The sequence below is a fragment of the Tinamus guttatus genome, unplaced genomic scaffold (assembly GCF_059628265.1).
Source record: "Tinamus guttatus ecotype Peru unplaced genomic scaffold, ASM5962826v1 Tinamus_guttatus_pri_ptg000565l, whole genome shotgun sequence".
Lineage (NCBI taxonomy): Eukaryota > Metazoa > Chordata > Aves > Tinamiformes > Tinamidae > Tinamus > Tinamus guttatus.
This window is the reverse complement of record NW_028289099.1, coordinates 375,789-436,798: the sequence shown is the minus strand read 5'-3', so window position 1 is coordinate 436,798 and position 61,010 is coordinate 375,789. Positions and strand designations below refer to the sequence as shown.

Below are 61,010 nucleotides of genomic sequence, written 5' to 3'. Positions count from 1 at the left end.
AAGGAAGGAAGGAAGGAAGGAAGGAAGGAAGGAAGGAAGGAAGGAAGGAAGGAAAGGAAGGAAAAGGAAGGAAGGGAGGGAGGGAGAAAGGAAGGAATGAAGGAAGGAAAGAAGGAAGGAAGGGAAGGAAGGAAGGAAGGAAGGAAGGAAGGAAGGAAGGAAGGAAGGAAGGAAGGAAGGAAGGAAGGAAGGAAGGAAGGAAGGAAGGAAGGAAGGAAAGGAAAAGGAAGGACGGGAGGGAGGGAGAAAGGAAGGAAGGAAGGAAGGAAAGAAGGAAGGAAGGGAAGGAAGGAAGGAAGGAAGGAAGGAAGGAAGGAAGGAAGGAAGGAAGGAAGGAAGGAAGGAAGGAAGGAAGGAAGGAAATAGGGAAAGGAAGGAAAAGGATGAAAGGAAATAGGGAAAGGAAGGAAAAGGAAGGAAGGAAGGAAGGAAGGAAGGAAGGAAGGAAGGAAGGAAGGAAGGAAGGAAGGAAGGAAGGAAGGAAGGAAGGAAGGAAGGAAGGAAGGAAGGAAAAGGAAGGAAGGAAGGAAGGAAGGAAGGAAGGAAAAGGAAGGAAGGAAGGAATTAGGGAAAGCAAGGAAAAGGAAGGAAGGAAGGAGGGAAAGCAAGGAAAAAGAAGGAAGGAAAGGAAGGAAAAGGAAGGAAGGAAGGAAGGAAGGAAGGAAGGAAGGAAGGAAGGAAGGAAGGAAGGAAGGAAGGAAGGAAGGAAGGAAGGAAGGAAGGAAGGAAATAGGGAAAGGAAGGAAAAGGAAGGAAGGAAGGAAGGAAGGAAGGAAGGAAGGAAGGAAGGAAGGAAGGAAGGAAGGAAGGAAGGAAGGAAGGAAGGAAGGAAGGAAGGAAATAGGGAAAGGAAAAGCCCGCTTTGTCCAGCATCAGTTAGGGCTGTGGAAGCCAAAGAAAAGCAGAAATATTTTTTTTATTATTTGTAATATACAAAGAAAAGGGGATATATTAGATGACTGATATGCATATATCACTGTTGTACAAAATTTATATCTGTGGACATTAAACATTTCTAAAATCACTTAGAAGCTCAATGTCCTTTTAAGAGTTTTCCTAACTGCAGAGAAATTCATAGTAATTATCTCTACTTGTTAGAGTAATATATACTATTTCCACCAATAAGTCTGTGAGTAAACATTGATTTAATCCTCTTTTCCTAATTTAGCCTCTTCTGTAGCTCAGTCTGAAGAAACTTAAAGAATGAAAGACATATTTAATGAAATCCAGACTTTTTCTAAACATCCCTTAATATAGCTCATCTTATTCTATTGAAACCTCTGCATGTGGCAAACCTCCTGCCTATTCAATGAGTCAGGCAGTGTTTATGTTTGGGAAAAAGCTGCTCTCAATGCAACCAAGTCATTAACCTAGGAAAAAAAAAAGAATCTAGGCTTCGGCCATCCTCTTTATGGAATCTTGTAGCAAGCTCTCAAGCTTACTTAAATAAACGAGCAGCCTGGAACAGCATTTGATAGGAATATATCAGCTGCACAAGCTAGCATGGTTTTGCTGGCACAGAGAATGTATAGATGTGCTTATATATTGAATAAATTCAGCCTGTGAAAGACAAAATGGCACTCCAAAGTCACCAGAGCTGGAAGCCCAGCTCGTTGACACTGCCCCAGTAAAACTGTTCGGAAAGCAGACATTTTTTCTACACAAGAAGTAGGCAAACTGGACACCCATAAATCGATGGAGACAGATGGGATGCACCAAAGAGTGCTGAGGGAACTGGCGGGGGTTATGGCGCAGCCATTCTCCGTCATCTTTGAGAGGTCATGGAGAGCGGGGGAGGTGCCAGAGGACTGGAAGAAAGCCAACGTCATTCCAGTCTTCAAAAAAGGCAAGAGGGAGGAGCTGGGAAGCTACAGTCTGATCAGCCTCAACTCTGTCCCTGGAAAGGTGATGGAGACCATCCTAAAGACCATCTCTAGATATGTCAAGGAGAAGAAGGTAATCAAGAGTAGTCAGCACGGATTCACCAAGGGAAAGTCATGTCTGACCAACCTGATAGCCTTCTACAATGGGATGACTGGCTGCATGGATGAGGAGAGCTGTGGATGCTGTCTACCTTGACTTCAGCAAGGCTTTTGACACTGTCTCCCATAACATCCTCATAGGAAAGCTCAGGAAGTGTGGGTTAGATGGGCGGACAGTGGGGTGGATTGAGAACTGGCTGGATGGCAGAGCTCAGAGGGTTGTGATGATAAATGGGGCTGAGTCTAGTTGGAGGCCTGTGGCCAGTGGTGTCCCCCAGGGATCATTCATCAATGACTTGGACGAGGACACAGAGGGCACCCCCTTCAAGTTTGCAGATGACACCAAACTGGGTGGACTGGCTGACACTCCAGAGGGCTGTGTTGCCATTCAGAGGGACCTGGACAGGTTGGAGAGTTGGGCAGAGAGGAACCTCATGAGGTTCACCAAGGACAAGTGCAGGGCCCTGCACCTGGGGAGGAATAACCCCAGGCACCAGGACAGACTAGGGGTTGACCTGCTGGGAAGCAGCTCTGTGGAGAGGGATTTGGGAGTCCTGGTGGACAACAAATTAATAATGAGGCAGCAATGTGCCCTTGTGGCCAAGAAGGCCAATGGGATCCTGGCCTGCATCAGGAGGAGTGTTGCCAGCAGGTCGAGGGAGGGGATCCTGCCCCTCTACTCAGCTCTGGTGAGGCCGCACCTGGAATATTGTGTGCAGTTCTGGGCTCCCCAGTACAAGAGGGACATGGACCTTCTAGAGAGGGTCCAGCGTAGAGCCACAAAGATGATTAAGGGACTGGAGCATCTCTCTTATGAGGAAAGACTGAGCGAGCTGGGCCTATTTAGCCTGGAGAAGAGAAGATGGAGAGGAGATTAACATGTGCAAATACTTGAGGGGAGAATGTAAAGAGGATGGAGCCAAGCTCTTCTCGGTGGTGGCCAGTGATAGGACAAGAGGTAATGGGTACAAGTTGAAACACAGGAAGTTCCATCTCCATATGAGGAAGAACTTCTTTCCTGTGAGGGTGACAGAGCCCTGGAACAGGCTGCCCAGAGAGGTTGTGGAGTCTCCTTCTCTGGAGATCTTCAAAACCTGCCTGAATGTGACCCTGTGCCACATTCTCTAGGTGTCCCTGCTTGAGCAGGGGGGTTGGACTAAATGATGTCTAGAGGTCCCTTCCAACCTTAACCATTCTGTGATTCTGCAATCTCCCCTTCAGCAGGGACACCTCTTAAGGTTACTCCTCAAGGTTGAGAGATCCCTTACCAGCGACAGATCTGTGGCAAGTGAACATAGCATGCTAAACTTTCTAATACATTTCAAGTTTTACTGAATTGTATGCAGGATTGATTTTGCACATGATCCCTTTGACACAAACCAGTGACCAAGTCTGGGACTAAGATTGGATCCATTCGCAACCAGGCTCCTCTGAAAAGGTATTTGGAAAGCAAGGGGGTCCAATTTGAATCTCATGACTCAACACAAGGGTCTTCCTCATAATTTTGTATAAACCTGTCCTCTATGCAGTAAAGAACAGTGACCTTGCCATAAAATCTTGAGAAAACCACTGTCCATACCAATAAAACATATATACTATTTCTTCATGAGAATGAAGTGCTTTTCATCACTTGCAACCGGAATCCATCTGGTTTAAAAACAGGCTGCCAAAATAGATGTTAAAAAATTTAAATATATATCGAATCAGATGTCCATTCACAGTCACATGAATGGCCTTGCAGCACAACTGGATAGAATGTGAGCGTGCACATCACGAACATGGGGCAGCAGCAAGAAAGGAGAGCTGGCAAGCAGGAACACCTTAAGCCAGTATGGCCACTGAGGATCTTATTTATAAAACTGTAGCACTGGCAAAACAAAATAAAGGGAAGGCTCCAAAAACATTTGTTTTAATGGAAACAGAAAGCAACAAAGATTATTGCATAATGAGACCAAAAACCCAAAGAAGCAAAAAAATACAGAAGATAATTTTAAAAAAAAATCCATATTAGAAAACAAAGTCCTCTTTTACCAACAAGAACCCGATTCTGATGCCAGCACAAATCAATAGAGATCCCACAGATATCAGTGTAATCATGAAGCCATTTTTATTAGGTTGGTGCAAGAAAGATCAGATTTGAGCCAGCTACATGAATGCTCATAGTGATAAGTATGGTTAGTGTCCTCGAAACACACCAGTATCATCCAAAAATGCAAACATACTTAAAAATCTGCAAAAAGGAGAAATTTCCATTCCATGCTATAACCACTATAAAAAAGTATGATAACTAAAGCATTAAAATATTCCTTTGAGTCTGCAGTTTTCATGTATCACTTTCAATCCTGCAATGTGATGAACACATTAAAATATTTTCTAATAAGCCTCTATAATAATTTACTAGTATTTGGAGCTAAACAAGCACATTGATTTCTCAAGCAGCTGCACAACTCCCAACACTTAAGATGGTAGATATTTTGCATCAAAATCATTCTGCACTTAATAGTGAACATCTGGTTAAATTTAGTGCTGGTCCAAAGGACTCGCTTTCCTCTGTATCCATGTTCATTTTAAAACCCCTTCCACAAGTCTAAAACATACCATCAAAATGAATGGGTCAAAGAGGCAGGATTGCCAGGATTTGGGGGTTGCTTTGACTTGGTTTTGCTTTTTTTGCCTTAAATATGTTAGCATAGGAGTCAGGGCAAGTGCATTGAAAGCAATAAACACACTTAACTGATAAAATGCATACTTATAAGATACATAAGATATATAGTTTTATTGCAAATTTAAAAGACTCCCATCTAAAAATTCACTGTAGACATCATCATCTTTAGAAACCAAACTCTAATCTAATGCAATACATTTTGACAAACTCTGTGGGCTGCTAACCTACCAGTCTATGCAAATCTCATAAAGGGATCGGAGATACATCAACGATTAAAAAAAAAAAAAACACAAAGAAGAGTCAAAAGTTGTGCACAATCTTTTTTCTTTTTTTTTTTTTTTGTCACTGCTAATGGTTTTCCTTTCTGTTATGGCTTTTCTGAAGACAGGTTTAATGGGAAACATATGGATTCATTATTGATGAAAATCAATCTCACTTCAGATGATCATTTATTTGCTTTCTAGGAAAAAAAAAGCTATTTGTGCAGAAAAAAAAAAAGGCAGTTTTAATAGCCATCTTGCAATCTTGCAATGGCAAACTGAATCCCGCAGTAAAAACAGGCAGCATGGGAGTGATTCGAGAACAGGGTGAGGGGAGATCACTTGCACAAGCAGGATTTGCAGTGTCAGGCCTGATATTTTTTTGCTTTAGGTGAGATAAATAAAACCAAAACACTGTGAAGTAGACTAAACACACTCATTTATAATAGGACACACTTAAAATGCTAATAGCTTCCCTCTGAAAAACAAAAACATGGTAACAGCATAAAGTTCATGAAAAACAAAACAAAACAAAAAGCTTGTGAAAAACTACTAAGATAAAAAAATATTTATGCTCTCCAGGCTTCATCTATTTCATAACCTCTTAACTATTTTAGCATGATTTTAGCATGATTTTATCCTTTTGCGATCCAGGGGAAATAGCATAAAGAAAAATGTCATTTGCACTAGCAGATAAATGCCAGAGATCCCTAAACCAACTGACCCAGCAGCCAGGCATGGGGACGTTGGCAAAAGCAACTGGGGTTGCTGTGTCCTTGAGAGCAGCAGTATGGAGATGCCCTATAAGGACATGAATGGTGGCATGTGCAGAAGCAAGAGGCTCTGCGACACTCAGCTTCCGCAGGGAAGCAAACGGGTTGTTGTGTCCAGTGCTGGGAATCACAACTCAGGGCAAGGAGGTGCTTGCTCAACAAGGTGGCTGTTTTCTGGGGACAGACGTCGTCCCCCTTGCCATGTCGCCGTCACCTTGGTCGGGCCACATTCTCAGTGTGCTCCTTGAGCAAGTTTGCTCCTCCAAGCAAATGCCTCTAAGCAACTGGAGAGACGTGTATAGCACACGATGGCTCAAGATTTCACAGAGGAAAATCCCTCACTGGGTATGGAAAATATATATATATATATTTATTTTTTTTAACAAGTGCTTTTCTTTCCTGAGCTCCTCTTCACTTGAAGGTTATATTGAAATTGCGCCCCAGATTCGGAGAGACTTCAGGAGCAAGCAGATAGCAGCTCTGCATCAGCCCCAGCTATCAGCATCACCTGATTTAGACTATTAATTCCCAGAAGACACTTAAGTCTTATTGTCTTAATGTCAAAGATATTATCGCTCACCCGCAGCTGGCCCCACAGCTGCATCCCACCCTCTCAGAGCTGCTTGTGGCTGCAATGACTGCCGGTGGAGATGTGCACATGTGCAGCCTTCCTGGATGATTACTGCAGCTCGTTATGGCTGCAAACAAAGCAATATGCTTTGGAAAAAAGCCAGGTGACTTTTGCATCACATCGCAAACAGTTCCGGGCTCCTCTATCTGAAGTCAGCTCCTGCCCCCATATTCACAAAATCCAGCTCTGGAGTCTTTTAATGACTTTCAGAGTTGCTCACATGACTGGCAGTGGCTGCCCAAACCTCAAAGTGTCAAAAAAAAAAAAAAAAAAAACCTAAAAAACTGTGGGAGACAAGAAAATCTAAATGCCAGCTCAGCCAGCTTTATTGCTAAATGTGCTCTTTGTGATCTATCTAAACGAAAATAAATACATAAAAATCAAAACTATATATCATACATTGTGAGACTAGCAGAAATGCTGTGTAGGTAATATTTCCCACAATGTTTCTCCCTTTCGCAAAGTCCCAAAAATGTCAATATGCAAGTTGTGCTGTGAGAAGAGAGGGATCAAACATAAGAGGAGGTCATGCGACATGATGAAGCGGGCCCTGTTGTGAAAAAGTGACATATTGCAGCATCCATCTCCTGCAAAAGCCAACTCAGGCACACCCAGACCCATGCTCAATAGGTGTTCTCAGGGCTCACCAAATTCACAGCCCTTGCCAGTTCAAGGTAAAATAAAAATCAGGATGTTCTCAGCATACATTTTGATGATTCTATTGCATTGGCAACCTCAGACACCTCAGGCACAACCAGAGCAAAGACTCACAAGGTTGTCCTCTAAAAGCCACAATATGCATTGAAGTACTTTTGGATTAGCAGCTGGCTCCTGTGATGAAGAAACTGCCTGCAAAGAAGAAAAGATAACTGGTGAGTGACAGCTAGAACAAGCCCCTGGAAAGTCTGATTTCTGACATTTCCAACACCTTACCAGACAGGACACAAGCTCAAAGGCTTTCAAATGCAGTCTGAAGCCGCTGCATATTTTCAGATAATAGCTTCAATAGGAAAGAGCAGCAAAGGTGAGTTGCAGATTATGTTATCTACCTTTATTCCTATAGAATAAACATGTCCTCAAGCAGGAGGAATTTTCATGGTTACAGTGGCTACACATTTCAAACAAGAGGCATAGCAACTAATGATTGAGGCAGGCACTACGACAGATTAAAATAAGCTGCATTCTCTCCCCCCCCTCCGACTCCAAGACATGGATTTTAAAACACGATTAGACTATCTCAATTTTTTAAAGCCATTTATACCTCATACCATTAAGAAATGTATAAATTAAGACCGTGGGGATTTTAAAAATCTTTACGCATCAATTTAATGGCATGTCAGGTTTGAAAGGGCATCAGATTGATTTGATAAGGAAATCAGAAGTGCATTTATTGAGAAATGCACAAAGGATCATTTTATTTTATGCTATGAGGGGAGAGGTAAAAGCAGGGTAGAGAGAACATGCATAAAGTTGTGTAAATTACATTGATTTGGTGGTATAATGCACGGATGGTGTGCTTATATAAAACATTTGTTGAAGGGGAGGGTTTTATGCACTTAATGCACTCATTGGCCACCTCTTTTGATCTGCCTAAAGCTCTTCTAGTTTCATAACCCTAACATGGCAATCTCTGAGGTAAAAACATGAAGAATCAAAATGCAGCTGTTGAAGATTCAGTGAAGCAAATGGAAGAAAAGGGTCACCACTTGCATCCTACATTACTCCTAAATAAAGCGGAGGAGTAGGCTCTCATTTAGGAAATAACAAATAGTTTTTTACTCATTAAGCAAGTTGCCTGCAACCTCAAGGAAAAGAAGAACTGGGGGGAAAAAAAAAAGAAAATTGTGGTATGGACACAAGAAGGAGAACAGAGCCTTAGAAAATTAAAAGATAAATTGACCAAGTCTTCGACTTTAGCTCTTCCGGACCCAGAGAAAGAATTTGAATTATATGAGGATGTCAAACAGGGCCACGCCAAGGGAATTTTAGTGCAAAAGCACAGAGGCATGTGAAGACCAGTAGCTTATTTTTCTAAAATGTTAGACCCAGTGGCTAAGGGGTGGCCTTATTGTCTGCAGAATTGTACAGCTATGGCCCTAATGGTAACCGAGGCCCGAAAACTGACCACAGGGGGATCCCTTGTTGTCAAGGTCCCATACCTGGTCGGGGCATTGCTACCTGAAGGGGCTTCTGAGTGGATGACGAGATTTAAAATTAAGAAGCGGGGGAGGGTTTAACCCAGCTTCTTGCCTGACTGGCCCCAAGGGAGAAGCATTGAGGGTGGTGGATCTTCGGACTCAGGCTAAGGAAGATTTGAGAGGAACCGTTTGGTCAGATGGGGACAATGCGTTCATTGATGGATCTTCAAAATTAATAAAGGGGAAATGCGCCACAGGATATGCTATCATTAAGGAAAGGGAGCTGCTGGAGGGAGGAAAGCTGCCGTCTACCTGGTCAGCCCAAACCGCAGAATTGTATTCTCTAATAAAAGCCTGTGAATTATACCAAGGCAAGGTAGTGAATAACTTTACAGATTCTAAATATGCATATGGGGTGGTACATATGTTTGGAAAGCTATGGGAAGAAAGAGGTTTATCAGCTTGCTGAGGAAAGGCATTGTAACATAAGGATCTGATTGCCCGCCTGCTGGAGGTGGTGAACTTCCCGAAGAAGGTCTCAATAATTCATATCAGGGGAAATCGGACAGGATACGTGGAGGAGGTGGTAGGCTCTAAGATCCTCCCTCTCCTCCCGGTAGTGCAGTCATTGCCAGAAAAGATGTCTTTTCTGCCAGGAGAATTAGAGATAATAAAAAGTAGTGGGGCAGAAGAAAGGAGGAGGCCACTGGGGCTCTGGAGGACTAGCGGGGCCTTCCTCAAAACCTACGCTGCCCTTGGTCTTTTTGTTCTGGTGAGAACGGGCTACTGAGGGCTGTGGGGCAAACAGCTGAGCCGCAAGAGAAGTTGCAAGGGGAGGATGACCCTGGGCTGCGTGCCCATTCCAACGATGCCAAGTAGACTTTACTGAGCTGCCCCGTATAGGAAGGCTTAAGTATCTTCTAGTAATAGTATGTCAGTTGACGGGATGGCTTGAGGCATTTCCAACTGCCTCAGCAGCAACCGGATCTGTAATTAAGGTGTTCTTAGAACAAATAATTGCAAGATATGAGTTGGTAGAGGCAATAGATTCAGAGGCACTCATTTTACAGGAAAGGTCCTTCAAGGTGTCATGACTGCCCTGGGGATCCAATGGGACTTGCATACCCCTTGGCATCCCCAGAGCTCTGGTAGAGTGGAAAGGATGAATGGGAACATTAAAAGGCATCTTTTGAAATTGATGTTCGAAACTAAGATGCTGTAGACATTATTTTTGGCAGTATCAGATTCACCGACAGTCTGCTGATCATAGCTCCGATTGCCTTCAAGACAAGTGGTCGGGTTCACGAATAGCACAATTTATTCAAATGCAACATTAGGAAAACAGGTTTTGGATGTCAGTACAGGAAATTCTCTACTACAGTGTGGGGTCCTTAGCAGGTGCCTAGTGTACAAATGCGCAATCATCACTCACCCAGAAGATGGGAGAGGGCTCTCAATCTGGAGGAGTCTCCTCAGGCAGTGTCCTGACCCGAGGGGAGGAAAGGGGTTCAGCCTGTTGACTGATCCAGAAGTTACGATGGAATCTTCCCTCTCTCCTCTTCCTTCTTCCTTAGTTCCTCTTCCTCCGTTCTTACTGTCCCATTCTTCCTTCCTAGTTCTTACCCCATTCTTCCTTCCTACCATATCCCTCCTTAGGTCACCTTTTATATATTTTTTTCTTTTACATTTAGGCGGAGCTTGAGTGACTCTAGTCATATTTACTTTCGTTATTCATTGACTTAAAAAAGTCTCCCGAGTTAATCGAAAATCTAGAGAGCATGCTCAGTGAGATGGGGTTGTGTATTGGTATTATAATGAGATTAGAAGGAGGAGAAGTTTGAGCAAAGCATATCCAAAGGGACTGATCTGCCACCATTGTTGGCCCAACACCAGACATCACACTATGTGGCTTATCAGCTGCATGGTACGACCAGGTTGCCACCTCTGCAGGGAATACAACAGAGTTTGGCTGCGGTGTCTTCACTCCGCTCCACCCTCCATTCACTCACATTCATCTGCAGGGCACCATCAGATTAGCCCCTCCTCAGTTAAGCCAACAAAGTTTGGCCATGGTGTCTCTGTTCTGCTCCACTCTTCGTTTACTCTTATTAGTATGTGCTTGGAGGGCAGATTGTGCTGCCAAGGGAATCGTGGAGAAGTAGATTCCGCACATACCAACCATCCTGGAAATGGTAACTGTCTCTCACCTCAAGCAAGCCTCTGTAATGCCATAACTTCTGTTAGGCCCTAGTTTTTCGCTAAGTTCCCCTTTCTCAAGCAATTCTCTCACAGACCAGGCAGATGAAATAATTCCCTATTACTAATCACCCTGAAAATGGATGTTTAGTAACATTAAATTTCCCCTTTATCTCCCTTTATTTTAAAAGGGGTGAGGAGTCTTCTGCAGAGGAGACATTGAAAATTTCCCCTGCTTCTTCTAAATGGGGTAGATTCAAGGGTATGATATAACATACTGCGTTTGAGAAAAGACAAATGCCATTGCTGTGTAAACTAAAATAACAAGAAACCTAGAGGTGTGTGCGGTTGTCAATTTGGAATTGAGCCAGTTTTATTTAAAAGATCTTTAGAGTTCATAAGCCTACGCAGGCTTTCGGACAAGTTTCAGATTATTTAAGATTATGTAGCAAAACTGATTTTAATATTTTGATGTAAAGCAGGGCGAAATAATTTATTGCTTTGCATTCATTGAAAGCAGAGAAATATTTTTTAACCACGTTCAAAGAGTTTTGTCTCATTTCAGGTGAATCATTTACAAAAATAGCTTATAATTCAAGTATCCGCTCCCTTAAGTTATTCATAGGGAAATTTCTGTAAATAATCATTATCTTGTAAATGATTCCTAAGATATGCTGTGTGTTTGATATACAAAATCAGAGCTGTTTTGATTATTTGTACTTGGACATACGATTTGCATGTGTGGTTTCAAATACCTGACTGAATATTACTCTTAAAATTACATTTGTGCTTTGCATACTCACAGTTTTGAAATCAAAACTATTCTTTGGTTCTGTTTATTTGTATGACTTGGATTTTCTTTTAAATTCCTTACAGTATTTTTTAAAGCTTAAATATCTTTTGTCGATAAAAACAAATGAAATAAATGGATTCCTGTAAAAATTCTAATGAACAGTTCTGATTAACCACCACTACCACCCATAACTGAGAGATGCTACTGCAATTCCACAGAAACATAGGCAAAGAAAATATTCATAAGAACTTTTTAGAGGTAAAAGTATTATATTTCATCTACTTTCATATTAGGTGATATTCAAATGGTTTGAAGTTTATTTCAAGCTGGCCACAGGCCACTGGCCACAGTCCTTCAACTAGACACGGCACCATTTATCACAGCCCTAAGTTGTAATACCCTAAGTTTTCAAAGTTCCTTGGAAAGAACTGCTACTTTGCAGATTACTGAAGTGAGAATTTGTATAGTTCTACTTCATATTTAATTGACAAGAAAACATTAAGAAAAAAATCAACTTGGTTCTTGAGTTTGTTCATTTCAACATTCGAATATGTTACTTTATAAAATCACTTTTTATCATTCATCTTACTACAGCTACATTTTGTTCTTTATTTCTTAATTTTCAAAAGAATAAAAGTCTATGTCATTTGGGGTACCAAGCATCATTAGCCTATAACAAGGTTTTAAACATATAACAGAGATGATCGTAAATTCTGTCAAGACTTGTCAGTCAAATAGAAAGCAACAGGATTTGAATGTTTACTTTCTTCATTTTAATCTTCAGGGTCCAGTGAAACACTTATTTGTGCCCACACAAGCTCTTCCATGATTTGCAAAGGCCAAATAAATCTATTCCTCTGAGGATATATCTTTTAAGAAAAAACTGCTTTCAGATCTCGAAGAAGATATTACAGTGAAATAGTGTAGGACTATCCTATAGACCCAGATTTGAAGAAGTGTGGAAGAAGTGTTTGTGGAAGAATTGTTTGAAAGCAGGAACTGAGAGGAAAACTAGGGCCTAACACAGCTCTGGCATTACAGAGGCCTGCTTGGGGTGCTACACAGTTGCCACTTCCAGGATGGTTGGTATGCACTGTTGGGGCCTTAGTAATGGGATTCACCTAGAAGAGAAGAAGGTGTTCGTGGGGAACTGGACTGACGCCTAGTGACCAAGCACCTGGAGGAGCACTAACCAGCTGGGAATCTGTAGCTGGCCAATGAGAACGCCGCTCCCTAGCGCATGCCCACCTGCACCGGTATAAAGCTCTGCTGCAGACAACAGCAGAGGGGAGTTGACCTCACTTTGTGTGGAGGTGTTGTTTGCTCTGGCTTGTGGGGAGGGCCCTGGCACTTGGTGCGAGAGTGACCCTCGACATCTGGTGACCCCGACGTGATCGTGGGCGACGTGATCGTGCGAGAACGCGAGGGATCTTACTGGAGAAAAGCGGACTGTGACCACGACCTGGTGAGTCAGAATGGGAATTGCCGCATCTAGAGTGGAAGTTGCTGCAACAGCAATGGAACATGATACTGTTGAACGCTTCGTAAGGCTTGCTCAAAAAACTAAGATTGAGGTCTCAAAAACTGAGTTAACCGATTTATTGCTATTTTGTAAGAAGAGAAAAATCATAGAAGAAGCTTCCCAAGCATATAAATTTGAATCATGGGAGCGAGTAGGAAAAGAACTATGGGACGGTGTACAATTAGGCTCAGAGGAAGCGTGGCGCCTCACAAAAACATATCGTCTCATATGGCCTATGTTTGAGCGGTTAGTCGCTATTGCTTTCTGGGAAGCGCTCCATGGAGAAGAAGAGGAAAATGGGTCTGAAAGTTCTGAGTGTACTAACAATACTGAGCCAAATCAGTGTGAGAAAATAGATAATAAGAAAAAGGTAACCTCACCTAAACAGGCGTGTCCGGTAACTTTGGCCGAACGAGAAGTGTGGGGGGGAGTGGATGAGTATCTCCCCCCGTGGGAGGGGGAGGAGCGACCACCTCCCACAGCACCCGAATGGGAAAAGCGACCACCTCCCACAGCGCCCGAATGGGAGGGGGAAAAGCGACCAACCCCCACAGCGCCCAAAATGGAAGTGGACCCAATTAAAGTACGGATCCCAGATGGATTGGACGATGATAATGCCGTGGTTCAAAAAACGCGACAAGAACTTCGGGGACAGGCAGAGAGGATGACAGAGTTATTAGAACAAATGTGGCGATTAGACTGCGGGTCCAAGGCCAGAGATGTGAAGGCAGCATATAAGGCTTGTGGAAGAAGTGTTTGTGGAAGAATTGTTGGAAAGCAGGATCTGAGAGGAAAACTAGGGCCTAACACAGCTCTGGCATTACAGAGGCCTGCTTGGGGTGCTACACAGTTGCCACTTCCAGGATGGTTGGTACGCACGGACTCTGCTCCTCCACGGTTCCCTGGGCAACGCAATCTGCCCTCCTCGCAGCTGCAAAAGGGAGTAACGGAGGATGGAGCGGGGTGAAGGCTCCGCGGCCAAACTCTGTTGCACTCCCTGTGCTGGGCTGCTGATAAGCCGCACAGTGGCTGTCTAATGAGAGATATACGATAACAAGTCCGGTGCTGAGCCAGCAAAAGTGGCAAATGATGAACTTTGCTTGAACTTTGCTCATTATAATGTGAAAACCATACCTCCATCCCAAAAGTTACCCGCCTCTGAGGTACGACCACCCCTCACTGAGCATGCGCTCTAGATTTTCGGTTGACTGTACCTTTAAATGAAAGCGAGAAACTTTTTCACCAATCAATAACAATATTAAGTATGACTCTAGTCACTCAAGCTCCACCTGTATGTAAAGAAAAGTATAAAAGGTGAACTAAGGATGAAAAGTCTGGAGGGGAAGAAACCATCGTAACTCTTGGGTCAGTCAACAGGCTGAGCCCCCTTCCCTCCCCTCAGGTCGGGACGCTGCCTGAGGAGACTAAGAAGCGAGGGGGAAGAAACCATCGTAACTCCTGGGTCAGTCGCCATGCTGATCCCCCTTTCGTCCCCTTGCGTCAGAATGCCGCCTGAGGAGACTCGAGACTGAGAGCCCTCTCCCATCTTCTGGGGTGAGTGATGATTGCACATTTGTACATCAGGGCTAGCTAAAAACCCCACGCTCTAGTAGAGAATTTCCTGTACTGACATCCGAAACCTGCTTTGTAAATGTTGCATTTGAATAAATCATACTGTTTGTGAACTCGACTACTTGTTTGGGGGGAGGCGATCGGACCTACAGTTGACAGACTGTTCGTGAATCCGATACTGCCAGAGTCGAGCTTATAGTTGGTGACACTATTTGGGAACTCGATTCGCTCTTAGGAAGGCGATCGGACCTACGGTCCACGGACTGTTCGTGAATCCGATACTGCCAGGGTCGAGCTTATAGTGGATCACGCTATTTGGGAACTCGATTCGCTCCTAGGAAGGCGATCGGACCTACAGTCCACAGACTGTTTGTGAATCCGATACTTTTTTTTGATATCTCCTTCCCCCCCCACCACCACTACCACTACGGCTTTCAAACTGCAACATTTTCAACACAAAATTGGCGTAGTCGGCAGGATGTCGATAAAGGAATTCCTACGGAGACAGAAATGTGGTCCCTCAGAAGGTGGGGAAGAGTGGGCCAGAGATAATTGGTCAGATCCTGAAAAGGTTTTGCAAAGAATGGAGGAATGCCATGCTAAGTTTAAGGACGGCAAAGGCAAGGGTGTTATTTGTGCTATTCTGGGCGGTTGCTTAATTCAGGCGCAGAAGGACTATAAAATATTTCAGAAATTGAAATTAGATTATCAAAGTAAGAATTCAGAAATTCAACATTTGCAGTATGAATTAGAGAAGGAAAAGAGACGTACCCAGTTACTGGAGCAGCGAATTGAAACAATGCTGATGCAGGCACCCCGACCCCCTAATATGCGGCAAATCAGAAAGTTAATTACTAACACTGAGCCTGAGGACTGGGACGGGGACATATGGGGAGATCCAGATAAAGAGATACAAGAAGAATCCTCAGAATTAGTGGCTGTTCGGCCGCTGATAAAGACCGAAACATCTGAAGGTCCCCGAGGTCGGAATCCCCGCACCACAGTTCGGACTACTCCTTATTCAGGTTCAGAATTAGGAGAACTGCAGACTAAATTTTCAAGAAAGCCTGCGGAAACCGAAACTGAATACTTGTGGAGAGTTTCCCTTTCAGGTGGCGACAGAATATTGTTAGACAGAGAAGAATCTTTAGGCTTCTGGGGACCAGGAGTGTTTCTAGATGAGGGGTTCCCAGATGATAATCGATCTATTACTGCTCGAGTTGCTTACTGGGCAGGGGGAATAGACCCCAGAGAAAGAGACGAGCCACTAATAATCAAAGTTAGGGGGCTGTCTGGCTTATCAGAGGCAGTGCAGAAAGCTGCTTGTATTCAGGCAATGTATGACCGAGGACGCTTTGATGTTCCGTTAATGGCTCCGGTAGACCCAGTCCACCTAAGGCCCCTTATTAAGGGTCTGCCTGACACAGCAAAGATATATATGCAAAATTTAAAGGAAAGGGTCATTAGGGCCCGACAGCATAATGATCAGAACCTTCATGCCCCCCCTGCACACGTCCCTACTTGGGCAGAGCTGTTACATGACATGGTGAGTTATGGACGAGAGATGGCATGGTCAGACCCTGAGCCTCTGTCAGAACAATCAGGGAGAGCTAGGAAGGTATTTCACACAAGAAAATTGGAGGGTCGACCATACCCGAAACATGAACTGGAACCCTTTCAGGGTCTGCCAGCATCAGTAAATCAAATTAACAGCACTCTGCGCAATGATTTATGGCGACAAGCATTAGCTTTAGTTGTGCCCCGCGCTATGCTGCAGGGGCAATCCACTAGCTGCATCAGAAAATTGGTTGAAATCCTGGAACGCAGAGCAACTGAATCTCCTCCTCCAAGCAGACAAGACAAGAACTCCCCCTCTCCCCCCGCCTCTGACAGAACAAACAATCCCTTTGCGCCTCTAAGTGAAGAGTTTAGGAGATCAAAAAAACTAAGCAATGCGGATTGGGATTCGGGCTGCCCAACCCGCATGATACATATTTTTCAATGGTCCAAAAACAAAGAATCCTATATATCAATTCCTGTTGGTCCAAAAAAACTTAGTCTAGAATTTTTGATTGATACTGGAGCACAGATTAGTGTTCTGAACAAGTTGCAAGCAGAATCATTAGGAATTAAACCCTCTCAAAAATTTATTGTGATTAGTGGAGTAACAGGTGCTAAAGAAAAATGCCCACTTTCTAGGACACAATTATGGTTGCCTGGGGAAAAGAGGATGACAGCTGTGGATGTGGTACTAAGTTCACACCCTGGGAACATTCTAGGATACGATGTACTTAGAGGAAAACGATGGTACCTGCCTAATGGTAGTGTTTGGAATTTTGGAGGAAAGGAGCAGGAAAGCCTAACGGTAGGAGCGCTGGAAGTAACCCATGCCCTGCCCCCATCTCATGTGACCAATGTTCCCCAGTACCCTTTCCCTGCAGCTGCAAAGAAGGGAATAACTGAAGTAATTGTGGACTTAGAAAAGCGAGGCATAATTGGCCGAACCCATTCTCCATATAACTCCCCGGTGTGGCCTGTCAAGACGCCAGATGGCAAGTGGAGAATGACAATTGATTACCGAAAACTTAATCATAACACCGGCCCACTAACAGCGGCAGTCCCTAGCATAGCTGAGATGATTGTCATGGCTATACGATCAGCTGCACACCCCTGGATGGCCACCCTAGATATCAAAGATATGTTCTTTATGGTACCCTTAGAAGATAAAGATAAGCCACAGTTTGCATTTACATGGGATGGTGTACAATACACCTTTAATCGATTGCCACAGGGATATAAACACTCACCCACTATTGCACATAATGCGCTCGCAAAGCTTCTAGCCACAGTAAAGAAACCCCCTGAAATATGCATTTATCAATATATAGATGATATACTAATAGGTGGAAACAACAAAGAATGTGTACGAGAAACTGCTCAAACTGTTTGGCAACTATTAACAGACCATGACATGGAGGTACCACCATCCAAATGTCAAGGTCCAGCACAAGAAGTTAAATTCCTGGGGGCTTTGTGGGTATCAGGAGCTGTAGCTGTGCCTGATGATACATTAATAGAGATTGAAAAGGGACGCCTACCCCAAAACAAGAAGGAACTACATCAACTAATGGGAACATTAGGATATTGGAGGAAACATGTTCCTGGGTTCTCTGTAATTGCCCGTCCTCTGTATGATTTGCTGAGAAAGAACAAACCGTGGGATTGGACTCCGATCCATGCAGAAGCTGTTAAAACCCTAAAGGATGAATTAGTTATCAATCAGAGGCTAGGCCCCCTAAATCCAGTGGACCCTTTTCGGGCTGAATGGGGTTTCTCTGAACATGCCTCCTATTGCGGCATCTTTCAAAAAGGAGCTTCAGGTCCTTCGCGACCCCTGCTTTTCTCGTCTACCTCCTTTAAAGAGACAGAGCAGCGTTATTCTGAGTGGGAAAAGGGACTTCTCTCCTTAGTTCGTGCAGTGAAAGAGGCAGAAAAACTACGAACCTCACAGGATATCATCGTTCAGGGGCCTTTTCCATTGTTAAGCCCTATGCTTAAAGGCGCCCCCCTCCTGAAGGTGTCGCACAGAAGGGAACGATCCACAAATGGTATGCTTATCTAGAAGGAATAAGCCACTTGCTAGCACTAAAAGAAGGACCAACTAAGACCTCCAAATTACAACAGCCAGTAAGCTCAGACATTACAACATTATGTCTTCCTTATAAGCCTTCACCTATTAAGGTAGCTCCAGAATTCACTGTATCCTCTAAAAAGGATGGAGTGTGGTTTACTGATGCCTCTGCCCGAAAAACAAGCACGGGGTGGAATTATAAGGCAGCAGCCCTGGAAATAAGCTCAGGACGGTCGGTAACTGAGGAGGGTGACGGTAGCGCCCAGGTCAGGGAACTCCGAGCCCTGCTGTTAGCTGTGGAAAATGGAGCTGAGGTAATTTATACTGATTCCTATGCCACATTTAAGGGAGCAACAGAATGGATATGTCAATGGGAAGCAAATAATTGGGAGGTAAATCGTGTACCAGTGTGGAGGACAAGTGACTGGCAGAGACTTTTGGAAGTAAGCAGACACCGACCTTTAGAAATAGGATGGGTAAAGGCACATGCAAAAACTAGTGCACCCGCAACTAAGTGGAATGAGGAAGTCGATAGGTTAGCGCAAGTGCAAACAGTAGCTGCTGAAGGAGATGAGTGGCAAAGGCTAATCGAATGGTTGCATGTAAAAAGGGGACATTCGGGGAAAAATGATCTATATCACGAATGTGTGGCACGGGGATGGCCTGTGTCAGTAGCATTAGTTAGTGAAATCATATCAGCTTGCCCTCAATGCCAACTCCGACTGAAAATGAATCATCCTAATCAAGCTCCCCCTCAGCACATTCAAAGAAACAAAGTCTTATGGAGCACGTGGCAAATCGATTATGTAGGACCATTAAGACGTGCTCGTGGTCGAAAATACATCCTGGTAGGCGTGGAAGTAGTATCCAGACTAACCATGGCCACGGCAGTAAGTGCAGCCACTGGTGAGAATACTGTGAAAATCCTGCAGGACTGGTTTAGTAGCCTCCCAGCACCAGAGTGCCTACAAAGTGATAATGGCAGTCACTTCACTGCTACTGTAGTGCAAGATTGGGCAAAACAAGAAGGAATAAAATGGGTGTTTCACACTCCCTATTATCCCCAAGCTAATGGTATAGTGGAAAGAGTCAATGGCATGATTAAGAAACATGCAAAAGTGTCACAGCCTAACTGGGATCTGCGGCTATCCCAAGCAGTCTACACAGTAAATAACAGATGGGGAACTTATGGAAGCCCCAAAATACAAGCTTTCTGTCCCACAGGACCACCTGCTCCCACCTTATCAGAGCCCTCAGAGTCACAAAAGCATACACCTATTCAAATGCAGGTGGGACACCCCGTGATGGCAAAATTGCCCTCTATTGGGGTTGTTCCTTTAATTTTGGCTAAACCTCGAGGACTATGTGCCTGGGAAGCCACTGATGCTAGTGGGAAGACACACCGCATAAGCAGTCGGTGGATCATTCCCGACTTCTGACCAAATATAATTGCTTGTTTATGCTTGCAAAATCAATAACAATCCAATTTATGCCGGTCAAGGCAGAGACCGAGCATTCTTCCTTTTGTTTTCCAGGATGTGAAAAACCCGGAATGCTGGACAATTGTACCTGGAACCAAGGACTCTCCTATCTTGAGTATCCATCAGGATTGTTAGTTTCATGCATAGTGTTGTTTTGATATTTGTAAATCAGATATTTGTAATAGGGTTATAGAGCTGTAGTTAGGATTAGCAAATATGATATTTCCAACTTGCGTTGGGAAGATATGCTTTGGCTTGGTATGTTTAGTGCACTGGAATCAAGGAGATACTCATAGTGACAACGCACAAACCTTATCCGCCCCTGACTCTGCCACCCATGGTTTGAAGGATAACTGTAGGGTACGGCGCTCGGAAGATCTCGCGATGTACGGGAAGAATAGGGAACTAAGGCATATGCCATATTAGGTAAAGAGCAACGCTTATTGGCTATATAGGCATGCTTCCGCCTTTGCTACCTTTATAAGATCCAGCCTGCGTATATTAAACGCCATTTGCAGCATCCTCATATTGGTGTCTGTGCTCTTTGGCCCAGGCACGGGTTGGATGTGCCTGGCCGCCTCGGCAGACGGAGTCGATTGCCAATGTCAGGCAACAAGTGGTGACCCCGACGTGATACTCCGAGGCGGCGGACCGCAGGCGGTCGAGGGATCCGGATCATGGAAGGGATAATCAAGGTCGTATTATCGTGTGCTCGTGAATGGGGATTTCTATGAAATCGAACGCAGTTAAGAGCTGCCGAGCGGCTCCTTGAAGAAGGGGCGGTTAACAGTGCCGGGGAAGTTTTATTCCCCCAGCACTGGCAGAGATGTACCACCGCGTTAACGGAATATGGTATGTCTAAAGGGAGTGCGAAAGATCTAAAGACATGGGGAGTGATACGGCAGGTCCTCCAGAGAGCAAGGGAGGAGAGGGAGACTTGGAGGGCAGCACGGGAGGCGCTCGGAAAGAGCGAAGCAGTGGGAGTGCAGACAGAGGCTGATGAACAGACCCTCTGCAAGCTTTCGATCTGGTGCAGAGAGAATGGGTTCAAAGCCGAGCCCCACCTAGTATTCAAACCTGATGTGAAAGCCAAAAGCAGAGTGGCCATCGGAGCCACGGCAGCCTTTGCAAGCACTTCAGGACCGGGACCGCCACGCCACTGAAAACCGCTGGTGTTTGGAGATCCATCGCTAACCCCCCCCCGCCCGTGCCTGCCTCTGTGCCTGCACCTGCGGCGCCTACACTGTCTGTGCCCCCGCTTCCGCTTGTTAGATCGCCTTGAAAAAAGGAGAAAGGGGGGCTGGGGAAGAGAAGGCGAATGAGATCAAGGAAACTTATGTTGCTGAGGGCTTGATGAAAGCCAGGAGGGAGGTGCAGAGGAATTTGATCTGTCTTTAAAAGTGGGGGTTGAAGAACTGTAATGCTTTAAGTGAGGACAGAAACCGTTATTAGGGCTATTATTTCTATTTGCTATGTTCATCTCTATTATGTGTTGTATCCTTTGTATATTGATGCCGACACGAGGTATGGTTGAAAGGTGGAAATTTGTATGATCTGTAGAGTCATAAAACTATTGTGCAAAATAGAATCCAAGACCCTGAGAAAGAAGATGTTTGCCTGCCCAGGCTGAGCGATAAGGAGTGCGGAGGCGGCTGCCCAGCCAGGCTCAGAGCCGACCTCCTCCAAAAGCAGCTGAAGGCGGCTGCTCGACCGGGCTTGTAGCCAACTTAACTGCAAACATCCTCTAAATTAGTTTGAAGGTCAAACACCCGAGAGGGAGGGAGATGAGAAAGGCAGGACCCTCAGACTGACAACTGGGACAATTTACTGACATGCGCACCTGCGCACCCAGGAGGGAAGATTATGTGACTGAAGGCGGAGTTTGTCCGCCCCCTGGTCTGCCTGCTGGCACGTACTGGCCCTACATGGCAGGATGCACCGGGCATAAACAGAGAGTGCAGAGAGAAAGGAGGGGTGAGACTCCTAACACTGAGACCCACGTTGTCTCTGCGGGGACGCCCACCGAGTTGGGAACCTGTCAGCAACCCTCTAATCTGCCAACTTGAGAGAATGTTCAGTCTCAGTGTCCTGCCGACAAGTATTACCTCACGAGTAATTAGGCATACTTTGCTTCTTTAACGTGCTTTCACCTGAATAGCCGTAACCACTTTGTTCTGTGTGATTATTGCCGAATCCCAAACCCATTCGCAACCTAATTGGCAGCGAGGATGGGATTAGGCAATTGAGACAGTGGAACTCACTAGTGGAGTGCACAGCTACGTGAGGTCGTGCCACTGGATGGAAATTGTGTTTGTGCTGTTTGTATCTGTGGTTTTTAGATCTTTATTGTGTAATATATATATCAGCAGAGAGGGCTAAATAAGCACAACAAGAAAGTCCAGAATTTGAAAGTGGGAAAGTCAGGAATAACTCAGACTACGGCGTCCCCCCCCACCTCCCCCGCCCACCCACCCCACCGATGGAGGACTGGGAGCCGTACTCTGACTTGTATCCTTGGAAAGAGACTAGGGAAGTACTTCAGCATGGGAAACAAGAATGAAGCGACGGCCAAGCTCCAGTGCAACTGACACGGAAGGACCTGCAACAGTCCTTACAAATTGTAAAAGCCTCAATGCTACTGGAGCGGGGGCCTCCTTAATATACAGAAATCCCAAGCAATTTCTGGGGAGGAAACCAAATTGAAGCTATGCAAACATAAATAGAAATGGAAATTGAGAACCTTTCAAAATGATTTGGACATCTTAACAATCGATTTAAAAGATTGTTTTTTCACCATACTATTACATCCTGAGGACCATGACATAGTGGAACATATGAACCAAACGCTGAAACGCCAGCTACGAAAAACGAAAAATTGGCAAGAGCAGAATATGTTTTAAAATTTTGAGATTGCCCCAGGATAGCCTAGTCCCTCTGATGGTCAAACACAGGGCTGGGCTAAAGGGAGGCCTGACAGAAGTAAAGTCGGGTCCGTGTAAGGTGATGCTGAGAGACTGGAACACGGGAAACTGGATGGGACCCTTGGGCTTAATAACCTGGGGAAAAGGGTATGCTTGTGTCGTTACAGATACTGGAACCAGATGGGTGCCAGCAAAAATGGGCGAGACCTTGGCTGGAAGCAAACTCGCATACATCAAACGTAGCAGGCAGGCAGCTGGTACCCTAGCTGTGGAAAGTGTGAGCCTGCAGAAGAACAACATGGGAGGAAGAAGTGTTACTATTAGCTGTATATTGTGGCTTTTAGGAGGTAATATTACTTTTAACGCTATTATAGAAGCTGATGCTACTTTTAACACTAATGGATATGTTATGCTTCTTAGGCGTATTGTTAATTATACCCAAATTAAGAGTTGTTGGCTTTGTGGGACAGCGGATCAATTGATGCACTGGTGTTAGGTATTCCTCAAAGCAACTGGACAGACCTGAATCCATATAGCCTACTCAATACATCATATCAGTGCACACAGGAGAATGTATGGGCGGGCACGCCAATAGCCATCATGCTGGAGGAGGCGCTGCAACAGCGCAGCACCACAGCCTCCATAGTCCATGTGAGAAGTCATGCCAGTATACAGGGATATTATCAGGAAGGCAACAATAAAGCTGATGCAGCAGCCAAGGGTGTATGGACAATAACACAAGCTCGTGCTATACACGAGCACCTCCACATAGGAGCGAGAGCCCTCGCAAAGCATTGCAACATTCCCCTTGCATCAGCCAGGGATGTGGTAGCCACTTGCCCGTATTGCCAACGATCGACTCTATGGGGTGCTGGGGTGAATCCCCGTGGCCTAAAGGCAAATCAAATCTGGCAGTCAGACTTCACATTATGCCCTTTATTCAGACCACGACCCTGGTTAGCAGTTACAGTGGATACATGCAGTGGACTGATCATAGCCACACAACACCAGAGGGTTACTGCGCGTGCAGCTCACCAGCATTGGATAACGGCTATAGCATGGTTAGGCGTTCCGCGAATAATCAAAACAGATAACGGCTCCTGCTTCACAGCCCAATCTACGCAAGACTGGGCTGACAAATGGGGAATTCAACTGCAGCACGGAATTCCTCATAATAGCCAAGGACAGGCAATTGTAGAGAGAGCAAATCAAACCCTCAAACAAAAAATCAAGATCCTTGGGGAGGGGGAAGGTCATACCCAAAGAATTCCCAGTATGAAGCAACCAGAAATTTTGATGCGAGCGCTATATTCGCTGAATCATTTCATTCGTGGAAATGAGAACAAGGCACCAGTGGATAAGCATTGGGCGGTCGCAGCTATAGAGGATGGGCCCCCAGTTCTGGTCAGGTTCCCAGAGAAAGGGATATGGGAGTCTGGGTGGAACTTGGTAACCCAGGGAAGGGGCTACACGGCCGTAAGACAGCAGGAGGTAGTGAAATGGGTACCCGCAAGGTGGATAAGACCGAACCTCAAAACCCATGGCAACTATGAGCTTACCCCTACAGGAACAGCTGGTGGGACGACCCCCACAACCCATACACCTCAGTGATGGAGGATTCGACTGGACCCCGACCTACTAAGAAAGCACCTTGTCCAGTTGAAAAGGAAATATTGGAGAAACAGCAAAACAAACAATCGACATGGCAAGACGAGGAAAGGGTCTCTTTGCATTATCCTGCTGATACAGGTTGTATGGAGTCGACCAGGAAACACAGAATCCTAGGCCCGACAATGGGCGAGAGGCGCATCCCATTATTGCCTCCCCACCGGGGTGGAAAAAAGGGGAAAGTCCTGATCTCAACCTGTATTGAAAATGTTGCAGTTTGAAAGCCGTAGTGGTAATGGTGGTGGGGGGGAAGGAGGTATAAAAAAAAAAAAAAAAAAAAGTCCGATTGCCCCCCCCAAACAAATAGTCGAGTTCACAAACAGTGTGATTTATTCAAGTGCAGCATTTACAAAGCAGGTTTCGGATGTTAGTACGGGAAATTCTCTACTAGAGCATGGGGTTTTTAGCTAGCTCTGATGTACAAATATGCAATCATCACTCACCCCAGAAAATGGGAGAAGACGTCCAGTCTCGAGTCTCCTCAGGCAGTGTCCCGGCGCAAGGGGAGGGAAGGGGGCTCAGCCTCTCAACTGACCCAGGAGTTACGATGAATTCTTCCCTCCAGACTTTTCATCCTTAGTTCACCTTTTATACTTTTCTTTACATTCAGGTGGAGCTTGAGTGACTAAAGTCATACTTAACCTTGTTGTTGATTGGTGGCAAAGTTTCTCGCTTTCATTTAAAGATAGCGGCAGATTTTAGGGATGTCAACAAGATACTCAAAGCACATCACGAGGCCATCAACGTAATCTTCGAGATTCTCCAGGTGGGGGGAGGCCGGTCCAGAACATTCAAAAACCAAAATTTTGTTGCCTGACCACAAAAGACTACGAGAAGATCGACAAGAGGTCGGAGGCCATTCAAAACGTAGGATCAGATCTGCTACAGGTGATAAGATGTAACCCAGGAAACTGGAGATGGCTTGAGAACATAGGCAACAGTATCTGGACATGATTACTATCCTGGCTCAATTGAATTGATTGTGGAAGCTTGGGTTGATTATCATTATGGTATTGATTGGTGTCTTTTGCGGCATGCCTATTTTGTCATGTATAATCCACTATGTATTGCATCAGCTACGACGCTCACAGAAACAAGGCAGTCACAATGTACGCTATTAGCAGTTTGTTCAAAGTAGTGATATTTAGGATATTTAGATTAACATGGGGGGGGGGAGATGTAGGGTACGGCGCTCGGAAGATCTCGCGATGTACGGGAAGAATAGGGAACTAAGGCATATGCCATATTAGGTAAAGAGCAACGCTTATTGGCTATATAGGCATGCTTCCGCCTTTGCTACCTTTATAAGATCCAGCCTGCGTATATTAAACGCCATTTGCAGCATCCTCATATTGGTGTCTGTGCTCTTTGGCCCAGGCACGGGTTGGACGTGCCTGGCCGCCTCGGCAGACGGAGTCGATTGCCAATGTCAGGCAACAATAACTTAGCCCTAAACTTTAATAAAGGGGTTTGCAACTGCTCTCAATGAATCTAGTATTACCGCTTGCTTGCCTCTACCCAAATCTGTAGTACCATTTGGCCCAGGATTTTCTTTTGGCTCAGTATCAAACAAGCCAGCATTGTGGTATTGCCAAAATGTGATAAATTGCTCCAATTGGGAACAACACAATTGGGTCAGACACTATTGGCCAGTTTACATTTCCCTAAAAATGGGCTGTCTGTGCCATAATCACAGCATAAAATATAACTCAGTAAGTGAAGACTTTGTGCTTCGTAATGATTGCCATATAGCTTCTGGTGATGCTCTGGCTGGTTTGATCTGGGCCTGCAGTGATGGCAATATGTATACCACCTTATGGGCTGGATTACCTGAACGCCAGTGTATCTTGGGCCTCCCAACATTGTGCCCCATGTGGAGCAGGGCTCTTCTCTGACCCCACTGAATGGCTCAAGCAAAACCAGTAAAAATAGAACTGTCAGGACATGTAGAGGGATGGCAGGACTGAGAAGAAACCAGAGTCTTCCCATCATGACCTGGGTCCTGGGAGCTCCAGTTTGCACACAGTAAATAATAAAGGAGGGCTAAATATTTAGCACAGGTATGGTTAGATGTGTTACAGAATGTTGGAGAAGGTATGTGCATGTTAAAAGATGTTTGGGGAGGAGATGTATTGGCATCAAAGAGAAAAAAAAAAAAAGGGCTCTGTGGAACATAAGAAAGAAGAAACCAAAGTTTAGTTTTCAGGCTCTTCCCAGGATCTGTCTTAGATGGAAGGACTGTTTTTTTTTTTTTTTTTTTTTTTTTGGATTTGGTCTTGCAAATGTGATTATGGTTAAGTAAGCTAGCCTATCGAGTAGAAAAATTAGCTAATGCCACTGATACTAGTCAATCGTCAATTACAAGCCACATCAAAAAACAAGACTCTTCAGAACCGGAAGGCACTGTACTTGATGCTGTTACACCAAAATGGACTTTATGGCTACCTAAACCTCTCCAGTACCGACTGCTGCATTTATATCCCTAATGTTACACAGGACCTTGGTATCCAATTAGAGAAGATACGACAGGTGGCGAAAGACACCCATGAACTCCGGGAATCAATGAACACTACCTGGCTGGCGAAGGTGTTTAGTTGGTTTGGCTTTGGTGTCACTCGTTGGATCCAAAGTTTGATAGAATATGTGGTGATGTTCATTGTGATGATAATTATCCTAAGTATAACAATATCCTGTGTAAAATCTACTATAATGAAAGCTATTAACGTAAAGATGATTCAGTTCACCGCTTATACCCCTTTACAGGTGGATGACCCAATTGATGTCCCAAGTACTAAGACTCTAATTTGAGACTAAATTTCAATATACAATGCTAACTGGAGTCACGGGGTGGATACAAAGTTTGTTATAAGCATTACTTACTATTGTAACTGCAATATTTTCTGTATATATATATATTTGTAGAACTAGACTCCCTGGCTTTTCTGTAACTTCCCCCATCTAATGTACCAATGTGCAATCACTCGCTTAACTGCATCATGTTTAGGGCATGTAATATTAACACCTAAACAACTTCATGTGAAGCTTGAGTGACTATAGTCACGGGGTGGATAGTGTGGAAGAAGTGTTTGTGGAAGAATTGTTTGAAAGCAGGATCTGAGAGGAAAACTAGGGCCTAACACAGCTCTGGCATTACAGAGGCCTGCTTGGGGTGCTACACAGTTGCCACTTCCAGGATGGTTGGTACGCACGGACTCTGCTCCTCCACGGTTCCCTGGGCAACGCAATCTGCCCTCCTCGCAGCTGCAAAAGGGAGTAACGGAGGATGGAGCGGGGTGAAGGCTCCGCGGCCAAACTCTGTTGCACTCCCTGTGCTGGGCTGCTGATAAGCCGCACAGTGGCTGTCTAATGAGAGATATACGATAACAAGTCCGGTGCTGAGCCAGCAAAAGTGGCAAATGATGAACTTTGCTTGAACTTTGCTCATTATAATGTGAAAACCATACCTCCATCCCAAAAGTTACCCGCCTCTGAGGTACGACCACCCCTCACTGAGCATGCGCTCTAGATTTTCGGTTGACTGTACCTTTAAATGAAAGCGAGAAACTTTTTCACCAATCAATAACAATATTAAGTATGACTCTAGTCACTCAAGCTCCACCTGTATGTAAAGAAAAGTATAAAAGGTGAACTAAGGATGAAAAGTCTGGAGGGGAAGAAACCATCGTAACTCTTGGGTCAGTCAACAGGCTGAGCCCCCTTCCCTCCCCTCAGGTCGGGACGCTGCCTGAGGAGACTAAGAAGCGAGGGGGAAGAAACCATCGTAACTCCTGGGTCAGTCGACATGCTGATCCCCCTTTCGTCCCCTTGCGTCAGAATGCCGCCTGAGGAGACTCGAGACTGAGAGCCCTCTCCCATCTTCTGGGGTGAGTGATGATTGCACATTTGTACATCAGGGCTAGCTAAAAACCCCACGCTCTAGTAGAGAATTTCCTGTACTGACATCCGAAACCTGCTTTGTAAATGTTGCATTTGAATAAATCATACTGTTTGTGAACTCGACTACTTGTTTGGGGGGAGGCGATCGGACCTACAGTTGACAGACTGTTCGTGAATCCGATACTGCCAGAGTCGAGCTTATAGTTGGTGACACTATTTGGGAACTCGATTCGCTCTTAGGAAGGCGATCGGACCTACGGTCCACGGACTGTTCGTGAATCCGATACTGCCAGGGTCGAGCTTATAGTGGATCACGCTATTTGGGAACTCGATTCGCTCTTAGGAAGGCGATCGGACCTACAGTCCACAGACTGTTTGTGAATCCGATACTTTTTTTTGATATCTCCTTCCCCCCCCACCACCACTACCACTGCGGCTTTCAAACTGCAACATTTTCAACACAAGGCTGCCCATAGGGCTATAGTGGAGGGATTGGAAAATGTAGATAAACAATTGGAGCAGTGGGAGGCACGAAATGATACTCCTAAGATTCAAAAGAAAGCAGCTGGAGCAAGTGACCCAGCTGAAGAAGGATTGTTGCCGGAGCTCCCAGCCACTACAGGTGGAAGTAATGATGAGGGAATGCCACCTGTTGATCCAACATTTAATGCGGGAGCACGGTATAAAGGACTCATAGAGAATGCTCAATTACAAGGAGAATTTGTATTAACACCACTAGCAGCTCCTGTAGTAATGGGAGCCCAGGGCCCTAGGTGGGAACCTCTCGATTGGAAACTGGTTCAAGGCTTACAAAAAACAATAATGCAGTATGGGCACGACGATAAGTTGGTGAGAAATCAGGTCTCTGCTCTGTTTAAATATTCCCATATGGTGCCTGCAGATAGCAGAGCGATAATGGAGCTTCTGCTTTCCTCTACCGCTTATATGCTTTGGTTAGCAAAATGGCAGGAAAGATTAGAGGAAAAACAATTGGAGAATCTAAATCGCAGTATGGATGATCCATTAAGGGTTGCCACCCTTGATCAACTGATGGGGAATGGGCGTTACCGGGCAACCGAGGCCCAGGCAGCACTCCACCCTAGGATACTACAACAATCAAAAAATGCAGCGCTAGCCACTTTCCTTGCACTACCACAAATAGGAACGCCACAGTTACCATACACCAAAATAATACAAAAGCCGAATGAGTCTTTTTTCAACTTTGTTGATCGGCTGAAGGAAGCCCTGGATATGGCACCTAATGTGCCTTCGGAAATGAAAGCAATATTGGCAAAAGATTTAGCAGTTCAAAACGCAAACCAAACTTGCAAGCAACTATTAGCTACTTTGCCACCAGGAGCTTCAATTGTCCAAATGATAGAGACTTGTGCCCGAGCGCCAATGATGGAGGAAGAACAAAAGGCAAAAATACATGGTGCGGCTTTGGCCGCAGCAATTAAAGGAGAAAGAATGTCTAGAAAGGGAGACAAGAGATTTCATGGAACATGTTTCCTATGTGGTCGATTAGGACACATGAGGAGGAAGTGTCCTAACAGATTCAGGATGGAAGGTATGGCCCCGAGAGGATTTAATGGGACCTGTACGAGATGTCAAAGGTTCGGGCATAAGGCAGCGGAGTGTCGATCACGGTTTCGCAAGAACGGCACGCCAATACAGGGAAACGGGAGCATTGTGAGGGACGCGGCGAACAAGTATCCCCAGATGATGGCTGCCTCTGTGAACTCTCCGCCGCAACCCGCGGAAGCACAGGAGTCAACCTCTCTGTGGCAAAATCCACAGTGATTAGAGACTGACGTGCACATATTAGAATTGATGTGCACTGGTCCCCTGGGGAGGAGCTGAGAGCCAGCGACCCCCCGCCCCAACCGTCACCCTCTTCTCCTTCTCCCGCCCCCCCAAGCTGCAGTGTCGCCGGGAGCAGGCCGGGGCGGGCGGACGAACCGGACAGAGTAATGAGCAGCGGACGGAAGAGCAGATTTGTGGTCCTCTCAGAGGTGGCAGTGAAGTGCAACTTTAGCATGGGAAAATGAGTGAGCTTGACCAGTTACTTGAGGAGGCCGAGCAACTGAAAAACCAAATCAGGGATGCTAGGAAAGCATGTGCTAACGCCACCTTGGCTCAGATCACAGCCAACATTGACCCCGTGGGGAGAATTCAAATGCGTACTAGAAGAATGCTCTGGGGACACTTGGCTAAAATTTACGCAATGCACTGGGGGACTGATTCCAGGCTTCTAGTCAGTGCCTCCCAGGATGGCAAGCTTATAATCTGGGACAGCTACGTCTCCTCCTAGCTGGTTATGACGACTTCAACTGCAATGTCTGGGATACACTGAAAGCTGATAGAGCAGGTGTCCTTGCCGGTCATGATAACCGTGTCAGTTGCTTAGGTGTGACTGATGATGGAATGGCAGTGGCAACAGGATCGTGGGACAGCTTCCTCAAGGTCTGGAACTGAAAAGAGCGGCAGACTCCGTGACTGGAAGAACTTTCCAGCGGTTGAAAACTAAAAATGATAGCATATCCAGTCTGACCATACTAACTTGGACCCCCATCCTCCCCAGCTCCAAAGGGCAAGATTTTTTCCTTCTCCTGTTGCTGAAATGAAGAGCACAATTACCTTTCCAAGAAGAATTTCTGTGGTTGTAAGCAAAATGAAATTGTGTATTCCTTTGGAACCATTTTCTTTTGTCTTGGGAATTTAAAAATGAAACATTATCATAAAAGTGTGACCAGAATGATCATGCTTGTGTTTGCAACTATGTTACTTTGTTTTTATTTGTAATATTTGATGCATGATATTGCCAATTTTTGTTTTTTGTAAAAAGAGGGGAAAGGCTGAGGCTTACAGCTATGTTAATTTGTTTTTTGTAAATGTTGCAATGTTTATTGCTATTTTTTTGTTTTTTGGAAAAAAGAGGGGGAGATGTTGGGGCCTTAGTAATGGGATTCACCTAGAAGAGAAGAAGGTGTTCGTGGGGAACTGGACTGACGCCTAGTGACCAAGCACCTGGAGGAGCACTAACCAGCTGGGAATCTGTAGCTGGCCAATGAGAACACCGCTACCTAGCGCATGCCCACCTGCACCGGTATAAAGCTCTGCTGCAGACAACAGCAGAGGGGAGTTGACCTCACTTTGTGTGGAGGTGTTGTTTGCTCTGGCTTGTGGGGAGGGCCCTGGCACTTGGTGCGAGAGTGACCCTCGACAATGCACGGACTCTGCTCCTCCACGGTTCCCTAGGCAACGCAATCTGCCCTCCTCGCAGCTGCAAAAGGGAGTAACGGAGGATGGAGCGGGGTGAAGGCTCCGCGGCCAAACTCTGTTGCACTCCCTGTGCTGGGCTGCTGATAAGCTGCACAGTGGCTGTCTAATGAGAGATATACAATAACAAGTCCGGTGCTGAGCCAGCAAAGGTGGCAAATGATGAACTTTGCTTGAACTTTGCTCATTATAATGTGAAAACCATACCTCCATCCCAAAAGTTACCAGCCTCCAAGGTACGACCACCCCTCACTGAGCATGCGCTCTAGATTTTCGGTTGACTGTACCTTTAAATGAAAGCGAGAAACTTTTTCACCAATCAATAACAATATTAAGTATGACTCTAGTCACTCAAGCTCCACCTGAATGTAAAGAAAAGTATAAAAGGTGAACTAAGGATGAAAAGTCTGGAGGGAAGAAACCATCCTAACTCCTGGGTCAGTCGACAGGCTGATCCTCCTTCCCTCCCCTCGCGCTGGGACGCTGCCTGAAGAGACTAAGAAGTGAGAGGGAAGAATCCATCATAAATTCTGGATCAGTTGATGCGCTGATCCCCCCTTTCCTCCCCTTGCGTCAGGATGCTGCCTGAGGAGACTCGAGACTGAGAGCCCTCTCCCATCTTCTGGGGTGAGTGATGATTGCACATTTGTACATCAGAGCTAGCCAAAACCCCACGCTCTAGTAGAGAATTTCCTGTACTGACATCCGAAACCTGCTTTGTAAATGTTGCATTTGAATAAATCATACTGTTTGTGGACTCGACTACTTGTTTGGGGGGAGGCGATCGGACCTACAGTTGACAGACTGTTCGTGAATCCGATACTGCCAGGGTCGAGCTTATAGTTGGTGACACTATTTGGGAACTCGATTCGCTCCTAGGAAGGCGATCGGACCTACGGTCCACGGACTGTTCGTGAATCCGATACTGCCAGGGTCGAGCTTATAGTGGGTCACGCTATTTGGGAACTCGATTCGCTCCTAGGAAGGCGATCGAACCTACGGTCCACGGACTGTTCGTGAATCCGATACTGCCAGGGTCGAGCTTATAGTGGATCACGCTATTTGGGAACTCGATTCGCTCCTAGGAAGGCGATCGGACCTACAGTCCACAGACTGTTTGTGAATCCGATACTTTTTTTTGATATCTCCTTCCCCCCCCACCACCACTACCACTACGGCTTTCAAACTGCAACATTTTCAACACAAAATTGGCGTAGTCGGCAGGATGTCGATAAAGGAATTCCTACGGAGACAGAAATGTGGTCCCTCAGAAGGTGGGGAAGAGTGGGCCAGAGATAATTGGTCAGATCCTGAAAAGGTTTTGCAAAGAATGGAGGAATGCCATGCTAAGTTTAAGGACGGCAAAGGCAAGGGTGTTATTTGTGCTATTCTGGGCGGTTGCTTAATTCAGGCGCAGAAGGACTATAAAATATTTCAGAAATTGAAATTAGATTATCAAAGTAAGAATTCAGAAATTCAACATTTGCAGTATGAATTAGAGAAGGAAAAGAGACGTACCCAGTTGCTGGAGCAGCGAATTGAAACAATGCTGATGCAGGCACCCCGACCCCCTAATATGCGGCAAATCAGAAAGTTAATTACTAACACTGAGCCTGAGGACTGGGACGGGGACATATGGGAAGAGCCAGATGAAGAGATACAAGAAGAATCCTCAGAATTAGTGGCCGTTTGGCCGCTGATAAAGACCGAAACATCTGAAGGACCCCGAGGTCGGAATCCCCGCACCACAGTTCGGACTACTCCTTATTCAGGTTCAGAATTAGGAGAACTGCAGACTAAATTTTCAAGAAAGCCTGGGGAAACCGAAACTGAATACTTGTGGAGAGTTTCCCTTTCAGGTGGCGACAGAATATTGTTAGACAGAGAAGAATCTTTAGGCTTCTGGGGACCAGGAGTGTTTCTAGATGAGGGGTTCCCAGATGATAATCGATCTATTACTGCTCGAGTTGCTTACTGGGCAGGGGGAATAGACCCCAGAGAAAGAGGCGAGCCACTAATAATCAAAGTTAGGGGACTGTCTGGCTTATCAGAGGCAATGCAGAAAGCTGCTTGTATTCAGGCAATGTATGACCGAGGACGCTTTGATGTTCCGTTAATGGCTCCGGGAGACCCAGTCCACCTAAGGCCCCTTATTAAGGGTCTGCCTGACACAGCAAAGATATATATGCAAAATTTAAAGGAAAGGGTCATTAGGGCCCAACAGCATAATGATCAGAACCTTCACGCCCCCCCTGCACACATCCCTACTTGGGCAGAGCTGTTACATGGTGAGTTATGGACGAGAGATGGCATGGTCGGACCTTGAGCCTCTATCAGAACAATCAGGGAAGGTATTTCACACAAGAAAATTGGAGGGTCGACCATACCCAAAACATGAACTGGAACCCGTTCAGGGTCTGCCAGCATCAGTAAATCAAATTAACAGCCCTCTGCGTAATGATTTATGGCGACAAGCATTAGCTTTAGTTGTGCCCCGCGCTATGCTGCAGGGGCAATCCACTAGCTGCATCAGAAAATTGGTTGAAATCCTGGAACGCAGAGCAACTGAATCTCCTCCTCCAAGCAGACAAGACAAGAACTCCCCCTCTGCCCCCGCCTCTGACAGAACAAACAATCCCTTTGCGCCTCTAAGTGAAGAGTTTAGGATATCAAAAAACTAAGCAATGCGGATTGGGATTCGGGCCGCCCGACCCGCATGATACATATTTTTCAATGGTCCAAAAACAAAGAACCCTATATATCAATTCCTGTTGGTCCAAAAAAACTTAGTCTAGAATTTTTGATTGATACTGGAGCACAGATTAGTGTTCTGAACAAGTTGCAAGCAGAATCATTAGGAATTAAACCCTCTCAAAAATTTATTGTGATTAGTGGAGTAACAGGTGCTAAAGAAAAATGCCCACTTGCTAGGACACAATTATGGTTGCCTGGGGAAAAGAGGATGACAGCTGTGGATGTGGTACTAAGTTCACACCCTGGGAACAGTCTAGGATACGATGTACTTAGAGGAAAACGATGGTACCTGCCTAATGGTAGTGTTTGGAATTTTGGAGGAAAGGAGCAGGAAAGCATAACAGTAGGAGTGCTGGAAGTAACCCATGCCCTGCCCCCATCTCATGTGACCAATGTTCCCCAGTACCCTTTGCCTGCAGCTGCGAAGAAGGGAATAACTGAAGTAATTGTGGACTTAGAAAAGCGAGGCATAATTGGCCGAACACATTCTCCGTATAACTCCCCGGTGTGGCCTGTCAAGAAGCTGGATGGGAGGTGGAGAATGACAATTGGTTACCGAAAACTTAATCATAACACCGGCCCACTAACAGCAGCAGTCCCTAGCATAGCTGAGATTGTCATGGCTATACGATCAGCTGCACACCCCTGGATGGCCACCCTAGATATCAAAGATATGTTCTTTATGGTACCCTTAGATGATAAAGATAAGCCACAGTTTGCATTTACATGGGATGGTGTACAATACACCTTTAATCGATTGCCACAGGGATATAAACACTCACCCACTATTGCACATAATGCGCTCGCAAAGCTTCTAGCCACAGTAAAGAAACCCCCTGAAATATGCATTTATCAATATATAGATGATATACTAATAGGTGGAAACAACAAAGAATGTGTACGAGAAACTGCTCAAACTGTTTGGCAACTATTAACAGACCATGACATGGAGGTACCACCATCCAAATGTCAAGGTCCAGCACAAGAAGTTAAATTCCTGGGGGCTTTGTGGGTATCAGGAGCTGTAGCTGTGCCTGATGATACATTAATAGAGATTGAAAAGGGACGCCTACCCCAAAACAAGAAGGAACTACAACAACTAATGGGAACACTAGGATATTGGAGGAAACATGTTCCTGGGTTCTCTGTAATTGCCCGTCCTCTGTATGATTTGCTGAGAAAGAACAAACCGTGGGATTGGACTCCGATCCATGCAGAAGCTGTTAAAACCCTAAAGGATGAATTAGTTATCAATCAGAGGTTAGGCTCCCTAAATCCAGTGGACCGTTTTCAGGCTGAATGGGGTTTCTCTGAACATGCCTCCTATTGCGGCATCTTTCAAAAAGGAGCTTCAGGTCCTTCACGACCCCTGCTTTTCTCGTCTACCTCCTTTAAAGAGACAGAGCAGCGTTATTCTGAGTGGGAAAAGGGACTTCTCTCCTTAGCTCGTGCAGTGAAAGAGGCAGAAAAACTAGGAACCTCACAGGATATCATGGTTCAGGGGCCTTTTCCATTGTTAAGCCCTATCCTTAAAGGCGCCCCCCCTCCTGAAGGTGTCGCACAGAAGGGAACGATCCGCAAATGGTATGCTTATCTAGAAGGAATAAGCCACTTGCTAGCACTAAAAGAAGGACCAACTAAGACCTCCAAATTACAACAGCCAGTAAGCTCAGACATTACAACATTATGTCTTCCTTATAAGCCTTCACCTATTAAGGTAGCTCCAGAATTCACTATATCCTCTAAAAAGGATGGAGTGTGGTTTACTGATGCCTCTGCCCGAAAAACAAGCACGGGGTGGAATTATAAGGCAGCAGCCCTGGAAATAAGCTCAGGACGGTCAGTAACTGAGGAGGGTGATGGTAGCGTCCAGGTCGGGGAACTCCGAGCCCTGCTGTTAGCTGTGGAAAATGGAGCTGAGGTAATTTATACTGATTCCTATGCCACATTTAAGGGAGCAACAGAATGGATATGTCAATGGGAAGCAAATAATTGGGAGGTAAATCGTGTACCAGTGTGGAGGACAAGTGACTGGCAGAGACTTTTGGAAGTAAGCAGACACCGACCTTTAGAAATAGGATGGGTAAAGGCACATGCAAAAACTAGTGCACCCGCAACTAAGTGGAATGAGGAAGTCGATAGGTTAGCACAAGTGCAAATAGTAGCTGCTGAAGGAGATGAGTGGCAAAGGCTAATCGAATGGTTGCATGTAAAAAGGGGACATTCAGGGAAAAATGACCTATATCACGAATGTGTGGCACGGGGATGGCCTGTGTCAGTAGCATTAGTTAGTGAAATCATATCAGCTTGTCCTCAATGCCAACTCCGACTGAAAATGAATCATCCTAATCAAGCTCCCCCTCAGCACATTCAAAGAAACAAAGTCTTATGGAGCACCTGGCAAATTGATTATGTAGGACCATTAAGACGTGCTCGTGGTCGAAAATACATCCTGGTAGGCGTGGAAGTAGTATCCAGACTAACCATGGCTAACCAGGATGTCAAAAACCCGGAATGCTGGACAATTGTACCTGGAACCAAGGACTCTCCTATACTGATCTTGAGTATCCATCGGGATTGTTAGTTTCCTGCATAGTGTTGTTTTGATTTTTGTAAATCAGATATTTGTAATAGGGTTATAGAGCTGTAGTTAGGATTAGCAAATATGATATTTACAACTTGCATTGGGAAGATATGCTTTGGCTTGATATGTTTAGTGCACTGGAATCAAGGAGATACTCATAGTGACAATGCACAAACCTTATCCGTCCCTGACTCTGCCACCCATGGTTTGAAGGATAACTTAGCCCTAACTTTAATAAAGGGATTTGCAACTGCTCTCAATGAATCTAGTATTACCGCTTGCTTGCCTCTACCCAAATCTGTAGAAGACCCCGTTCCTATGGGTATCCTTCCCACTGACATAGCAGGGAGCTTGCTGAGGTTGTGGAGTACACCGGGTACTCTCCATATAGTGAATCCTTATTCTCCAAAGAGAGAGCGAGTTGCTGTGCAGTTTAGTCAGCCATTTAATTTTTCTACCATTGATAAGACAATTTGCACTTATTATGAAAACAATAATACTGCAACTCTTCCCTGTGACTGGGTTTTATGGGGAGCAACAGATTTAAAACCTTGGGGACGAGCAACCGCCACTCTGCAATATAGTCAACCTATAAATGCATCCTGGTGTATACAGTGGAAGAGAGGGCAAGATTGTCCCCCTCAACATAAACATAAATTAGATTGCTCTTGGTTTGGAGAATTCCGTGACTACAGGGGTTTTACACCATTTGGCCCAGGATTTTCGTTTGGTTCAGTATCAAACAAGTCAGCGTTGTGGTATTGCCAAAATGTGATAAATTGCTCCAATTGGGAACAACACAATTGGGTCAGACACTATTGGCCAGTTTACATTTCCCTAAAAATAGGCTGTCTGTGCCATAATCACAGCATAAAATATAAATCTGTAAGTGAAGACTTTGTGCCTCGTAATGATTGCCGTATAGCTTCTGGTGACGCTCCGGCTGGTTTGATCTGGGCCTGCAGTGATGGCAATATGTATACCTCCTTATGGGCCGGATTACCTGAACTCCAGTGTACCTTGGGCCTTCCAACATTGTGCCCCATGTGGAGGAGAACTCCTCTCCAACCCCACTGGATGGCTCGAGCAAAACGGGCAAAAATAGAACTGTCAGGACATGTAGAAGGATGGCAAGACTCAGGAGCAGCCACCCGCATAGCCTGGGGAATGGAAGGATTTTTTGGATTTGGTCGTGCTACTGTGCAAACGCGATTATGGTTAAGTAAGCTAGCCTATCAAGTAGAAAAATTAGCTAATGCCACCGATAGTAGCATACAGTTCCTCAATCAACAACTACAAGCCACATCAAAAATGACTCTTCAGAACCGGATGGCACTGGACTTGATGCTGTTACGCCAAAATGGACTTTGTGGCTACCTAAACCTCTCCAGTACCGACTGCTGAATTTATATCCCTAATGTTACACAGGACCTTGATATCCAATTAGAGAAGATACGATGATAATTATCCTAAGTATAGCAATATCCTGTGTAAAATCTACTATAATGAAAGCTATTAACGTAAAGATGATTCAGTTCACCGCTTATACCCCTTTACAGGCGGATGACCCAATTGAAGTCCCAAGTACTAAGACTCTAATTTGAGACTAAATTTCAATATACAATGGTAACTGGAGTCACGGGGTGGATACAAAGTTTGTTATAAGCATTACTTACTATTGTAACTGCAATATTTTCTGTATATATATATTCTTGTAGAACTAGACTCCCTGCCTTTCCTGTAACTTCCTCCGTCTAATGTACCAATGTGCAATCACTCGCTTAACTGCATCATGCTTAGGGCATGTAATATTAACACCTAAACAACTTCATGTGAAACTTGAGTGACTATAGTCACGGGGTGGATAGTGTGGAAGAAGTGTTTGTGGAAGAATTGTTTGAAAGCAGGATCTGAGAGGAAAACTAGGGCCTAACACAGCTCTGGCATTACAGAGGCCTGCTTGGGGTGCTACACAGCTGCCACTTCCAGGATGGTTGGTATGCACGGACTCTGCTCCTCCACGGTTCCCTGGGCAATGCAATCTGCCCTCCTCGCAGCTGCAAAAGGGAGTAACGGAGGATGGAGCGGGGTGAAGGCTCCGCGGCCAAACTCTGTTGCACTCCCTGTGCTGGGCTGCTGATAAGCTGCACAGTGGCTGTCTAATGAGAGATATACAATAACAAGTCCGGTGCTGAGCCAGCAAAGGTGGCAAATGATGAACTTTGCTTGAACTTTGCTCATTATAATGTGAAAACCATACCTCCATCCCAAAAGTTACCCGCCTCCGAGGTACGACCACCCCTCACTGAGCATGCGCTCTAGATTTTCGATGGACTGTACCTTTAAATGAAAGCGAGAAACTTTTTCACCAATCAATAACAATATTAAGTATGACTCTAGTCGCTCAAGCTCCACCTGAATGTAAAGAAAAGTATAAAAGGTGAACTAAGGATGAAAAGTCTGGAGGGAAGAAACCATCCTAACTCCTGGGTCAGTCGACAGGCTGATCCTCCTTCCCTCCCCTCGCGCTGGGACGCTGCCTGAAGAGACTAAGAAGTGAGAGGGAAGAATCCATCATAAATTCTGGATCAGTTGATGCGCTGATCCCCCCTTTCCTCCCCTTGCGTAAGGATGCCGCCTGAGGAGACTGGAGACTGAGAGCCCTCTCCCATCTTCTGGGGTGAGTGATGATTGCACATTTGTACATCAGAGCTAGCTAAAACCCCACGCTCTAGTAGAGAATTTCCTGTACTGACATCCGAAACCTGCTTTGTAAATGTTGCATTTGAATAAATCATACTGTTTGTGAACTCGACTACTTGTTTGGGGGGAGGCGATCGGACCTACAGTTGACAGACTGTTCGTGAATCCGATACTGCCAGGGTCGAGCTTATAGTGGGTCACGCTATTTGGGAACTCGATTCGCTCCTAGGAAGGCGATCGGACCTACGGTCCACAGACTGTTCGTGAATCCGATACTGCCAGGGTCGAGCTTATAGTGGATCACGCTATTTGGGAACTCGATTCGCTCCTAGGAAGGCGATCGGACCTACGGTCCACGGATTGCTCGTGAATCCGATACTGCCAGGGTCGAGCTTATAGTGGATCACGCTATTTGGGAACTCGATTCGCTCCTAGGAAGGCGATCGGACCTACAGTCCACAGACTGTTTGTGAATCCGATACTTTTTTTTGATATCTCCTTCCCCCCCACCACCACTACCACTACGGCTTTCAAACTGCAACATTTTCAACACAAGAAGCTCCAAAGAAATATGAAACAATTAAGTAAAGAGTATGTACACGAGTATTAGGTTGGAAACATCCTCCCTTAGAAGTAAGAGACGTGGTCATGGAAACACAGAGATGGGGGAGAATTCTTGGTTAAGGCTTAAAGCACTGAACCTTTCAGTCTTAAGGCAAACCCCAATATCAAATGATCAACAGTAAATCTAAATAGTAATTTTGTATAAGTGAATCACTTCATTAAGAGCTAAAAAGTGCTGATAGATTTTTTTACTTGATTATGTAGAAATATTTCAATCTCAAATATATAACATATTTGGAAACAAAAATACATTTAAATTCGCATGCTCATAGATCCTAACAAACAGAACTGTAAAAAATACCATAGTGCTTGAACAGTGAAATTCCACCAGCCAAGCTGCAAAAATCGAATTTAACAGCAAAATCTTATCCATTTCTTCCTATTTTGCTGAAATCTCCTTTTAAGAATATTAATGTACATTTAAAATAAGCACATGCTAGCTGACAGGATTTTAAAATACCCCCTCCTCCCTCACTAGATGAGAAAAAAAATAGGAATGAAATAGTTTCTTAAATTTCCCATCAGAAAATGTAAAGGGTCAAATTCATATGATTACATTCAAATGGATTGCATTCACTTAAACTAAAACAGGATTATAATAGTGCATATTTGACTAAATGAACTTATACTTATTGTCGTGCTATCTTGTTAAAGAAGACAGTAACATAATCCAGAGGGGCAACAATCCCTGGTCTTTAGTTAGTTGATTTTATTCACCAGCACAAGACCTTTTCAGCAACAACATCCACCATTAACTGGCGCAACTGTTATAGGGATGGGCTCATCAATTAGTAAATGGCAACTAGCAATTAGCGCAACTAAATGGAGTGCGCTGCTCGTCCCAGTAAAATGTTATAGCATTTCTTTACCCTGGGTGTACAGGGGGCGCTCAGCCTTGCAAGGAGTTGACAACTGCTAGCGTTTTTTCACCCTGAATGTGCAGGGGGCTCCTCGCAAGGAGCTACCTTAGCCCAGCATCCCAGGCGAGGGGAGACGAGGGGAGGTGAGGGGAGGGATCCTCATGGTCCAGCCGGAGGAGTTGGTCAGGTGTCATTCCTGATCCCTGCTCAACTCATCAATGCTATACTCTCTTTTATACCCTTAGGGAAGGAGTAAGTGACTGCGCTATGGTCATCCTTATGAGAAGATCCTTCCAGAACCTTCAGGGGAGATCCATAAGAGTACCTATGTTTGCAAGTGTGTCCAGTTTGGTATTGTTACAAGTTTTTAGCAAAGCGAGACTGTCCTGCCTCCACAGGATTTCCCACTTCCCTATCTTGCTGCTGGGGACAGTACCCATTGTTTCCCTATGGCATATCTGCCCCATCATCAGAGTTCATGCAATTCAGCAGTTTCATCATTAACTCCTTACTCACCCATCACTTACCTCCTTGTGTAAGGAGTGAAGTTGGTGCAGCTATTTCTCCTGACTCCACCAGCTCCCCGGTACCAGTTTTACCACTAAGGCAGGTCCCTGGAGAAAGAGGGAGTGCATATATGTATGTGCCCTTCTCCACCACGGACCTGTATAACTGGAAGCAAAAAAACCCTCCCTTCTCACAAGATCCTGGGAGCATGGTAGCCCTTCTTAAATTTGTAATGTATAGTTATCAACCCACATGGGATGATTGTCAACAGCTCCTCCATGCTCTATTTACATTGGAAGAGAGGGAGAGGATATTAAGGGGAGCTAGAGAATCGATACCAGGTATAGAAGACCTGACCGAACATAGTCGTAGAAACGTTCAAGATGAATGTGTGCCCCTCCAGAGGCTGGAGTGGGATTACCATACAGTGGACGGGTGAAGGTCCACTGAGTTGTATCGGCAGTTTCTGATACAAGGGCTTAAAAAGGCAGCCAGAAAACCTACAAATTTGTCAAAAGTAGCAGAAGTCAAACAGAGACCCTCTGAGTCCCCAACTGCATTCTTGGAACGCCTGCTAGAGGCATATCGGATTTATATCCCTATTGATCCAGAGGACCCTGCAAACCAAAAAGCTATAAATCTGGCCTTTGTGTCTCAACCAAACCCAGACATAAGAAAAAAAATGCAAAAACAAGATGGGTTTGCAGGAAAAACTAGAACCAAGCTAGTAGAAATTGCTCAGAAAGTATTTGATAGTCAGGATACACCCGAGGATGCCTTGGCAAAAAAAATTCACCAAGGCAACGATAGCAACAGTGGCAGCTCTACAAGCCACTCCACCCCATCGTCCTATAGATAGGAAGCTTCCCCAAGGAAGGGGAAGGAAGGATAATATGGGGAACCACCCCAGACGATCTATTCTTGACCGAGATCAGTGCGCGATTTGTAAGAAGAAAGGACATTGGAAAAATGAGTGTCCTTACTGAAATGCGCCACCAAACTCACGAGAAATTCTATCTATGAAAGATGAGGACAACTGATGGGGCCGGGGCTCTGACAGCCCCCAGGAGCCCAGGGTAACTTTGACAGTTCAGGGGCAACCTGTGTCGTTACTTATTGACACTGGAGCGTCACACAGTACTTAAAGAACCATTAGGCCCCCTGTTCAAAGAAACAACTAGGGTACAGGGTGCCACCGGACAGATGGAGACCTATGAATGGACTACATCCCGAACTGTGGATTTAGGAAAGCAAACCCTAACTCACGCGTTTCTGGTCATCCCTGACTGCCCTTACCCCTTGATAGGGAGGGACCTTCTCCATAAGCTAAAAGCTACCATTTCATTTCAAGGGACCCAGCCAATAGTAAAATGGGGGGATGATATACCAAAAGTGTTGACTTTAACTTGCCCCCTGAGAGACGAATATCTATTTGTAGAAACAACAAAAGATAAGTACACCCTAGATCCACTATTAGAGGATCTACAGAAAAAAATACCCTCGGTATGGGCAGAAAGTAATCCTCTGGGTCTAGCTGCCCATGTGGCCCCTGTAGCGGTGACCTTGGAGGCGACTGCTAGACCCGTGCAAGTAAAGCGGTATCCTATTAGATCTGAAGCAATGGAAGGAATAAAAAAGTATATAAAAAGACTAAAAGACGTGGGTATTCTGATCCCCTGTCAATCGGCTTGGAATACCCCATTACTACCTGTAAGGAAACCAGGGACAAATGAGTACCGGCCAGTCCAAGACCTAAGAGAGGTCAATAAATGGGTTGAAACAATATACCCGACTGTCCCAAATCTTTATACCCTCCTTAGCCTCTTAACGCCAAAACATGTTTTCTATACTGTGTTGGATCTGAAAGACGCTTTTTTTTCGATCCCTTTTCCTCCGTGAGTCAACCCTTGTTTGCCTTTGAATGGAATGACCCATCCGAGGGGTATTCGGGGCAACTAACGTGGACAAGATTGCCACAAGGGTTTAAAAATTCCCCGACGATATTTGACGAAATCTTGCATAAAGACTTAATTGAATACCAACATAGTCACCCTGAGGCAACCCTCTTACAGTATGTAGATGATCTTCTCCTCACGGCTCTGACCTTGCAAGAATGCCAGAAGGCGACCAAGGACTTATTGAGGCAGCTAAGCGAACTTGGATACCACGTATCTGCGAAAAAGGCACAGATATGCAGAAAGAGGGGTGCAATATTTAGGATATTTAATAGAGGAAGGAACACGAAAACTCTCGGCATCAAGGGTACAGGCCATCACAAAAAATACCGACCCCCAAGACAAAGAAACAAGTGCGAGAATTCTTGGGGGCAGCCGGATATTGCAGATTGTGGATATTGGGGTTTGCAGAAATGGCGAAACCGCTCTATCAAGATATAGCAGGGGGAGACGCCAAACCCTTGGAGTGGGGTCCACAAGAAGAGGAGGCATTCCAGCAAATCAAGCAAGCCCTTATACAGGCACCGGCATTAGCACTGCCCGATATATCAAAACCTTTTTGTCTGTATGTACATGAGAGGACAGGAGTTGCAAAAGGGGTAGTTACCCAGGACTTAGGCCCATGGAAGAGACCGGTGGCTTACCTATCTAAGAGGTTGAATCCCGTAGAAGACAGGTGGCCCCCCTGCCTACGAGCAGTGGCGGCCATGGCAGAACTTGTAAAAGAAACAGACAAGCTCACCTTGGGGCAAGGGCTCACTGTTGTAGCTCCCCATGCAGTAGAAACCCTCCTAAGGGAAGGTACTTGGCAATGGATGACAAATAACAGGCTGGCTAAATATCAAGCCCAATTACTCGATTCCAGAATAAGATTCTCAAAAACTACCACAATAAACCTGGCAACTTTATTACCGGACAAACAACTCGAATCTGTCGAACACGACTGCACAGAAATCCTCTATGAAGTCCACAGTCTTCGGCTGGATTTGACCGATGTGCCACTTGCTTCCCCAGAGGAAACCTTATATATGGATGGCAGTAGTTACGTGAAAGATGGAGTCCGGTATGCAGGGGCCGCAGTGGGAACACAAGAAGGCCGAGTAATATGGGCCCAATCATTGCTGCGTGGTAGTTCGGCACAAAGAGCTGAACTCATTGCTCTGACACGAGCGCTACGATGGGCAAGAGGAAAGGCAGTAAACATCTATACCGATAGCCTGTACGCCTTTGCCACTGCCCATGTGCATGGGCAAATATACAAAGAAAGTGGACTATTAACATCAGAAGGAAAAGGCATAAAAGTAAAGAAGAAATCTCAGCCCTACTGGAAGCTGTGTGGGCCCTCCGAGCAGTAGGCATTATCCACTGGCCAGCACACCAAAAGGGAAATAGCCCCCAGATACAGGGCAACGCTCTAGCCGATAGAGAAGCAAAACAGGTGGCTCAACAGCTAGTGGGGCCACTACAAATATTAACATTAATGTCTCAGACCCAGTGGCCTGAAACACCCCCCGAATATACTGAAACTGAAAAAGGTTATATAAAGGACCATCAAGGGGAAGAGGGAGATGCAGGATGGTGGTAGCTGCCAGGAGGAATACTGTGTTTACCCGAACAGATGGCAGAAACCTGGCTACAAGACTTCCACTCCAGCACGCACCTTTCCCCTAAAAAAAGCACTTGAGTTGGTACGACCACACCTCTGGACGCCAGGTCTATGTCAGAAGTTAAAGAGGATCTCTGCCCGATGTGCTACATGTACTCAAGTGAACCCAAAAATATCCTCACCAAACCAGGGGACTAAAGAAGTGGGGGATGCACCGGGGTTTACTGGGAACTAGACTTTACCGAAATAAAACCCGGAAAGTTAGGATATAAGTATCTACTGGTATTTGTGGACACATACTCGGGTTGGGTGGAGGCTTACCCAACAAAAACAGAAACTGCCGCTATAACTGCAAAAAAAACTCGTTCAAGAAATAATTCCTTGATTTGGCTTACCAACCCATCTGGGGTCCGATAATGGTCCTGTGTTTGTATCCTCAACTACTCGGTGGCAAAGGCTCTGGGAATCACTTGGAAATTAAGGTGCATATATTACCCCCAGAGTTGGGGAAAGTGGAACGAATGAACCGAACACTGAAAGAAACTCTTACCAAATTGAATATTGAAACAGGGGCTAACTGGATTGACTTGCTTTCAATAGTACTTTTGTGTGCACAATGCATCCCATATAAGATAGGATTGTCCCCCTATGAGATACTTTATGGGAGGCCCCCACCATTGTTTCCAAAAACTGTAAGCCTAAATAACAACTCTCCAGCGTTCTTACCTTTGTTCCAGGCATTGCAGAAAGTACGAAACAGGAGTCTGCCCACCCATACCAACCAGGGGACCTGGTCTATATCAAAAGGTTCTGAACAGCATCATTGGAACCTCGGTGGACAGGGCCACACCAAGTGATACTTCACACTCCAACGGCGGTAAAGGTCTCCAGAAAACCTGCGTGGATTCATCACTCCCACGTGAAACCGACCCCTCCTCAACCGAATCTAGATTCAGATAAGTGGACTATTTCCAAGGACCCTGGTAACCCACTAAGGGTCACAATACAGAGAAAATGAGTAGACAGATATGGGGAGCCTGGTTAATTTTAACAGTGTGTATGCAAACTTTGGGGTTAAGATATGAGCACAGTCCTTATTGCCCCATTAATTGGAAATGGGAAATTAGGGATACTGTAATGGGAAGCACAATCCAATCAATAAGCACTAGTGGTTCCCCTGAAATAACAATTGATTTATGCAAAATAGGGATACCCATACGACGAGCCTCGGCAACAGGAGGAACAGGATATTAAACAGGGGGTCACGGGGCAGCAGCGGCTCAGGGACGTGGTCCCCATTGTGGGACTGTTGTGGGGGAGGAATTACTACAGGAAATACAATACTATGTATGTCCTGCTATAGGAAATCCTGGGTGTCAAGGGGATGGCCGGTTTCACTGTGCCCAATGGGGTTGTGAAACAGAATCCTCCTGGGGGCATCACGACCCTTTCATAAGAATAGAGCAGGGTCCAAAGGGTAAATGCAGTATACCCGGAACCTGCAATCCGATCCTTTTTAATCGCCAGTATTGGGGCCGATACGGAACAACCTGGGATATGGGCAGGACGTGGGGACTACAGCTGTATGTCCGCGGGCCTCACCCAGGGGTCTCCCTAACAATAAAGAGGCATTCCCCTACTTTTGAGACAATCAACCCCTTGGGACCTAACAGGGATTTGTTTCCCCTAGTACCCCCACCCCCTATAAGAATCCGCCTTGAACAAGAAAATTCCATAAGTTCACCTGCTGCTCCAAACGGAACTACTCCATGCCCTCCCCTTAAAGCAGTGCCCAATTTTGCACTGCTTAATGCCACGTACAAATTCCTGAACACCTCTAACCCAAACGTGACTAAAGATTGCTGGTTATGTCTAGATCCGAGACCCCCTTACTATATAGGCGTAGCTACTGAAGGAGCATCTACTCCCAGGAAGCACTCAGACAAGTGTGCATGGGATCACCCCAGATTGACCCTTGCGGATGTGCAGGGAGCAGGACTATGCTTGATCGCTGTAGGGCAAAAGATACCCTCTTTGTACCAGAAAAATTGTAACCAAACATTAAGAGTTAATATTACGAGAACCAGGTATTATGAGGCCCCGACAGGGGCATGGTGGGCTGACTGACTGTGTAAACACCCAGCAACTTGAATCCTCGGGCGCAGGGCCCGATTTCTGTGTATTAGTATATGTTCTACCCCAAGTGTTTTCGTATGACGGGGATAACGGAAGGGCCCACCTGAGCTACATATTGAACATCATCATGGGAGAGAGAAAAGAGCTGCCCCTATCTTGATTCCATTACTGATTGGGGCAGGAATAGCTGGCTCCACCGCTTCTGCGGTGGGGCTTCTGCGTTAATCACTCAAAAACAGGGATTGCAGGACTTAAGCTCACGAGTAGCCCAAGATATGGGATATATGGAAGAGACAGTGGGAAGATTGGAAAATCAAGTAGACTCTTTAGCTGAAGTAGTCCTCCAAAATAGATGGGGACTAGACCTTCTCTTTATGAAGCAAGGAGGTCTATGTGTAGCTCTTGGAGAAGTGTGCTGCTTTTATGCAAACCAGTCAGGAGTCATTAGGGAAACATTAGCCATGGTGCGCAGAAATCTAAAAGAAAAATATTACCACGGGACACATAGTTGGTCCTGTAATATTAATTCTTGTCTTTATGATCATTCTCCCTTGCATCTTAAAATGCATCCGCACTCATATCGCTAGTACAATTTCAGAGGCAAAAATAATGGTCACGAGGATGTACTATAACCCACTCTCAGGAGAAGAGTATTACCTTAAAGGTTTGAGGTAAGGGACAACAGCCAGTGGGGAAATGTAGGACCCTGTGCAAAGAGGGGCCATGTAAAAGGTTAATAAGGTTGAGGCGACTAGGTACCTAATTTCACTATCTGCTACTGTGAACATAGCTTGCTACTTATGCTGAGTCACCGTGCTCTTGCTGCAACCATGAGATAAGATATCAGCCGTGAAGAACTGGTAACTGCAAATAATGTATGAAAGAGTTGCAGCTGTCTATAAAAACATGAACTTTTCCCAAGACGGCGCGGATCTCAGGCAAACTGTAAGAGGTCCGCCGCCGGCTGGCTACTAAAAGCTTGCTTTTCAACCCACCAGGTTGAGTGTGCGGGTGATTATTGAGATTACGGACTAACATTTGTTTCATCTTGCATTGCATGCATTTATATATATGAACATAGATGCATATGTATGGGCCTATAGACACAAAATATGATGGTTGGTGAGCCTCCTACAGATCGGTTTTGCATCTATGATTAAGATTAGCATATAAAAATATATATAAGAAAAATGGAAACATTCACTGTAAGATCACCTAACCATTTAATGAAGCTAGTCCATGTCAGGAAATAATATCTTTTCAAGAGTGGAAAAGTGGTATTGTTGACTGAGCAGTAACAACAGACAATGCAAAACCACAAGGCAGGTCCGATAAGCATCATGGTCAGGCTTAGACTGAGATTTATGACTGATGTCTGGGACAAAACAGAACATGATGCTCAGAGCACAATATAATTTTGAGGAAGCTTAAAGTCTGTTCACAAAAGAACACTGTTGTTCAGTATATCCTGAGTGCCTATAGGCTGAAAATCAGCGCCAACTGGAAGAGATTGAAAGGGGCTGTGGAAGTCAGTTTTGAAAATCCTTGTCCAAAGCTTTTACTATTTTCCAAGGTGATGACTCTAAAAGATTCAAAGAGTGTTTTTTTCCAAGGAAGAAGAAAAAATAAAAGATTCAGGTATTTTATATATGCAGTTTTGCAAAATGGGATCTAGCACAGAATACAGAATTATCAGATGAGTTTCAATTATACCCACTATCATAATAGAGACACTTACAATTTCAATTTTTCAAGACAGCACCAACTTCAGATTCTCTGAAGCACATTACGGTCCATCTCTATTACAGCTGACAACTGTAGCACTAACAATATCCAAATACTTTATTCATATGTGGCGGGAGGTTGTATATAAGGACAATTTTCAGGCAATAAAAAGTTTAGCAGAACAGATGTCTGAATTTATGTGGTATATTAGACATCATAGGTGTTAATCGCTAAGGAGATACAATTCATAGCTCGCCCACTTTTGCCAATTTTTAATGCAAATTGCTGTGGCCAATTTAGAGTGCTAAGCACCTCCCTTGGCAAAGAAAACCCTCCTCTGTCAAAAGGCAGAGGATGCTCATGCTATTTTATAAAACCTAACAATAACAAGATAAAAGGGAATGAGACCATGTGAGCAGAGATGACAGAAAAGCAAAACGAAGACTCAGTACTGCTTGAATAAAATTCAGTGTAGGATTGGCTCTGTCAAGTCAGATGTGCTTCAAGTCCCATTGCTAGGTCAACAGCAAGACAGTCACACCATATTTCAATCTATTATAAATTTATTATTAGGGAACCCAATTTGTTTAACAGTTTATATGTGGAGGCATCCTGCAGTGAAAAGTGAGGTGCACTATCAGGGTGAGTGCTTGATAGTCCCTAAAACCCCACACCATGTTCAACACGACCTGCAGCAAAGTTCATTAAAGAAAAACAGAAGCAGTGGTGGGGTAAATGGCACATGTCCAGTCTCCCACCTGCACACCCTCCCAAGAGCTCAGACCAGACAGAGCACCACCGAAGTAAGAGTTAGGCCAGTCCAAAGCCTGCGTTAGGAGAATGCAGCCAGGCCAACTCAAAATGCTGACAAATGTCGCACTGTCACCCATGTAAACTACAGTAGATAGTAGAGGATACTAGACTATGTCTGGTTTCACTGCTGAAGTGTTTTTATTCTTTGCTTTAGAGCATCTTCTACATGTACATTCATATTGTATTCCTCCCTCCTAAAAGCAGCTGGGAACTATGGGTTCATACCTAACGAAGGAACAGAAGGACTGAGTCCGTTCCTTCACAAGGCACCCGAACAGGGACAGAAATAGGCGACAGATATGCTTGGTGCACCAGGATGTAGCTCGATTGAACAAAGGCTGAAAGGAAGCTGTGTGCACACAATTGCCTCCTGCAAGACGGAGGTGTTCTGGATGGGCTCGGGATTCAGCAATAATCACGCCAGAACGAGGTGACTACATCAAGCATTTATTCAGGTGAAAGTACATAAAAGAAGAAAAGTATGGATAACTACTCATGAGGTGATACCTGCCAATCTGGACCCGAACATCCTCTCGAGCTGGCAGATCAGGGAGAGAGAGAGTTGCTGACTGGCTCCTGCGGAGACAGTGTAGGCCTCAAAGTTAGGAGTTTTCTTCTTCCCCTGGCTCTCTCCACACTGTCCTCTCTATGCCCGGTGCATCCTGGCACGTAGGGTCAGCACAACCCAGGAGGCAGGCCGAGGGGCGGACAAACACCGCCTCTAGTTGCGCAACTCTCCTCCCTGGGTGCGCAGGCACGCATCCCAGTTGGGGGTCCCAGCCCTCAATTCGAGGGTCCTGCCTTCCTCCTCTTCTTCCTCATTTCCGGGTGTCTCACCTCCAAAGCTAGTTTGGAGGACGTCTGCAGTTAAGTTGGCTACAAACCCGGCCGAGCAGCCGGCTTCAACAGGTTTCCAGAGGGGGCTGCCTGTGAACCGGGCTGAGCAGCTGCATCCGTGCTCCTTATCGCTCAGCCTGGGCAGGCAAACATCTTCTTTCCCAAGGTCTGGCCTCTGCTTCTCACAGGAGATTTTTATGACTCTACAGATCACAGAAATTTCCATCTCCAATACAGAAGCATCTTTGGAAATAGGCTTTTTAAAATAATGTGAAGAAAATTTTCCCCAACATAATGTTCATCAAACAGAATCCTAAGTAAGGATCCCCTACCCTCTTGCCATAGGGCGGAGGAGGCAGAATTAACAGTATTAACAAGAATGGAAATGGGTCCCTATTTGAGGTGGCAGGAGAACCCTTTCCCGCCCCACCTCGCCCCGCCAGGTGACCACATTCAAAAGGCATGAGGCCCTGGAACTTGAGGGCCAGACAAATGAGGTCACAGACCAAGGTCCATCTAGGGGGTTGTCTAGGGTGAGGCAGTCAAGTCCACGCCTTAAGATCACCCCCACTAAGGAGAAAAGGAGCACCCGGAAGAAGTGCTGTGTGGTTGTTGTGGGTGACTCCCTGCTGCAGGGCATGGAGGCACCAATCTGCAGACCTGACCCCTTGTCCAGAGAGGTCTCTTGCCTGCCAGGGGCTCAAATAAGGGATGTCATGGGAGAGACTGCCAAGGCTTGTCCAGGCATCTGACTATTATCCCTTGTTACTGTTTCATGTGGGCACTAATGACACCATGGAGAAAGTGAGCAACATCAAACGAGATTTCAGAGTCCTAAGGCTGGCAATCAAAGGTCTGGGAGCCCAGGTTGTGTTCTCCTCTATCCTGCCAATGAGGGGAATGGATATGAGGAAGAAAAGGCAGACATTGCACGTTAAAAACTGGCTGCGCCACTGGTCTTGGCAACAGGGTTTTGGTTTCTATGACCACAGGACACTATTTGAAGACCAACACCTAGTGAGGAAAGATGAGAGCCACCTCAGCAAAAGGGGCATGCGTGTCTTTGCCAACAGGTTGGCCAGCCTGGTTAGGAGGGCTTTAAAATGAGCGAGAAGGGGGCAGGGGAGTGTTAAATGGACAGGGCAAGCAGTGTGATGCAGCCAAAGCCAGAAGGTGTTCCAGCAGGAGCATGGAAGTGGGGAAGTGAATATAAGATATGATTATAGAGGGTCCTCTTTCACCCCTCCTGGGAAACCTGGAGGCTCTATTATTTCCCTGAAATGTCTGTACACCAATGCACGCAGCATGGGGAATAAACAGGAGGAACTGGATATCTGTGTGCGGTCCTAGGGTAATGATCTCATTGCAATTACAGAGACATGGTGGGGAAGCTCACACGACTGGACTGCTGTCATGGATGGCTATATGCTCTTTGGGAAGGACAGTCTGGGAAGGCGAGGTGGTGGAGTTGCTCTTTATGTGAGAGAGCAACTGGAATGAATAGAGCTCAGCCTGGGGGTGGATGATGAGCGAGTTGAGAGCTTGTGGGCAAGGATTAGAGGGAAGGCTAACATGAGAGCCACTGTGGTGGGTGTTTGCTGTAGGCCACCTGATCAGGATGAGGAAGTTGATGGGGCCTTCTACAGTCAGCTGGATATTGCCTCACAGTCACAGGCCCTGGTTCTCATGGGGGACTTCAACCACCCTGACATCAACTGGAAGGACAACATAGCTAGGCACAAACAGTCCTGGAGGTTCCTGCAGTGTGTTGATGATAACCTTTTGATGCAGGTTGTGGAGGAGCCAATGAGGAGAGGTGGACTACTCAACCTTGTGCTAACAAATAGCCTCGGCTGCAGTGACCATGAGTTAGTGGAGTTCAGGATCCAGCGAGGAGGAGTCAGGGCTGTAAGAAGCCTTGCAACCCTGGACTTCAGGAGGGCCAACTTTAGCCTCTTCAGAGACCTCCTTGGAAGAATCCCATGGGCTAGAGCTCTACAAGGCAGGGGGGCCCAAGAGAGCTGGTTAGTATTTAAACATCACTTCCTCCAAGCTCAAGATTCGTGCATCCCTTTGAGTAAGAAGTCAGGCAGAGGGGGCAGGAGGCCTGCGTGGATGAGCAAGGAGCTGCTGGCAAAACTCAAACAGAAAAAGGCACTATATAGAAAGTGGAAAAAAGGACAGGCTCCTTGGGAGGAATATAGGAATGCTGTCAGGGAATGCAGGGATGCGACAAGGAAGGTTAAGGCGCATTTGGAATTAAATCTGGCAAGGGATGTTAAAGATAACAAGAAGAGCTTCTTCACATATATCAGTGGCAAAAGGAAGATTAGGGAAAAGGTGGGTCCGCTGGTGAATGGGGTGGGTGCCCTTGTTACTGTAAGACACAGAAAAAGCAGAGTTACTGAAAGCCATCTTTGCTTTGGTGTTTACCAAGGGCAGCCCTCCTGAATCTCAGACCCTAGAGACAGGAGAAGAAGACTGGAGAGAGGAAGACTTGTCCTGGATAGAGGAAGATTGGATCAGAGAACACTTTGGTAAACTTGATACCCACAAATCCACAGGCCCTGATGGGATGCACCCCAGAGTGCTGTGGGAGCTAGCAGATGTCATAGATAAGCCACTCTCCATCATCTTCAAAAGGTCCTGGAGAACAGGGGAGGTGCCTGAGGACTGGAAGAAAGCCAATGTCACAATGGTCTTCAAAAATGGCGAAAAGGAGGACCCAGGCAACTACAGGCCAGTCAGCCTCACCTCCATAACTGGAAAAGTCATGGAACAGCTCATCCTGCCTGTTGTCTCTAAGCATGTGGAGGATGAGAAGGTGCTCAGGACTATTCAGCATGGATTCACCAACTTGATAGCCTTCTATGATGGAATGAATGGCTGCATAGATGAGGGGAGAGCAGTGGATGTCATCTATCTTCACTTCGGCAAGGCTTTTGACACCGTCTCTCAAAGGTTCCTCTTGGGCAAGCTCCAGAAGTGTGGGTTAGATGAGTGGATGGTGAGGTGGATTAGGAACTGGCTGGATGGCAGAGCCCAGAGGGTGGTGATCAGCGGCGCAGAGTCTAGTTGGAGGCCTGTAGCCAGTGGTGTCCGCCAGGGGTCAGTCCTCGGTCTAGTCCTGTTCAATTTATTCATCAATGACCTGGATGAAGGGACAAAGTGCCCCCTCAGCAGGTTTGCTGATGATACCAAACTGGGAGGAGTAGCTGATACCCCAGAGGGCTGCGCTGCCATCCAGAGGGACCTGAACAAACTGGACAACTGGGTGGTGAAAAACCTCATGCAATTCAACAAGGCCAAGTGCAAGATTCTGCACCTGGGGAGGAATAACCCCAGACACCAGTACAGGCTGGGGACCGACCTTCTGGAGAGCAGCTCTGCGGAGAAAGACCTGGGTGTCATGGTGGATGATAAGTTGACCATGAGGCAGCAGTGTGCCCTCGTGGCCAAGAAGGCTGACGGGTTCCTGGGGTGCATTAAGAAGAGGGTCTCCAGCAGGTCGAGGGAGGTGATCCTGCCCCTCTGCTCAGCCCTGGTGAGGCCACATCTGGAGTATTGTGTCCAGTTCTGGGCCCCACAGTACAAGAGGGATGTGGAGCTTCTGGAGAGAGTCCAGTCCAGCGCAGGGCTACAAGGATGATCAGGGGCCTGGAACATCTGCCCTATGAGGAGAGGCTGAGGGAGCTGGGCCTGTTCAGCCTGGAGAAGAGAAGGCTGAGAGGGGATCTAATCAGTGTCTATAAATACCTCAAGGGAGACAGTGAGGAGGATGGTGCTGGCCTCTTTTCAGTGGTGACCACAAAGAGAACTAGAGGAAACGGCCAGAAACTGAAGCACCAAAAGTTCCACAGGAACTTAAGGAAAAATTTCTTGACAGTGAGGCTGACAGAGCGCTGGAACAGACTGCCCAGAGAGGTTGTGGAGTCTCCTTCCCTGGAGATCTTCAAAACCTGCTTAGATGCAATCCTGTGCCACATGCTCTAGGTGACCCTGCGTGTGCAGGGGGGTTGGACTAGATGACCTCCAAAGGTCCCTTCCAACCTTAATGATGCTATGATTCTATGATTCTATTTGAGAAAGGCAAACAGATGCTCACTGTCTATCTTGCAGTCTAAAGAAAGTGTTGAACCTATTGATGCAGTAACACATTCAGCTTTTAAGTGGAACGTCCCAAATAATCATGTTAAACCTCTTGCTTATTCTGGTAGACAATAATAGGATTTAAACACAGAGTGCTGCTGGAACTGTAAAACACACTGCAGTGCCAACGGAACAAAATTTTATTATTGCTCCATCCCTTGAAAATCAAGAGAGATTATGTAATTAGGAGCCCTTCATCCTTTAAGCAAGTAAAAGACCCAGAGTCTCTTTCCTTCTGCCTCCTCTTTCCGTCTCCCACCATTCCTTGTTTGTATCATTTTCATCAAAAGCTTATTTTTAATCCACATCATACACTTCCATGACTCCTACCTAATGCTTGCTAGCCATTTCTAAGCTCCTTCTCCTAAGAAAAATGGTGGCAATCCTTTCTGATGCTATCTTACAAAAATAGATTCTTCATAAGTGTTTAATCTTGGTTCTTCCTCTTTCCCTAGTGTTCCGGATGGTCGCGGGATTCGGCAGTAATCACGCAGAATGAGGTGACTACATCGAGCATCTATTCAGGTGAAAGCACATAAAAGAAGCAAAGTATGGATAACTACTCACGAGGTGATGCCTGCTGACAGGATACTGGACCCAAACATCCTCTCGAGCTGGCAGATCAGAGAGAGAGTTGCTGACCGGCTCCCGCAGAGACAGCATAGGCCTCAGAGTTAGGAGTTTCTCCTCCCGCTCCGCTCTCTCCACACTGTCCACTTTTATGCCCGATGCATCCTGGCACGCAGGGTCAGTACGACCCAGGAGGCAGACCGGGGGGGCGGACAAACTCCGCTTCTAGTTGCACAACTCTTCCCCCCCCCCGCCCCAGGTGCACAGGCACGCACACCAGTCAGGGGTCCCAGCCCTCAATTCGAGGGTTCTTCCTTCTTCCTCTTCTTCCTCATTTCCGGATATTTGGCCTCCAAAGCTAGTTTGGAGGACGTCTGCGGTTAAGTTGGCTACAATCCCGGCCGAGCGGCCAGCTTCAACTGAGTTTTGGAGGGGCTGCCTGTGAACGTGGCTGAGCAGCTGCCTCCGTGCTCCTTATCGCTAGGCTCAGGCAGGCAAACATCTTTCCCAAGGTCTGGCCTCTTCTTCTCACAGGAGATTTTTATGACTCTACAGATCATAGAAATTTCCACCTCCTATACACCAAGCTATACTCTTTATGGTCAATTATATTTTCTGCTCTGTTATTTCTCTTTCTAATCACAGCTTTTTTACTGTCTTGCTCTCAAGGCTCTCTTTTACGCTGTTAAATCATATTATACCTTTGTATTGCAGATATGGGAGCTCTCCAGAGTAGATGCTGTCTCTTAGCTTTTACACCAAATTCAGTGCCTACTTCTTCACACCTTTTTTTCCTGCTCTTCACTCAGTGACAGTAATCTTCGTATCTTTTTTTTCCTTTAATATCTTACAACAAACACAATAATTATAACTCTCGCAATACAGGTAAAGTATTTACAACAGTATCAGATACATTTTATTATAGCTAAAGCTACTTATGGATTAACAATTATCAGAAAATGCTCACTGGACCTGCAAAGTAATGTTCTCTCAGTACACAGACATGGGATGCCTATAAGTCTTTTAATTGCTGTCTCGTTGCAATTATCGATTTGCCTCTTGTTCTTTTGCTTTCATGCTTAAGTTCTGATCAGCTCTGAGTAGTTGCATTTATAATACTTTTCCCCCATTTCTTCTCCATAAAGGGAAACAGAATCCCAGAAACCAAAATTTCTGTATTGCAGAAAACATGAAAAGAATCAAAAAAAGACCTTTGCTTTTGTGTTTTACATCTATGATGAAGCATACATAACAGAATTTGGGTTTGGAAAATTATTTTGTTTTCCTTCTATGAGCAAATAAGATTTTATATTCATACATATCCCATGCAAGTATTTCTCAAGTTAAATAGGACAATTCCGGATTTTGTGCAGTATTGCTAAAACATCCAATATGTTTTTACCCAATAGCTGTTTTTTTCATAAGCACAGCAGTAACAGCAGGGTAAATAGCACCACTGCTGTTTCTTCCAGGTCCAGGAAATCATGAATACACTGGAAGCTTATTCTCTTTAGTAATACGCAATGCTAAATACATGACATCCAGGAACAACCTGAAAGAGAGACTGTACTCAATATAATTATGCGAATAGATTTTTTTTAAAGAACAAAAAGAAAAGCAGCAATGATGATATGCTAATACACCAGGAGAACAGAATATTATGGAAATAATTTTTTTTTTTAAAAAGTATTTGTTCACCCCAGAGCTTTTCCTACTTATTTTTCCCCCAACTGGAATGAAGTGTGGGCACATGCCTCCAAAAGCATTTCAGGAATGATTACAATGAAAAATCATAACTAACAGAATTACTACTCTATTTCTTTTTAATAAATTATTGCACCATTTCCCTACGATTAATTTTATCAATACAGGGTGTAGGAGCATAACTGAAATTCATACAGCAAAGATGATACTAGGTAGTAGTTACCTGGTATACAACAGCACAGCCTAGGCCTATTTTGTAAGTGATTCATAAAGGATTATTTATGGACAACATAAAAAGGATTACTTAGATTTACACGGGGAAAAATTCTCATTGATGTGAAATAGGGCTTCTTAAATAATACATGTTAAAAAATTGACAGGTGGCCTGGACCACCGGCATTAGCAAGCGAAAGACACCCAAGTGGAAGAGCTCTTTATAAACCCTGAGCAAGTGAGATGATTGGTTACGTGATTTAATCTTCCTCCGGCTGCTACACACCCCCACTCGCAGCCAGATGCTCCACAAGAAGGGGGAAGCAGGCAGGGAGCCACATGGATAGTGTCAGGTAGACACATGATCGACTGGAAGGATTTGGGGAAAGCTCAGGGCCCCAATGAGTGCTGAAGGTCTGGGTCTGAGCTAGACCTTCCAAGCAGGGAATCCTGGTGAGAAGCAGATGCTTTGCAATGTGTTTCTGTCTATAAAAGTCTAGAATTTGTACAAGAGCATCATCACTAAAGTGCTCCCACATCTTTCTTTGCAACCAGCCCTAGAAAAAGCCATTATTTAGCAGGAGGAGTTGACACCTTTTCTAGAGTATGCCTGGTCTCATTTAGTGAGGTAGGTGCTGGTTAGATGGGGCTTAAGTAAAAATAAATAAATAAATAAATAAATAAATAAAAGTCAGGATGCGGCATTTTTGAGTCACCTCTTTAGTGTGAACCTCACTGCTCAGGTGGGTAGTGAGAGCACCTGTAGTGAGAGAGAGATCTTTTGGTGCTGACATAAGCCCTGCAACCGCAGACTTGCATCTAAAATGGAAGGATGAAACTTTGGGCTAAACTATAGTGTTCAAACTGATCTTGCACAGCGAAAAAAAAAAAAAGTAGAGACAGTGGAATATCTGTTAATATAGTCAAAGATATCTTGTTGATCATGCATAATAGAAGCAGACACATACACTTCTCAGGTTTTGGTGTTGGCTTTGATTTTTGCTCTTTTGTTTTGTTATGCTCCTCTGTATACCTTCATCCTAAAGGAGCCTTGCCAGTGTCCCATGGATGCTGAAAGAGCATCTTGTTTCTGGGTAACACTTTTTCTGCCAGAGCACTCCAATCTGTGCCCATTCTTTTCCACACTGCCCAGAATAAGTGAGGAGTGCAAATCCCTAAGGACAGTTCCTTCTTGCTTCCTAGTAGGAGAGGCAAAGGATGATCAGTTATTGGATTATTTGTGGCATTATTTTTTTTTAAGTAAGTTCAGTACACTCTTACATTTATGTTATAATATTAGGTATCAATAAATGAAAAAGTAGCAGAGTATAGAAAAGAAAAAAATGTGGCTATCTAGAGCATATTCTAAAATTTTGCTAAAAACACTGGCAGGGAAAAATCCTTCTAAAGTAAGCTTTCAAACGGAGATGAGCCATCTAAAAGAACATCAGAGAGCAGTGATAGCTACTTGCTGTTTGCTCAACAGCATGAAAGTATTGTTTAATTATGGATCAAGTTCAGCCTTTAGTGCCTTGATCAGTGTCAATTATTCTTTCCATTTTCTTTTGTGGGATCATGCTGAGCAAGGGTGATGCAGAGATAGAATTTGATATTATTCACCCACCTATATTCTTTAGACAACATTAAAAAAAAAAAAAACTAGGGAGAGAAGGGAGCGGGGAAAGAAAACCCTTGGAGCACTTTGAAATAAGAAAACAAAAAGATAGAATACAAATAACTGGGTCTACAACAATACAAAAGTACAACTCTCTCCATGCAAGAGATCTGAGAAATACAGATAACGCTCATTTTTATTAAGTACCTAAATTTAAAAATATATCTCTTTGCCCAAAATATATATAACAGAACTCTTGGAATTCTAATGCTCTCATTGTTAAACCAAAGTGGTCTGTGGCTGAAAACATTTTTTGATGTTGTTTTTTTGTTTGTTTTTAACTACAGAGAGTGCAATCTAGAGGGCAGTTTGCCCTTGTGTTTATCTTAGCTTATGATGTCCCCTGTATGATGTATTTGGCCCTAAGAGAGTTATCAGAAAAGAAACTTATCCCATGGGAGCTATTAGCAAGATTGCCACTCCTTGAAGTACTGATGCAACAGGGATGATTTGCAATGTGAGACATCTGTCCAAAACATCCATGTGCCCCACCCAATCACTGACAGTGGTTTTCAACTCTTGCATTTATTTACAGTTTTTAAAGTTAATGAGTTTCAATGCAGTACATCAAGACTGGTCCTGTGCACAGCGTCTTCTGGATAACGATAAATCAAGAACTGAAATAAATACTATGCAGTTATTATCTTTATTGAATCTCTGTTTTATTATTTATCATACTGTCTCTCTGCTCTGTGTTTTGATGTAGTTGAAAACTCTTGAAAACTTAAATAAAAACATGACTGAAATCAGTGTTCAAGGAAAATAAGCATGCTTAATTGAAGTGTGATAACACAATCACTTGGTACTGCAAATCATGAAGAAAGGTTTACTGAAGAACCATTTTTTTTTAACCCAGGATGGCATTCATATCATTTAAAGAAGCCTAGAAATATAATCTAAATTGCAGCAGCCTCTACACTTGCCTCCAGCCTCTGCTATGTACAGAAAACACCGCAGCACTAGGAATTATGACACACCTTCTTCTGATCCCAACCATACAATATTATGTACTTCTGAAAGGAAATAGCATATGGCTTTCCCCATGTTGCTGAGGAAGTTTCTTCCTCAGCTGACCATAGCCCATGTCTGGAGAGACATAGGTCCTTGTGCCCTTGTGGCCAAGGCGGCCAATGGGATCCTGGGGTGCATCAAGAAGAGCATCTCCAGCAGGTCGAGGGAGGTGATCCTGCCCCTCTACTCAGCATTGGTGAGGTCGCACCTGGAGTACTGTGTGCAGTTCTGGGCTCCCCAGGACAAGAGGGGCGTGGAACTTCTGGAGAGGGTGCAGCATAGAGCGACAAAGATGATTAAGGGACTCAAACATCTCTCTTATGAGGAAAGACTAAGCGGGCTGGGCCTGTCTAGCCTGGAGAAGAGAAGATTGAGAGGGGATTTGATCAATATGTACAAACACCTGAGGGGAGAATGTAAAGAGGATGGGGCCAAACTCTTCTCGGTAGTGGCCAGTGACAGGACAAGGGGTAATGGGTGCAAATTAAAACACAGGAAGTTCCATCTCCATGTGAGGAAGAACTTCTTTACCGTGAGGATGACAGATCACTGGAACAGGCTGCCCAGAGAGGTTGTGAAGTCTCCTTCTCTGGAGATCTTCCAAACCCACCTGGATGCAACCCTGTGCCACGTGCTCTAGGTGTCCCTGCTTGAGCAGAGGTGTTGGACTGAATGATCTCTAGAGGTTCCTTCCAACCTCAACCATTCTGTGATTCTATGAGAGGCAGTGTGTGACCATGGTGGATAGCGCAAGAACCTGAGAGCCGAACTGGTCACTTGAAGTTCTGCATACTGCTTCTAAAAGCACAATTCCAGAACTATCCTTCATAGTCATGTGTTTTTTTCATTAATACAACCTCATATACTTTTGCAAATCACTCTGACAGAAAATATTTTGCTTCGCTGGTGGAGAATTGCTAAATTGTGTTTTATTGTCAACAGCAGCAATGATTCCACAAGGGCTTTCTTGGCTATGCTATCACTTCACGAAGTTTCACTACATCAGCCTAATAAATGTTATATCTAATGGGAAAGTTTCCATTGTAATTTCTAAACCATTTCCATAACATCACAACTTGGAGTCATCTCTGCCAGATGTGTTTGCATCCAACTTTTTCCACCTATCTGCTGACAGACTTGAGCTCAGTTGCTGTTAAATGTGTGCAGCTTTG

At 45.1% G+C, this 61,010-nt stretch overlaps 1 protein-coding gene across 1 annotated transcript; it reads left to right on the top strand.

Annotated features, from left to right (window-relative positions):
* The first annotated feature begins 15,361 nt into the window (after positions 1-15,361).
* Positions 15,362-16,895, top strand: LOC148592540 (uncharacterized). Its single transcript, XM_088534542.1, has 2 exons — positions 15,362-16,078; positions 16,812-16,895. The coding sequence occupies exons 1-2, from the start codon at positions 15,362-15,364 to the stop codon at positions 16,893-16,895; spliced, it is 801 nt and encodes a 266-aa protein (XP_088390668.1).
* Positions 16,896-61,010: the final 44,115 nt, after the last annotated feature.

Excerpts from the sequence above, each read along its gene's own strand:
- LOC148592540 (XM_088534542.1), top strand. The coding sequence starts at position 15,362 with ATGCGGCAAATCAGAAAGTTAATTACTAACACTGAGCCTGAGGACTGG. Across the intron at positions 16,079-16,811 it reads CAGAGCTGTTACATGACATG|GATACGATGTACTTAGAGGA; the intron begins GTGAGTTATGGA and ends GGAACATTCTAG.